Here is a 72,089-nt window from a genome sequence, read left to right as displayed (position 1 = left end):
GAGCTTCGGAGGGGGAAATACCACCCAAACCTCTAGGGTGGATCTCTTTGTGCAAGTTTCAAGGCAGAGCTCAGGTTCGGGATTCGAGTCCAGGCGTTGTTGCACAAGTCTCCTAGTTTAGAACCTACTGTTGGGGATTGTAGTATTCATTTACGAGTTTAACGCTACGTAACAACATTTATTCTTCGCTGATGATGCACTGTTTTTCTTAAGGGGATACCAAGAGTGTGCTAGAAACTCAATGAAATCTTAACTAACTTCTGTAAAAAATCAGGTTAGATCATCAACTCAGGTAAATCTTCAGTCATGTTTAGTCCCAGCACACCAAGAAGATTATGCTCTCTGATGCAAAATTCCCTAGAAAAATACAACCACTTTCGGATCCAACTTAGGTTTCCCTATGGAGGTAGATGCAAGGAAAACAACTGCTTTCAATTACAATCTTGGAAAAAATCACGAACAAAATCTGTTCCCGTAAATTCATCCACATATCCCCTACTGCTAAACTCATCTTAATAAACACAATCCTTTCCTCCATGGCCTCTCATATACTTTCCAGTTATATCATTCAAAAAAATCTCGAAAAGGATTACATCCACCATCCTCAAATTTTGGTGGGGTTCATATATGGATAAAAAACCGATCTATTGGAGGAAAAGAGCGATTTTAGAAAATCACAAAAATATGGAGGTTTGGGACTCAATAACATGGAAATCAGTAACAGAGTTCTTTTAGTTAAGCTAGAGAATCTACAACAATAAGAACTCTCTACATAGCAGATGATGAGAGGTTTTTAACTTGTCGTAGGGCACCAAAAATTGCTTTTCAAGACATATATTTATAAAACCTAACAAGCAATTACTAAGAACGTAGTAAAGGCAAGTCCAGGGTCGATCAACAATGTTGAACCCTAGTTTTGATGATGACAAAGGAACAAAGATGCAAACTAAGTAGTGGACTAACGAGTTATTTAAGTACATGAATTTCAAGGTATCATTGAAAGGAACGAAGAGAATACTAAGTCAAGGAAGAAATCAAGTTTGGATTCCGAAGACTAAGTGAAGATGTTTCCCTATTTGATATGGGAGGAAGAAGAATAAAGTGAGGCATTTTATTTCTAGTTGCATTGTAAAGGAACGAGTAAAGATGGTAAGGAACTGTGGCGGTTTTTATTTGAGAATGATAGTTTATTCCTTGATAAGGAACAGACGAATTGGCACTAAACTAATGAGTTAAAGGAACTAACGAATAAAAGGAACTAGACTTAGGTTGAAGCTTTACAACGATACATTGATGGCAGTTGAGAAAATAATGCCTAGAATATAGGTAACCGTTTTATTTAAGGAAAAAATCTGATTTTATGGAAAATCTTTTTAAGGAAAAGATTTTATTTTTCAAAAGATAATAAAAGTATTATTCGGTTTTTACGGAAGTTATTTAAAGATAATATTTTTATAAAAATGATTTAATAATTAATATGTTTTTAAATTAAATCAGATTTTCGAGTAATGCTCAAAATGGTTACTATAATTGAGGAGCAGTAACTAAAAATACTCCCACGTCTAATCGTGGTCATGGGATCATGGGATGTTTTCAGGAACGTTTTCCTTGGGGTAAGGAACATCATAGGATAATGGTTTTTCACAAATACATGTTTTAATTCCCACGTTCTAAGTACTACCACTATAAATATTAAGTCTAATTAAGTTCCAAAGTGTGTCTGACTAAGTGTTTAGTGAGTTTAACTAATTAAGTGTCAGTGCCTTCATTCTCTCATAATAGCCATTTGTTCTTTGCTTTCTTACTCTAATTCCACTAAGCTTATTTTGATCAATTGTATTTTGGCTTTTGGGGTAAGGGAACTTTGAGTGAAGTTCTGAAAGAGAGAAGCTTTGAGTAAACCAATAAAGAGTAAGAAAACTTCGACTAAAGTTGAGAGGAATTGTTGTTAAGGGAACAGTGGCTCAGGAACTTGAGTTTAGGAACTCAAGGTGTGGCTCGTAAGTAGAATTAGGTTGTAACAAGTTTTTTGGCCTAATTAGTGAAAGAGTTGAGTTTAAAATCCCTAGTGGTCGAGGTTGTTTCTTCTTGTTGGGCCCAAGAAGTTTTTCCTCGTAAAAATCCCTTGTGTTCCTTTAGCTTGTTTATTTGTTTAAGTTTCAATTTCCGCACAAAGTTACATTCAGAAATCACGAAAGATAGGAAACGCTATTGAGAAAAAGATCCAAGGAACAATGAATACCACCGAGAAACTTGAGGAAGGTTACTCTACGCAAAGCCCTCCCATGTTCAATGGGATTTTGTACTCGTACTCGAAGAACCGAATGAAGATATTCATCAAGGCTGAAAACTACCAGTTATGGAGAGTCATTGAAGTTGGTGATTTCGAGGTCACAACTACTAATGAAAAAAATGAGGTAATTCTGAAACCCTTCTCTAAATATGACAAAGCCATCGCTGTTAAATTGTTGCATTGTGAACTTGGACCCCATGAACATAATAGGACCATGGGATGCAAATCCGCAAAGCAAATATGGGACTAACTAGAAGTAACCCACGAAAGAATTAATGAAGTCAAAAGATCTAAAATTCACTAGGGGAAAAAAACAGAAGGGCTGCGCAGCCCTATGGTTGAAGGGCTGCGCCTTTTTGGAAAAGCGCAGCCCTACAAATAAGAAGGGCTGCGCTTTTTCAAAACAGCGCAGCCCTTCAATTGGAAGGGCTGCGCCTTTTAAAAAAGCGCAGCCCTTCACCTTGAGAAGGGCTGCGCTTTTTTAGAAAGCGCAGCCCTTCCCATGGTGAAGGGCTGCGCTTTTTAAAAGGCGCAGCCCTTCTCAAGGTAGGGCTGCGCTTTTTTAAAACTAGCGCAGCCCTTCCTGAAAAATTTTGAAACTTCGATACGGGCTTTGAAATATTGAGCGGGGATTCAGATATATTATCCCTCATTCTCTCACGTCCCTCATTATTCCTTTTCCTCCTTCTCTCACATCCCTCCTCCCTCTCCTCCTTCTCTCTCTCTAATCCTCTCAAAAACTCCCAGAAATGTTGCGACAAAAACGCTGAAATGATTTGCACGAATCATGCCGACGAAGTCCGAGTGCCTATTGTGATACCTTTTCGGAAGTGGAACGAGCCAATGTTCTTCTATACTTCTAAGCCATCCGAGTTCGTTTAAACCTCCAAATAGCCATTTTAAGTTTTTTTGAATTTTTTTTTCCCTTAAATTATGTATTAGGGTTTTGTTTTATGTATTTAAACATTATTAGGTTAATGTTTGGAGGTATTTCTTGTATTTTCAGATCTATAATGTTCTTGTATACTTCTCTTTGTTTATATATTTTGATTAATGTTCTTGTATACTTCTCTTTTTTTTGATTAATGTTCTTGTATACTTCTCTTTGTTTTGATTAATGTTCTTCTATACTTCTCTTTGTATATAATTTCTTGTATGTTCATCTTTGTTTTGATTAATGTTCTTGTATACTTCTTGTATACTTCTCTTTGTATATTAGTTTTTGTTCCTTTTTTTCATTTTCGTTTCACTTTTTTTTTTTGTTTTGGGTTTAGTATTTTCGTTTCGTTTCTCTTCTCTTCTGTTTAATTTCAGAAAATGTGAGATTATGAGTAAAAAATGTCAAAAAAAATTTTTTTTTTTTTGGTAGGAAGGGCTGCGCTAGTTAGGAAAAAGCGCAGCCCTTCTGGCTCAGAAGGGCTGCGCTTTTTCCTAACTAGCGCAGCCCTTCTAGCTTAAGGGCTGCGCTTTTCTAGCGCAGCCCTACTTAAAAAGTGAAGGGCTGCTACTCAAAGGGTTGCTGTCAAAAAGCGCAGCCCTACAGGCCTTTTTCAGCGCAGCCCTTCTTCATTTTTCCACTAGTGATTGATTTACTAATGAATCAATATGAACTGTTCTCCATGAAGACTAAGGAAAGTATTCAAGACATGTTTACTCGTTTCATTAACATTATTAATGAGTTAGATTCTCTTGGAAAGTTTATTTCATCAGAGGAACAGGTTCAAAAGGTTCTTAGGAGTCTTCCTAAGGACAGATGGATGGCTAGGTCACTACTTTACAAGAAACAAAAGATTTCACTAAGTTCAATTTGAAACAGTTGGCTGGGTCACTTATGACTCATGAGCTTCACCTTGACACTGAGTATGGTGAAAGCTCCAAATTGAAGTCCATTGCTCTTAAAGTAGATGATGAAGATGACTCTGACTCATAAGAAGAGGAAGCAACTCTCATGGTTCAAAAATTCGAAAGATGTACAGGAACATGAAAACGAGAACTTAAAGGTAAACTAAAAATTTTCTAACAAAGCTGCTTGTCATAAATGTGGAAGTACAGTACTTCATCAAGGAATGTCCTCTTTGGGAAAATGCAAAACCAAAGAAAGGAAAAAGGAACGCTTTGCTGAAAGGAATAAAGAATCAAAGGCACCTTTCTCTAAGGCAAACGTCGAAAGCAATGATAGCTGCTTGGGGAGATTCAGAGACGAAGAGAAGAAGAACAACAAACTGAAGAAAAGCAAATTTGCCTCATGGCAAACATGATGAAAAAGAAGATGAAGAAAATGTTAGGTAAGTCAACATGGACTTGAGTCAGACTTAGATTGAAAATAGGCTGAAATATATGATCTTCTTTATGATGCAATTCTTGAATGTAGAGTGAACGTGAAAAACGTGAACAAACTGAACAAGCCTTAAAGTCTCAAGAACACATAGAATGGCTTAAGAAAATGAGAACAATGTTGAAACTAGATTTTTGATTTGTTTGAAAAAACTTAAAAATCAAAGAATATTATGAAAGTTTGAAAAATGAAAATTATCTAATAATTTAGAGATTTCACACTTGAAGGAATTGTCCCTGTTCTAAGTTCCTTTGATATAGATCAACCCCTTTGAAAGGATACAAATCTGAGATTGAAAATTTGAATAAAGAAAAAATTATTTTAAAGGAACAGATCTGCAATCTTAAAAAGGAACTGGTTGTCGCAAGGAACAGAGGCAAAACGATGGTTGTTCCTAAGTGGATTGAGAAACCACAGACTAAAAGAAAAAAAGGTCTTGGTTTTGAAAACTACAAGAAAAGGAACAAGACGAAGAAATATGTAGACTACCTAGGATAAATTTGTATGTATTGTGCAAAGGTAGGTCATTACATAAACAATGTCAACTAAAATTGAGTAATTGGCAAGAATGTGAAATAAGTAACAAAAAATGGGTTGTCAAATCAATCCTAGTCAAGAACAGGAACCCACGAAAGAAGGGGTTCCTACAACTAACAATAGTTGATTTTTGCAGGTTGGAGTGAGGGGGAACAACACATGGTATCTTGATAGTGGTTGTTCCAAGCACATGACAGGAGACAAAACTAAGTTTCTCTCACTCACAACCTATGAAGGTGGAAGTTTTAACATTTGGTGACAATAAGAAAGGTAACATAGTTGCCATGGGTAAGGTTGGTAAGTCACCATACACTCCATTGAAAATGTATTTTTGTTGAAGGTCTAAAACATAATCTATTGAGTATTTCCAATTGTGACAAGGAAATTTGTAAATTTAATAAGAAAAATGCTTGATCATAACATTAAAACTAAGAAGGTTATCTTGGAAGGAACAAGGAAAGGGAACACATATATTGTGGATCTTGATCTTGTTCCTAAATCAATTAACTGTCTTAGTGTTATTGAAGATGATTCACTTCTTTGGCAAAGCGTCTAGGACATGCTAGCTTTTCATTACTTGAAAACTTAGATCAAAAATCTTGTTTTGGATTACCATCTATAAAATTTCATATTGATCAAGTTTGTGATGCATGTGCAGAGGAAAGCAAGTAGATCCTCTTTCAAATCTAAAACGATGTAAGCACTACACTAAACCATTAGAGTAATTCATATGGACTTATGTGGACCATGAGAATTCAAAGTAAGTGGAAAGAGGTATGTATTAGTTATTGTGATGACTACTCTAGGTATACTTGGGTTATTTTTCTCGTCAAAGATGAGACTTATGATGAGTTCCTTGTCTTTGCTAAAAGAGTTCAAACATTGAGTGGTCATAAAATAATGCATTTAGATCGATCATGGAAAGAATTTGAAAATTATAAATTTGATGACTTAAGCAGAGATAATGGCCTGGATCATAATTTTTCTTCCCCTAGGACACTACAACAAAATGGTGTTGTAGAAAGGAAAAACAGAACTTTGGAAGAAATGTCTAGAACCATGTTAATTGCTAGTGAACTTCCAAGGAACTTTTGGGCTGAAGCTGTTAATACTGCTTGTCACATAATTAATCGTGCCATGATGAGACCTATCATTAAACAAAACTCCTTATGAACTTTACTTTGGAAAGAAACCAATATCACTATTTTAGAACATTTGGTGCAAATGTTTTGCATAATAATGGAAAAGATAATCTTGGAAAATTTGATGCAAGGAGTGATGAAGCAATATTTTAGGATACTCATCACATAGTAAAGCTTATAGAGTATATACAAAGAACTATGTGTGTGAAGAAAGTATTCACAATCTTTGATGAATCTGACAAATACAAGGTTGATGACTATGAGATTGGTTGTACAACCAAGTGAGAAAAATGAGATTCAAATGAAAAGAAGAAGGTAAAAGAGGAAAGGAACGAGAAATTGAAAATAATCACAACAATGATGTTCCTGTTCCTCAAGGAAGGAAATGTTCCTGTTCCTCAAGATGAAGGAACTGAGTCTACAGGCTAACAGAGGAACAACTATCATAGCCTCATCTACTCAAGGAACTCATGAGGAACAACTGTTCCTATAAGAGAGTTTCAACCAAAACCTTGGAGACCAAAAGTCACATCCAATGGAACTCATAATCAGGACATATCCAAAGGTACGCAAACTAGATCTCAGTTAAGGAATTTTGTGCATTTCATGCGTTCCTATCAATGATGGAACCAAGAAATCATGAAGAAGCCTAACTGACTCTGATTGGATCATGCATGCAAGCTGAATTAAATGAGTTGAAAGAAACAAGGTATGGCATCTAGTTCTCTTCTAAACAACAAAAAGTAATTGGCTTAAAATGGGTGTTTAGAAAAAACTAGATGAATATGGAACCATTGTAGGAACAAAGCTAGACTTGTAGTAAAAGGTTATAATCAACAAGAAGGAATAGATATGAAGAAACCTTTGCTCCTGTAGCTAGATTAGAAGCCATTAGAATTCTTAATTGCATTTGCTGCTTACTGGGATTTAAAATATCAAATGGATGTTAAGTGTGCATTTCTAAATGGCTATTAAATGAAGATGTATATGTTGAACAACCCCTGGTTTGAAAAATAATAATCTCCCAAATCATGTCTACAAGCTTGATAAAGCTCTTTATGGGTTAAAACAAGCCCTAGATCATGGTATGAGAGATTATCTAAGTTCCTTTTAGAAAACAACTTTAAAAGAGGAAAGGTTGATAAAACCTTGTTCCTAAAATCGAAAGGAACTGATATTTTACTTGTTCAAATATATGTTGATGACATTATATTCGGAGCAACAAATGAAACGTTATGCAAAGAATTCTCAAATCTCATGAGTAATGAATTTGAAATGAGTATGATGGGTGAGTTAAATTTCTTTCTTGGTTACAAATAACAAACTGAAAAGGGAAAATTGTTCACCAACAAAAATACATAAAGAGAAATTAAAGAAATATGGCCTCGAAAACTCAAAGATAAATCACACTCCTATGGGAACTTCAACTAGATTAGATGAAGACTCCATAGGAACAAGTGTTGATCAAACAAAATATAGAGGAATGATTGGTTCACTTTTGTATCTAACTGCTAGTCGTCCAGACATAGCTTTCAGTGTTGGTTTGTGTGCTAGATTTCAAGCAAATCCAAAGGATCTCATTACTCGCTGAAGAGAATTCTTAGATATCTTAAAGGAACAGATGATCTTGGACTCTACTATCCAAGAAGTGATACATTCGAGTAAAAGGATATGCAGATGCGATTATGCGAGATCTTGTAAAAGAGAAAAGCACCTCAGGTATGGTCAATTCTTTAGTCATAGTTTAGTTTCTTGGAGTACCAAGAAACAAAACACAGTTGCTTTATCCACTGCTGAAGCAGAATATGTAGCTGCTGCATGTTGCTCTCAAATGCTTTGGATAAACAACAACTAGTGACTATGGAATAAACTTTAATTGTGTTCCTATTTATTGTGATAATACTAGTGCATTAGTATTTCAAAGATCCAGTGCATCATTCAGAGTTAAGCATATACATATCAGACATCACTTTTTAAAAAGAAATGTGAAAAAGGTTTGATTAAACTTGAGTTTTGTCAAACTGAAATCAGATTGCTGATATATAACTAAGCCTTTACAAAGAGATAGATATGAAAAATTAAGGCTTGAGTTAGGTTAATAAAATTAAGTATTGTTCCTATTCAATTCCCCTGTTTGAATTAATTTTGACTTACTTGTTATAAATATTGTGTTAATTGCCTAAGACCATTGCAAATTAAGATGTTAAAAACATAAACATGAATTCAAAGGAATAAACAACTCACAAATGTCACATAATACTCCCCTTACTGTTCCTAAGGTAAAGAAACATGCATAATATGAAGAATTGATATGTAGCATTAGTTGTTCCTATAGCACAAGTTCCTTAGCATTTTATTTTCTTTCCAAAATTAAAATCATAAAAATCCAAAAAATCCGAAAAATCCCAAAAATATAGGAATCAGATTTAATTAAATCATGATTCTCATTTATCTGTTTTTTGCTTGTTTTTTATTTTTATCTATTTTTCCGCGTGTAACTCTTCACCTACTATTACATGCATTCTTCTCTTCTTTATTCATTCAAAACCTGTTCCTTAGTCGCTTCATCTTCACCATTAATATCCTCTACACCTCTTCACTCACCATAAAAACTCCAAACTTCACTTCAACAATGGCAAAAACCTCACGCAATTCACCTTTTCCAAACACAAAATTCCCAAAACTCTACAAAATGGAAAACCTCTTCTCCAACCAAAACCCTAGAAACGAACAAATTCAAGAAACACCCATGGTGAAGAAGAACAAAAATTAGAATCCCTAAGAAGAAGTGTGAGAAGGGAAAATTGATTGGGAAGGATGATGAAGAAGAATCCCCGGAACAATCTAGGGGGAAGAAGAAGTACCCTGTTCCTTCCAAAGGAACTGCTACTTCTTCCTCCAAGAAACGAGTAACAAAGATAATCAAGGTATGTTTTAGGTTTTTGTGTCGATTTAGAATGGGCAAAAGAGGTGAAATTCAATGACTTAATCGATATTTTAAAGGAACAGGGTATACCTGTTTGAATATGCATTTAACAATGCCTTAATTAGTTCCTTTAGCCATGGATGAATTTTGTGCAAATTTGCCAACACTGATGGAATTTGTACTATTGAAGTAAGGGGGAAGAAAATAAAAGTTTTTAAAGAAACTTAGGCAAAGATTTGGCAAGTTCCTTGCAAAGGATCTGATGTGTACTTTAAACGGAAAGGAACTGTTTCCTTTCCCAATTTTCCCCAAGACAAGATTGTTGGATCTTTTGGGGGAACTGCTGGCCAAAACAAAATTAACCATAACCTACTCTCTCCTGTCCACAAAATTTTGTTTAACTTGGTTTGGAGAGTAGTCATTCCTCGAATTGGAAAGAGGAATGAAGTGGGTCTCTTGGACATGTGTTATATGTTCTGCCTTGACCACCACATCCAAATAAACTTTCCTTCTCTCTTCATCCAACATCTCACTCATTGCATTGAAAATAATTGTGTAGTTGGCTATGAAGCTTTAATTACTTCTTTACTTCATCACTTTAAAGTAAAAATAACCGGATGGCCTACATTGGCAATTAAGCAAGGAAATATTCTAAATGAGAAAACACTGCATGGGTTGGATCTCTCTGTGCAAGAGGGAGTGTTAACTCAAGGGAGAACTGCTCCCAGTTCCTCTAGCAAGAGGAAACTACCTAGGGTAGTAGAAGAGGAGCTGGCTGACGTCATTTTGGAGGAATAAGTTTCTGCTCCCACAGAACCAAAGGAACAGAAACCTAAGAGGCACAAAACAATAGCTAGAAAGCCTACCCCTCCTGTTCCTAAAAGAGTTAGGCAGAGCTCTAAACTGAAAATTGCTCAAACTTTCCCTGTTCCTTCTAACAAGGACTCTTCCTTAGTATTATCTGATGAGGATGAACAGGAAAATAACTCTCCTAAGGAATAAACTCCTCGATCCTCACCAAAAATCTTTATTCCCCACATTAAACTCTCTTCCATTTCTCCCTCATCCTTCTCTGGTCCTTCTAGCTTTGAACATTTAAAGGATGATATGACTGGTCCCAATCCCTTCTCCACCACCTCTACTGATCTTCCACCACCTCCTCCTTTTCTTCATCCCATTTATACCACCACTTCTCCATCTGTTTCTACTCCAGGAACAGTTGGTCCTTCACAAGATACCACCCCAGTTCCTCCACCAAAACCACCTACTGCCTCTGGTTCTAAGGGAGAGGAATAAGTTCCTTCAAATGATTGTGGTTGGATAAATGAAGTCTGTCTTTCTGCACATCACATGATTAAATTTTATAATCACCTTCATTAGAATTTAGACGCCAAAACTGATAAGATGCTGGGTTTAATGAAAGTTCTTAGTGATACGGTGATTGATCAACAGAAGAAGATGGAGATAATGGCCCAAGACATTGAGAGTTTGAAGCAGCGACGATGATCAAGAAATTGGAGGATGTGGTTGAAGAAGTTGTTGAGGAACACCATTCCCCTTCCCTTCCTAGTTCTTGGTTCTTATTTCTCTTCGAGGAACAAGACTGCTTAGCTTTGTTTCTTTTTCTTTCTTTTTCTCTTTTTGTACTTAAAGGAACAATATATATTTATATATATAACTTTTGCTATTTTTCTCTTCGTTTGTGATTTTTGTGCATAATTTCTTACTTGGAATGGCTAGTATCCTGTGATTGATGTTTGATCTAGTCTACCCTTTGCATATTCTAACTTAACCATTTTTATGGTGCTTGTACATGGTCTCAAGGTCTTGATCACTATTCATGAAATCACACAGAGGTTGCTCTTTTTGACGATGACAAAGGGGGAAAAGATTAAGGAACAAACTAAAATAAATAAATAAATAAAAACATTTTTTTAACATTTTTTTCAGGTAAATGAAAAATCATAATTAAGATACTTAATCCTGTTTTTTTTTTTTCATTTTCTGTTTTATTATTTTTTCTTTTTCATTAGTTTGTACCTTTGTTGTCATCATCTGCTAGTCTTGGACGAACACTTAAGCAACTACAAGAGGGGGGGGGTGAATTGTAGTTGGAGAGATTTTCAAAATTTTTGCGGAAATAAAAGAATGATTGAATAAGAAAGAAATAATTGCATGAAATAAGAAAGAACTAGGAACACAAGATTTTTACAAGGAAAACTTCCTAGGCCCAATAGGAAGAAAAACCTTGACCACGAGGGATTTTGACTCAATTCTCTTTAATAACTTTTAGGCCAAAAGACTCTCTTTTGTACAACCTAAACTTGGACCAACTCTGTTCCTCTAGGAACTGGTTTCCTGTCAGCATGTTCCCCCTGAACAGTTGACTTCTCCCTTGACTTCACTCAAAGTATTTTCTCTTTCTTTCTTCTCTTTCTCTTTCTCTTTTTCTCTCAAAAATGATTATAGACTTAGATTCTCTCAACCCAATCTATAATACATCAATTTCTAAGAAGAAGAAAATCGAATGTACTTTCACTAAGAATATTACATAAAATTCTGAAAGTATATTTTTGAGATCATTACAAAACTCTATTTGTAGGGGCCTTTCTTCTCGATTTCTTCTCCACGATCTGCTCCAAGATCTTCTCCATTAACCCACGTAGCTTCAGCCACTTCTCCACAATGTATCCGTTGTGATAATTCTGTTGGTAGTTGGCTTCCTTAAACGTACCCACTTCTCCAGGATCACACGCCTTAAAAATAGATTGGTTGTTGTGGTTCCTAAAATGTAGGAACTACCTCAACGATCTATTTTTAAGCGCATACTTAGGTTAGTGATTGGCGGCTCCTAAATTGTAGGCAAACCAAAGATGCTACACACACACTAACTAAACACAATATTATGGAACCTTAATATATTAAATTTTTACATCGATAATATTAACTGGATATCACAAATAAGTTATAAACAACTTAACCTTGATTAAACACCTAATCAATTCTTCATAAGTTATTTAACATGTTATTTGTGAAATCTAAAGTTAACTAAACTAATTAAAACTAAAAGAATATATATAACAAAATAAAATAAACAAAACAAGAAAAATAAATCCAAGACATATGAAATTACTTCTAACATATTAAACTAAAAACCGTACTTAATAAACTAAAATCATGTAAACTTTAATTATATGTCATTATCAAAATAGTGAAATAACAATATTCCCCCTTTTTTATTATGACAAATAATTAAGAATTTTTTTTTAAGTTTTTAAGTTTTTGAAACAAATTTAAAAAGACTAAGAAAATAAACTACACAAACTATCCACAATCTAACCTAGTTAAAACTCTACTTAGACTGGGAACAGGATCAGACGTGACTGGGAACAGGGATGAGAAAAATATACATAGGAACTAAGATAAAAAAAAATTGACACACATTCATATCTCTTCCCCCTTTGTCATTATCAAAACCAAGGAATTTACCTGCAGCACTAGAGAGTCAACAGTCTAGGCAACAAGCAAGTTGCTCAAACAGACATCTCATAATATTAGCCATCCAAACACACAAACAAAATAGGCATGCAGAAAGCAACATTATAGACAGCAATAATCGGTCAATATGCAGAGTAAGGCAAAAGAAAGTGAAGAAAGTAAAGAGAAATTAAAAGTACTTCATGTGTCTCAGAAGGACACAAGAAGAGAAATCCAAAAGATTGTTTAATAGCAAAAAAAAAAAAAAAAAAAAAAACTTGTCCAAAGTTAAGAGAAGTTAGGGTTTGGTTCTTTTGAAGAGAGAGGAGACCACAAAATCTATCTTGGAGAGCACACCATCCACCTTGTTCCTGATCCTAGTATCAGCATTCTTGATTGCAAGCATTTGATCTTGCTGCTGTGAGTCCAGAACAGTGACAATAGCTTCAATGGCATTGATCCTGGTGTGCAGAAGAGTCAAGGAGTCGTGAATTTCCCTAAGTAGCTTGTTTAGCCCAGTTGTAGAAAGTAATGGAAAATCCACAGCAGTAGAAGGGACAGGATCAGAATCTAGGTGAATAAATACTGTGTCACCTTGATCCTGCTCCTTTTGGAACTTGGACCCAGCCAACCTTTGGATCTTCCTGCTTCTTCATCCAACTTTCTCTTACTATCCACTTCAACTTTTACTGGAGTTTCTTCTCTCTCAAAATCTATCTTCCCATTTACCAACCTCAAGCTCAGCCTAGTCAAGTTTCTTTTGTAAGATAATTTTCTGGCTCAAGAGAAAAGGAGGGACTAGGAGGAGTTTAACTTTGCATTGTTTGAAAACAGAGGAAAGAAGATTTCCATAACCCACTTTGTGTTATGGGTAATGCAGTGAGAGAGATGTGAAATTATCAAGGAGAGGAAGGTTGATTTTTATGTTTTCAGCAAGGCAGTACATAATGGAAAGATCCATTAGACTTGCCTGGGTTCTTTTGGAGGAACGGGGTAAAATGAAACGCCAAACCAATTGAAATAGCAGCTTATGAAATGGAGACAATTCTTTTTGATCTAAAGATAAAGCATTAGAATTGCCGTTAAAGAAAGCAAGAATTTGAGCATTGATGTTCAACTTAGCCCTACCCTTAATGTAGTCCTTGTAACCCTCATGCGGAACATCAAACCATTTCCCCAGTTTCTTCTCAGTAATGGTAACTACAGACCCATTGACAATTGACACACACACACACCCTCAGTTATGGTAAACCCAAAACAAAAAGCTTTCATCTCTTTTTCATAAAGACCCTCATCTATGATAACAATTTTTAACCACTTCTGAAATTTCAAAATTTTCAATAACTCATTCCACTTAGACTTTTTGAACCATGCAATGTCTACACAAAAGCCCACAAGAAATTGTGAAGATTTTGTTTTCTTACCTCGTTTGTAGGTACAATAACTTCTTGTTCTTGATCGCTTTCAATTCGTTTTCACCTTCTTCCTTTTTCGGAGAGAGAGAAACAGGTGCAGAGGATGCCGATTTTGACCCGTAGAATCTGCCATCTTCTTGGATGATTCTTGAGCACTTAATTCATCATGGGATGGTGTTTTCTCTTTCGGAAATTTTCATGATCACCATAATTTTGAGTTTTGGAAGACATGGTGACAGAGTTTTGGTGTGAGGTTGAAGATGAGAATGAGGAGAGAGAGAGAGAGACTTGTGAGTTGATGTGAGAGGAAATTATGAGGGGTCAGTGATTTGATGTGTTGGGTTTATAAAGTAATCATGATTCCTGTGAAAAGAAATGGAGAGTTAGGTTTAATGAAACGGTTTATAGGTTTTTGGAAGGCAATTAATGAAGTTTCTTCATTTAACCTTATATTAATTGAGAGCGTAATTTTTTGCCATAATTCAGATTAATGTTTTAATTTTTTGGACGGAAAGGTGTGAAAAGAAAAAGAAACAAGGAAATTTGGAGGTAAATTAGAAAATGAAAAATAAAAATTTACTCTTGCATATGATAAAAATGTGTCCATAATATACAAACTACATACGTACCAAATATGTGCAAGGACACTAAGGGTAATATTCAGAGACATATGTGAGTCCTTATACTTGACCCTAGGTGTATGAAATTTAATTCATGAAGTTGCAGGACATACTTACAAAGAAATAATTTGGGGGAATCAACATCATGTGTACATTTAAACAAATTTTATCATTCCTAGTTCCAAGCGTATCTTTTCAAACCTGTCCCTAGATAGAGGTTTAGTCAATGTGTCAGCTATTTGATTTTCAGTGGACAAAAATCAACTTTGACTAATCCCTTCTCTACATTGTCTTTTAGGAAATGATGTCTAATGTGAATATGCTTGACTCTAGAGTGATGAACTGGATCCTTGGAAATGCAAATGCACTAGTGTTATCACGAATATAGGAACACACTTGAATTTTATGCCAAAGTCACGTACCTGTTGCTTGATCCATAATACCTGAGACAGCATGCAGCAGCTGCCACGTATTCAGCTTCTGCTGTGGAAAGAGAACGTGTTTTTTTTCTTTGAGCTCCAAGAAACCAAGCTTGATCCTAGGAACTGGTAATACCCGATGTACTTTTGCGATTCACCAAGTCTCCAGCATAGTCAGCATCGGAATAGCTTACTAGATCAAAATGTCACTTCGAGGATAGAACAAACAAAGATCATCACTTCCTTTCAAATATCTAAGAATCCTTTTGACAGCTGTCAAATGGGATTCCTTAGGATTTGATTGGAATCTTGCACATAAACCAACACTAAAGGATATATCAGGCCTACTAGCAGTTAGATAAAGTAAGGAACCAATCATACCTCTATAGAGTTTCTGATCTACGGACTTACCACTTTGATCCTCATCTAACCTTGTACCTGTTCCTATAGGAGTATGGTTTGTTTTGCTATCTATCCATTATTTTTTCAATAACTCTTTACGTATTTTGTTGATGGATCATTGTTCTTTTTCAGTTTGCTTGATTTGCAAACCGAGAAAGAAGTTTAACTCTCCCATCATACTCATTTCAAATTCACTACGCATTAACTCAGCAAATTCTTTACAAAGAGATTCGTTAGTTGCACCAAAAATTATATCATCCACATAAATCTGAACCACTAGGATGTCTGTTCCTTTGGATCGAAGGAACAGGGTCCTATCAACTTTGCCTCGTATAAATCATTAGAAAGTAAGAATTTTGAAAGTCTTTCATACCATGATCTAGGAGCTTGCTTAAGCCCATAAAGAGCTTTATCTAGCTTATAGACATGATTGGAAGATCCGGGTTTTCAAAACCAGGAGGTTGTTCCACATAGACGTCTTCAATCAAATATCCATTTAAAAAGGCACATTTGACGTCCATTTGGTACAACCTAAAACCCCGCATGAGCAAAGGCAATCAAAATTCTTATTGCTTCTATTCTAGCTACAGGAGCAAAGGTTTCATCAAAGTCAATACCTTCTTGTTGATTGTACCCTTTGGCTACGAGTCTGGCTTTGTTTCTTATGACTGTTCCATGTTCGTCTAGCTTGTTCCTGAAGACCCATTTTAGTCCAATCACCTTTTGGTTTTTGGGCTTGGTCTCAAAATGCCAGACTTTGTTCCTCTGGAACTCATTCAGTTCCTCTTACATGGCGTTTATCCAGTCAAACTCCAGTAGGGCATCATTGTGATCTCGTGGTTCCGTCATAGACAAAAATGCATGGAAAGCACAAAATTTTTCAGTTGGGATCTCGTTTGAGTTCCCTTTTCAATATCACTTACTATTAAATCCAATGGATGGGATTTAAGTGTTTCCAGGTCTTGGTTCAAATCTTCTTGTCTCTGCTCCTCCAGTTTGAGGAGCTTCATTCGTCTCGTCTACTGGATGAATTTCTGGTGCCTGTTCCTCCTGTATAACAGGATCAGGAACAACTATCTCTTCTTCAGAAATATGCTTTTTGTCGGTTCCTGCAGGTGTTAGTTCCTCATCAATGTTTACTGACTCCTCAATACGAGTCAGTCCTATTTCAAAGTCATTTTCATGACTTGGTTCCTGCAGAGAGTTAGTTTCATCAAAAATAACATGGACACTTTCCTCAACCACATTGTTCGTTTGTTGTAAACTCTATATGCCTTACTACTTAAAGCATATCCAATAAAAACAGCCTCATCGCTTCTAGCATCAAACTTTCCTAAATTGTCTTTACCATTGTTATGTACAAAGCATTTACAGCCAAAGATTCTAAAGTATGAGATATTGGGTTTTCTTCCTTTGAGTAGCTCATAAGGGGTCTTCAAGACAATAGGTCTTAGCATGACTCTATTGATTATGTAGCATGCCGTATTCACTGCTTCAGCCCAGAAATTCTTCGGAAGATTGCTTGCTATGATCATTGTTCTTGCCATGTCCTCCAAAGTGCGATTCTTCCGTTCTACCACGCCATTTTTTTGTGGATTCTAGGAGCTGAGAAGTTGTGATCAAGACCTTCATTTCTGCAAAACTCATCAAATTTGGAGTTTTCAAACTCCTTACCATGATCAGAACGCAAGTGCTTAATTTTAAAACCACTTATTCTTTGAGTTCTTTAGCAAAGTTAACAAATTCATCAAATGTTCTCATCTTTGCTATGGAGAAAAATAACCCAAGTGTATCTTGAAAAATCATCAACTATTACAAGCACATATCTCTTACCAGATCGACTTTGGATTCGAACAGGGCCACACAAGTCCATATGAATCAATTCAAGGGACTTTGTGTGCTTACCATTTTCTTTGATTTGAACGAGGATCTAACTTGTTTACCTTTTGCACAGGGTCCACAAACTTCATGGTTTGAGACTTTGATAGTTGGTAATCCAACCACCAAGTCCTTACCACTTAGCTTCTGGAGTAATGCATACTTGTGTGACCACATCTTTTATGCCAAAGAAGTGGTTCATTATCGACGGCACTTAAACAGTTAGATTGTTCCTAGGAACAAGGTTGAGATCAACAACATAGGTGTTCCCTTTCCTTGTTCCTTCTAGATTTTGGTACCTGTTCCTGCATTCTTACTACACAATTTCATCAGTAAAATTTACACTGTTCCCTTTGTCGCAAAATTGAGAAATACTAAGCAGATTATGTTTTAAACCCTCGACCAAAAATACATTGTCTATGGAATGTGACTTAGACTTTCCTACCTTCCCTATTGCAACTATGTTACCGGTAAGATTGTCTCCGAAGGTCACAGTTCCTCCATCATAGGCTGAAAGCGAGAGAAATTTCTCTTTATCTCCTGTCATGTGTTTAGAACAACCGCTATCGAGGTACCACAGGTTGTTCCCCCTCACTTTAGCCTGTATCAAAGCAATCAGTCAGTGGTAGGAACCCAGTTTGACTTGGGTTCCTCTGTCGGGTTTGTATTTCTCTTAACTTTCCAAACTTGTTTAACTAAGTGGGTGTTCATTTCAATATGTTCTTCTCTGGAGGAACAGTCAGACACTAAGTGTCCACTGTTCCCAAGTAAGAGCATATTCGGCTGCTTGGAAGATCAACATATTTTTTCATTTTGTTTTTCTTCTTGTGATTGAAACCTAGCCCACTTCTTCCTTCATTTTTATATTTTTGTATCCAGCTTACTGGATCAGGAAGAGTCGTTCTTGAAGATTCCATTTTCTCTTTAAGTACCAGATATTTACTCAAAACTTTTCATGTTTGAATTTTAACTTTTCGAACTCGGATCTGGTATTTATAGAGGAACTGGTTCCTTCAGGAACGAATAGTTTCAATTCAGCCATTTCCATATTCAAGAAATAATTTTCATTTTTAGCATTTTCAAAAGCTTCTCGAATACGTCGGTTTTCATCAAGACTTCAAAGAATCTTTCCTCAATGTTTCATTACTGTTTTAAACCAATTTGAAGTGACCTTTGGTGACTTCTAAGGCTTTTTCTAAATTTTCTTCTCTAACACAAATGGCCTTGTAGTCATCAAGTTTCCAAAAGTATTTTATTAATTGATTCTTTGAAAGTTCTTTTAACTCTTCTTCAATAACATTTATGCGTACCTTGTTGTTTGGCAAGTCTTCTTCTTCGTCTGTTTTTGCCATGAGACATAAATGAGCTGTCTCCTCTTCTGGTTGTTCCTGCTCCTCGTCTGAATCGGATTCTCCCCAGGCAGCTACCATGGCCCTTCTCATATCAACTTTTGAGAAAGGTTTTTGTTGTTCCTTTCCCTTCTCCTTGTACTTTCCTTTGCTCTTTTCATTTTCCCAGAGAGGGCATTCCTTTATGAAGTGATCCGAACTTCCACACTTGTGACAGCTTAACTTTCCTGGTTTTTCAGTTCTTCCCTTTGTAGTTCTTGTTGAAGAACTTTTTGAATCTTTTCACGATCAGTGCTGCCTCTTCATCAGTTTCTGAATCCTCAATCATCGGACTTGAGAGCCAAGCCTTAGGCCTATTAGAGTCAACTTCATGAGTTCCTAGATGGATTTCGTGAGTCAACAAGGAACTGGAAAGTTGCTCGATATTGAATGTGGTGAAATCTTTTGTTTCAAGCAGGGCAGTACCTTTGCCATCCATTTTTCATCCTGAGGAAGACTTCGTAGAACTTTTCTACTTGTTCCTCGGAGTGATGATCTTTCCTAGAGATTCAAGTTCATTTATGATGTTGGAGAATCTTGTGAGCATCTCTTGAAAGACTCCTTAGGCTTCATTTGAAATAGCTCATATTTGTGCATGAGCATGTCAATCTTTGACTCTTGACTTCGTTTGTTCCTTCGTGAGTAACTTGAAGAAGTTCCACATTTGCTTGGCTGATTTGCATCCCATGATTCGATTGTGTTCATGGGGACCAAGACCACAGTGGAGAATCTTTTTGGCCAAGTTATTCATCTCCATCTTGTCGAAGTCATCTTTATCATATTTGGAGAGGGCTTGGGGATTTCTTCACCTTTTTCATTTTTCTCTGTGACTTCGAAGTCACCATCTCTATTACTCTCCAAACTTGATAATTTTGGCCTTGATAAATATTTCCATACGATTCTTCCAGTATGGATAATACTTGCCATTAAAATTGGACGCTGAGTTGAGTAACCTTCTTCCAATCTTTCTCCTGATGTGTTCATCGTTTCCAGGAACTAGCTCCTCAGTGTTAACTGATTTTGGAGGAACTAGGCTCTGATACCAATTGTTAGTCTTGGACGAACACTTAAGCAACTACAAGAGGGGGGTGAATTGTAGTTGGAGATATTTTCAAACTTTTTGCGGAAATAAAAGAATGATTGAATAAGAAAGAAATAATTGCATGAAATAAGAAAGAACTAGGAACACAGATTTTTACAAGGAAAACTTCCTAGGCCTAATAGGAAGAAAAACCTTGACCACGAGGGATTTTGACTCAATTCTCTTTAATAACTTTTAGGCCAAAAGACTCTCTTTTGTACAACCTAAACTTGGACAACTCTGTTCCTCTAGGAACTGGTTCCCTGTCAGCCTGTTCCCCTGAACAGTTGACTTTCCCTTGACTTCACTCAAAGTCCTTTCTCTCTTTCTTTCTCTTTCTCTTTTTCTCTCAAAATGATTACAGACTTAGATCTCTCAACCCAATCTATAATACATCAATCTCTAAGAAGAAGAAAACCGCATGTACTTTCACTAAGAATATTACATAAAATTCTGAAAGTATTTTTTTGAGATCATTACAAAACCCTATTTGTAGGGACCTTTCTTCTCGATTTCTTCTCCATGATCTTCTCCAAGATCTTCTCCATTAACCCACGTAGCTTCAGCCACTTCTCCACAATGTATCCGTTGTGATCGATAATTCCGTTGGTAGTTGGCTTCCTTAAACGTAGCCACTTCTCCACAATCACACTCCTTAAAAATAGATTGGTTGTTGTGGTTCCTAACATGTAGGAACTACCTCAACGATCTATTTTTAAGCGCATACTTAGGTTAGTGATTGGCGGCTCCTAAATTGTAGGCAAACCGAAGATGCTGCACACACCCTAACTAAACACAATATTATGGAACCTTAATATATTAAATTTTTACATCCATAATATTAACCGGATATCACAAATAAGTTATAAACAACTTAACCTTGATTAAACACCTAATCAATTCTTCATAAGTTATTTAACATGTTATTTGTGAAATCTAAAGTTAACTAAACTAACTAAAACTAAAAGAATAAAGCTAACAAAATAAAATAAACAAAACAAGAAAAATAAATCTAAGACATATGAAATTTCTTCTAACATATTAAACTAAAAATCGTACTTAATAAACTAAAATCATGTAAACATTAATTATATGTCATTATCAAAATAGTGAAATACATCATCAAAAAGGGGGAAATTGTTGAACCTTCGTTTTGATGATGACAAAGGAACAAAGATGCAAACTAAGTAGTGGACTAACAAGTTATTTAAGTGCATGAGTTTCAAGGTATCATTGAAAGGAACAAAGAGAATACTAAGTCAAGGAAGAAATCAAGTTTGGATTTTGAAGACTAATTGAAAATGTTTACCTATTTGATATTGGAGCAAGAAGAATAAAGCGAGGCGTTTTATTTCTAGTTCCATTGTAAAGGAAAGAGTAAAGATGGTAAGGAACTGTGGCAGTTTTTATTTGAGAATGATAGTTTGTTCCTTGATAAGGAATAGACGAATTGTCACTAAATTAATGAGTTAAAGGAACTAATAAATACAAGGAACTAGACTTTGGTTGAAGCATTACAACGGTACATTGATGGCAGTTGAGAAAATAATGCCTAGAATATAGGTAACCGTTTCATTTAAGGAAAAAAAATCTGATTTAATGGAAAATCTTTTTAAGGAAAAGATTATATTTTTCAAAAGATAATAAAAATATTATTCGATTTTTACGGAACTTATTTAAAGATAATATTTTTATTAGAATGATTTAATTTCAGATTTAATAATTAATATGTTTTTAAATTAAATCAGATTTTCGAGTAATGCTCAAAGTGGTTACTATAATCGAGGAGCAGTAATTAAAAACACTCCCACGTCTAACAGTGGTCATGGGATCATGGGATGTTTTAAGGAACGTGTTCCTTGGGGTCAGGAACATCGTGGGATAATGGTTTTTCACAAATACATGTTTTAATTCCCACGTTCTAAGTTACTACCACTATAAATATTAATGTCTAATTAAGTTTCAAAGTGTGTCTGACTAAGTGTTTTAGTGAGTTTAACTAATTAAAGTGTCATTGCGTTCATTCTCTCATAATAGTCATTTGTTCTTTGCTTTGTTATTCTAATTCCACTAAGCTTATTTCGATCAATTGTATTTTGGTTTTTGGGGTAAGGGGACTTTGAGTGAAGTTCTGTAAGAGAGAAGCTTTGAGTAAAGCAAGAAAGAGTGAGAAAAACTTCGAGTGAAGTTGAGAGGATTTGTTGTTAAGGGAAGAGTGGCTCAGGACCTTGAGTTTAGGAACTCAAGGTGTGGCTCGTAAGAAGAATTAGGTTGTAGCAGAGTTGTTTGGCCTAATTAGTGAAAGAGTTGAGTTTAAAATCCCTAGTGGTCGAGGTTGTTTCTTCTTGTTGGGCCCAAGAAGTTTTTCCTCGTAAAAATCTCTTGTGTTCCTTTAGTTTGTTTATTTGTTTAAGTTTGAATTTCTGCAAAAAGTTACGGTTATTTCTACACATACAATTCACCCCCCCCCCCTCTTGTAGTGTTCCTAGTAAAATAACACACAAAAAAATGGGATTAAGCAAAATCAATCAAGTCTAGATTACCTAATTAAGGGATTCTTTTTTGGGGGTTTTAAATGATTTGGTAACAACTAAAACTAACTATTATCAAAGAACTAACAAATTTACACGAGATGAAATATCAAATAGGAAGACACTAGAGTTAAGGTTACTAGTATGGATTAGAGTGGACAACGATTATTAATGCAATTGTGATTCAAAGGTGACAATTATGCAAGGTTTTAGTTTTCCTCAAAAACACTTGAGTCCTCTCTCGAATGGTCATCAAGAATAATTACTTAATCAATTAACGAAATCCTCTCTCGAATGGTGTTTAGTCAATTTATTAAGAGATTCTTTAAGTACGAAAACCCCCTAATAAAGGATCCCCTTAATTTCTACCCAATATCTTCGCCTAGAAATTAAGTTGATTCATGGGGATGATAAAAGAATTCAAAATTTGATTAAGAGTAATTGAAACCAAAATACCATAGCATAAATTAATCAATTAACGAAACCCTCTCTCGAATGGTGTTTAGTCAATTGATTCAGAGAATCTATAAGTACGAAAAACCCCTAATAAAGGATCCCTTTAATTTCTACCTAATATCTTCGCCTGAAAATTCAGTTGATTCATGGGGATGATAAAAGAGTTCAAAATTTGATTAAGAATAATTGAAACCAAAATACCATAGCATAAATGTGATCATATCTATCCGAAGGCCTCAAAACACCAAGATCAATGCATAATCATCATTAGATCATCATAATCAAATTAACAATACATATAAACCCTAATCCATACTTTCACCCTAACCCTGTATAGGAGACTACTCACTAATCATGGATTCTAAACATAAAAACATGAAATCTATAACTAATCTAGGGCTAAACATGATTAAGGAATAATAATTAAAGATAAGCAATTAAAAAACTACAATAAATGAGATCTAATGGTAGGAAGAACAAAGAATAAAAATCAAAAGAGAGAATAAAAACTTAAAATTTTTTAACTAATTGAATAAAAAGTACCCTCAATGTGTAGAAATCACAAACTTTGATCTAGAATCTCCAAATCTTAAACAAAACTAAGGTGTTTTTCTCTATGATGTAAACCCTAATAATCCTCACAAAAACATAGAATAAAGACTAAGTTTCATAACTAATGCCCTCTTCTAATTAAAACACGCACTGCTTTCTTCTTATTTTTCACATATTTAAATGGTGTGGGAGTACCAAAAGCAGGTGTGGGCACACCATTTCTTCTTTTTTCCAACATGCCTCCATCGTTGTTAGGTGCGGGTGCACCGCTGTGATAGGTGCGGGCACACCTAAGTGGTGCGGACGCACTATTTGACTGGTGTGGGCGCACCAAAGCTCCTGTCATTATTGGGGCTTCCAAAATTTCGTATGGTGCGGGCCGCCACTTTGACGGACGGATGCACCAACTTGTGCGAGCACCTATGGAATGGTGCGAGCGCACATCTATCATGCTAAGCCTCTCCAACTAATTCCTTATGTCGTATCTCCCAACCCTCATCCTCGAAAAAGGTCATACCTGCAATCAAAGCACGTGAAAACACAATGAAAGCAAGTATACTAGAAATGCAGTCAAAATTCACTGAAAATCTAGTGAAATGTCACTATGATCAACAATGATCAAGTAAAAGAAATAGAGTAGAAAATAAAGAAGAAAGAGGGAACAAAAGGGACGAAAGAGGGTTAAAACCAAGCTAAAAAGAGCTTGTGAAGTGCATTAGAAACGCACTTATCAACAGACTATATGTGACAAAATATAAAATAGACCCTCTCAAAGCGAGTATTAAGGGTCACAACCCTCTGAATTGCTCTTATGCTTACAAGAGCATGAGTCGAGCTACATTCGAGATTAGTTACAGCTTCAAACAAATAATTGGAGATGGAAAAAAAACTTCCATCACCAAGGAATGGTGGAATGGAGAGAAAATTTTGGTGCTCTCAAAGAAAACTATTATTCCAGCACTTCAAGATTGTAAAGTCTCTGATCTCACCTTTAATAGCTAATGGAATGAAAACTTGATTTGGACCAACTTCAAAAGAGAGGATGCTAGGAATATTCTTGCAACTCCTCTCCCTCCCTAACCAAAAGAAGATTATCTAGAATGGAGCCTAGATAGAAAAGGAATCTACTCAACAATATCGGGTTATTGGTCCTTACTTCAAAATCATATCATCCATAAGTTAACCCAAGCAAAGAGAATTTCTATAAACTACTTTGGAGTCTTCACATTTTTCCGAAATTTAAAATGTTCATTTGAAAAATCATCAACAAAGGTATCCCTGTGGCAAACAACTTGACAAAGATAAATCTTTATATTGACATCAAGTGTAAGCTCTGTAATTCTGGCCTGGAAACCATGCAGCATCTCTTTCAAGATTATAATCTCTCCATATGTATATGGTTATCAACCTTGGGCATTAAACCTATAAGATGAAATAATCTTCCGATTGGAGATTGGATTAAGAATTTCCTCAATCAGCTAAGGAAAAGAAAAGAAACTCAAGAAGCATAAAATGACATGTCAAGTGAAGATCTATTTATCAGCACACTCTAGGCTATTTTGCTTCAAATAAATGAGGTTATCTTTAGAAACACAAAGCCAAACCCAATGAGAATCTTGAGAATTTTTGAAGAAATGAACAACCGACTACACACATTTAGATAGAAAACCAAAACTGAAGAAAGAATCACCAAAAGGCAAGACTGTAGCTGGAGTAAAGGTCACATGGGACGCAGATGTAGCTTGGGTGGAGGAAGACAACAATAATGCACAACCAATAAAATCTTAGCCTTTAGCCCTCTTCAAACAGAAGCCTTAGCTATTCTTTATTTCTAGAGAAGCTGGGAAGGGAAATGAAAATGCTACCCATTAAAACTGATTGCAAAGAAGTCATTATAGCATTACAAGACATAAACAGAGCAGACAAAGACATGAAGAAAATTATGAAAGATATTCATCATCTAGCTCATTCTATGGATTACTTAAGTTGTTGTAATACCCCCAAAATCCATACACGTCTAAACTACGTCGCATCGACTTTGGGAGTGTCATATTCGCGGTGAAACGCAAGGCTTATTGAAAAGAAATATTTAACTTAAATGATTATTATGAAAACTAAACTGCAGCGGAAATAAAGATGTAACTATAACTCGGGAATCATCAACGACCCCTTTTCATTTAAACCACAACTAAATAAATCATAATAGTTTTATTATGTTTAACCAAAACATTTTAAGGTTTAAAGACTAGAAAATATCCCCCGTATGCTCAATCTCATGCAGAAACACCAACACACCTAGTCTGCTCCCATTGTAGCATCAACGGTTCATCACAGATCAACAAACAACACAATGACAAACAATCAGCTATGCTGAGTACATAGTAAAACATTGAGATAATATACTATGCATAAACAAAACCATAAAAATGTTCCTAGACATGATATTACAAGAGTATTACATTCATTACTTTTATAATTTAGTTGGCAGCGAACGGATACTGTCATCTTACTAGAATCATAAGGGCTACTTCATCCTTAATAGACAACTTGGTCTATTAGATGAAATGCAAACACGGCTTTGCTCCGTCCCAAATCCATCCCCTTAGTATGCATACCCTCAAGATCGTACGGAACCTTCCGCCTACTTGAGTTATCAAAATTCATGAGGACACAATGGCCCTGCATAGGAGTGTAGAACAAGTCCCACAATCCCCCTATTTTTCATCACTTGTAGGAAATCCAACTACAAGTTTATTGCCAAAATCCTTTCTTAGTATTGTCCATTCATACCACATTAAACATATAATCATTTAATGTTTTTTCTTAGATACAATACTCAATTCTTTTATTCTTGTAACATCCTTGTCACACAATAGATCAAAGGATACAAATCCAATACTTTCATCCTTATGATACAATAGAATTACGCATTTAAATAACAACGCAATCCAATTCACAAGACATATAATCATGAAATACATATCGATTTCCAATCCATTTCATGCTACCAAATAATCTCAGCAATCACAATCATACAATCGTCCCCTATCATGATTCTAGATTCCAATGAAAGAATTCATAACCTAAAATGATACCAGTATTTGCAACTGAACTGGTACCATACGTACCTTGTAACGAAGAATCTTTGCTGACTATTTAAACTCCTCGCTTATGAAATTGAGACATAAACGAATAAGGAAATATTTTAGTGCTCCATCCTTGATATTATTAACATAGAACAACGCGACTAATTATATAGGACTTAGTATTTCAGAATATAAAAATTATTAATCTTGTTTATTAATTGTCTTTTCTTTCTTAACTCTATTAAAACTAACATCTTTTAACGACCGATAATAATGTGCAAAGCTGATTTTAGTTAGCTTAATAACATATTACCTTTACAAACTCCACTCAAATCATTATATCCAAGTACTACCAGAATCAAATTTGGATAACAAGGTTCTTATAACATTACAACTATAACTAATAATCTGATTTCTTTTACTAACTATATACCTTACATATACTTATAAAACTCAATCAGATTTACAACTTAAATCAACTACAAACTTAATCAATTTATAACACACTCTAATTAAAACCTAATTTAATTACAACTTAATATTATAAATATCAGATTATATAATATTAAGTACTACAAAGAAAATTATATTATAAATATCAGATTACATATTATTATTTTTTTTTCTACCACTCAATCTCGCCGGCGTCAAACACTGGTAATGGAATTACGGCATCAACGCAACCGCTCGAGCCTCAAACCACGATGCCCTCGCTCGCCACTCACGCACACACGGTCGCAACGCTTTGCACGCCACACATCAACAACCGGTCCCCTCGCTTCGCACCAATTTTGGCAGCGCGAACCACCACCAAGCCTGACGTTGGTCAGCACCAAAGATGCTTGATCTCCATGCAGTAGGACCACGAACCATACGCTTGAACCACCAGGCGCTCGAACAAACGGACGCTCGCGACTGCATCCTTGCGCGCGCGACCTCCGGCGACGTTGGCAACCACCAGCGAGAAGTTCGCCGATGCAAAGGAGAAGAAGGAAAAGGAAAGTTGAGGAGAGAGAACGTAGGTAAGAACGCGCGACCTTCGGTGAGTTCTCAGTTGCAGAGGTGAAGAAAGAAAGGTAGAGGAGAGAGAAAATCATGGGGAGAAAAAAACGGCTGACAGTTATGACGTCCTTATTTCTCGTACTACGTACCTTCTGATCTTTGATCTTGATAGGTTTCTCCTCATAGGACAAGGTTTCATCTAACTCCACGCTTTCAAGTTCTAGGACATGTGACTCATCAGGTACAGATTTTCGGAGTTGGGATACGTGAAACACGTTATGGACCCTCTCTAACTTGTTGGGAAATTCCATGCTATAAGCGACTTTGCCCTACTCTTGCCAAAATCTCATATGTTCCTATGAACATAGTGCTTAGCTTCCCCTTTGTCCCAAATCGCATCACTCCTTTCATTGGGGACACCATAAGCAATACCTTTTCCCCAACTTCATAATTCTCTTCCCTTCGCTTCTGATCCGCATATGATTTTTGTCAGTCCTGTACAGCCTTAATTGTTTTCTGAATGACTCGCACTTGATTCACTATCTTCTAAATCATCTCAAGACCTAAAACCACAGTCTCACTAATGTCGTTCCAACACAAGGGACTACGACCCTTTCTCCCATACAGTGCTCTGAATGGAGCCATTTTAATACTAGCATGATAGTTGTTGTAATATGAGAACTCTATGAGGTCCAAATGATCTTTCCATGATCCTTGATATTCTAAGGCACAAGCTCTTAACATGTCTTCCAATGTCTGAATAGTTCTTTCTATTTGACCGTCTGTAGCTGGGTGAGAGGTTGTGCTCATCAATAGCTCACTACCAAATGCTTCTTGGACATTTTTCCAGAAATTCAAATGAAATCGCGAATTTCTATCTCACACTATACTCGTGGGTACTCCATGCAATCGAATGAAATTTTTAACATATGCTTCGCCTAGGGCTTCCATACTCCACATGTCTTTCATAGGTATGAACCTAACGGTATTGGTTAGTCTATCCATTATTACCCATATGGTGGTATTGCCTCGCCGACTCATAGGTAAGGCTACAACGAAGTCCATTGATATCGAATCCCACTTTCATGTTGGAATATCTAGAAGTTGAATTTTTCCTTGAGGTCTCTTGTGTTCACTTTCGACTTTTTGACATGTTAGACATTTGGAAACAAACTTAACTACTGCCCTCTTCATCCCAGGCCACCAAAACATCTTTTTGATGTCGTTATATAACTTATCCCCCCCCCCCCCGAGTGGACCGAATAATTCGTGTTATGACCCTTGCTCATTATCTTTTGTTTCAACCCCTCACACTTTTGTGGTACATACCATCTTCCCTTATAGTGTATACTCACATTTTTCATGGATTTCAAACCCTTCTACTTTTCCCTCTTTAAGCTTTGCTTTCACTCGCTCAAGTTTCACATCCCCAGGCTGACTCGCTCTTATTTCATCTAGTAAGTTGGGATGGATGGTTAGGGCACTCAACAACTCTTCTACTTCCTCTTCATGAACCACCTCTATAATATCCCAAATTTTTATAACTATTTTATGAAATTTATTTTGCTATAATAAATATAAAATTCTGAAAAATAAAATATAATAGTAATAATCAGATTTTTATGAAAATTCATTTTTTTACAATACCATATATTTTTTCATCATTTAAAAATAAATAAATACAATATAAAAATTTCAAAAATTGTTAAAAGGAAATCAGATTTTAGTTTATCAACTTTTCCGTCCAAAAAGAAAAATAGAGAGAAGAAAATTCTAAAATTATAACTTGAGTTGGTTTTGGGAAGATTAAATTTTTTTTTAATACTTATATTTTAGTGAAAATCCTAGATTTACATACATATATATAACCCCCAAACACTCAAAAATTCTCACGTAATTAGCTTTCTTCATCGCTTTCGTAAGTTCTAAATTTCAGATCTCCACCCACCATTGTTACTTTTCGAAGGTTTCAAACAGAAAAAAAAATATAAAATAATAAATTTTCAAAATCCGATATCGTGACTCCGGCGACTTGACCAGAGTACGGTTCTGGTCTTCTTCTTCTTCTCTTTTCTTATTTCTTCTTTTGTTTCTTCTTTCCTCTTTCTTCTTTCTTCTTTCCTCTGGTTTTTTTGTGTGCTACTGCTACAACTTGAACTAAATGGTTCAAGTTTTGATTTTTAAAACAGAAAAAGAAAAGAAAAGAAAACTGTAATGTGTGTCCAGCAAGTCACGTGAAAATGTGTTTTGATTTCAAGAAGTTAGTTTCATGTTTCTCTTCAATTTCTTTCTTTTTCTTTTTTTTTTCTTTTCTTTTCAACTTTGGTTATTTAACTCTTCGTTAATTATTTATCTTGTAAACTTTGGTTAATTATTTTTCAGGATAGTATATCAAGTGACTAACTTTAGGTAATATTATTTGTTGTAGACGTAAACTTCGTAGTTAGCGAATTTTAGTTGATATTGCTATACCTGGGATGCATTCGAGGTAATTCACGATGTCCATCAACACTTAGAATCCTGTTACGAATTTTGTGTGTTATATGTAATGGATGTGACCATGTGATTATATCTTAATTAAGTTGATATATACAACATATGACATGAATAATGATAGTACTTGTATTACTAAATTTATAATTATTATTATTAGTATTACTATTTTCTCTACGTACGATATAAATATATGTATTTACTAGCATGATTATTTCTGCTGGACTTATTAATGTAACTATCGTACCATCATATTAAAACTATGCTAGTTTCGATAATGTAATTTAATAGGTACAACTAGGGAATTAATGAGGTTATTAACAATTATTATACATTGACATGGTGACTCTATATATGGGGTTGTAATGATGGACCTATTGGTTACTATGAATTATAGACGTTGATTATTATAATTCTATAAAGTGATTAAGTTGTGAAAATAATAATTGAACTAAAGACATTCATCTTAATGTTAATGTGATGTTTGATCGTGTCATAATTTTTAAAATCTATTAATCACGTAAAATAGAAATATTATTGAGAGAATTAACATGTGGACTTGGATCCTTCATAGGTGGTGAATAGTACTTGATTTTTATTCTGTTACAATTCTTTATTATCTTCCTCCTAATATTATTAGTGCGCATTGCGGATACCCATTAGATTAGTGAGGGGTGTGCACACTAGGGACATTCTCCAAAACGATATTGGCCATTACTCTTAATTTATTTGGGTGATGTCCCGTGTTGAAGTAGGTGGTTACTGGGATTAGTCCCGGCCTACTGACGTTTAATTACCCTCTAATAATCAAATTTGTTGTTGTATGACTCATATAAACTTGAAATAATTGAAATGGATAAGTATATATATTATATACTTGTTTGTATTATGGTATACTTGTCTGTATTATGCTATACTTATTTGTACTACATTATACTTGTCTATATTGTGGTATAAAAATTACTTTCAAAATAAACTATTATTATCTTACGGGAGGGAATTGTAATTACTTAGCTTTCACTAATTTTTGTGTATTTTTTTTTTCTTTTGTTCTTTCCTATTTATATTGTGCAGGTTGGTGAAGGGGTGTACGTTGCAGGAATCAGTGAATCTATAGTTTTCTAGTTCACCTAGTTTAATAAATATTATAGTACTGTTATTTGGGAATGTTTAGTTTTGGTTTCGTTTAAATTAGACAACTTAATTTGGTTTATTTTGATACTTTGGTTTGCGAGTTAAATTTTTATTTTTTAACAATTAGCATCGCGTTTATTTTTAACAATATATGCGGCAATAACACCCTAAAGGTTTGGTCAGATAGTTTAATGAAAAGTGAATGTTTTATAAAGTTTTGAAACCAAAGTTTTTGCGGTGTTACAAATCAGTATTCAGAGCTTAGGTTATAATAAATTAATATAAATTAGAAGTTAATAAAATGTGCTAAATAATTACAAGTCTAAGGTTAAACACTATAGATATTAATAAATTCAATAATAAACGTTGAAATAAATTGTGAGAGTAGGATAGAAAAGGGTTTATGTGCTTTAATGTGAGAACACTTATTTCAGGTGCTTATTAATTGTTTCTTTTCGTTCTAATATGTTTAGATGCTGAGAAAAATGTAACAACAAGAAAATATTGCGCTCGAAAGATCATTTCACCATATGATTTAGAAATATATATTTATAATTAGGTCTGTTGACTAAGTTCTAGTATTATAAATTCTCTAAGTTCCTATATATGTGTTTTTATTACGAATTTTATTACTTGACTAATTTATTTTGAGTTGAATAGAACTTAAATTCTTGTTGTAATTGTTGCTTACTTGCCAAATTGACGTTATGTGGAAGCATGATAAGATTGTCTTGCAATGTTATGATGAGATGTATTTTGTTAAGGCATGTAGTTTTCTTATGATTAAAGTTAGTATTGAATAAATAAAACTATGTGCAAGACCATGTATGGGTGAATAGTTGTAGTAATACCAATGCTAATATGCAGGAATTGTATGCAGACCTATCAAGTATACACTAGATCTGGTAGGAGGACTTTTGAACAAATGGCTGAAACCCCTGAACAACTGCTTGAGAGATTGAGATCTCTTAAACAACTTTTGCAACGTATGGGTTTAGTGTTGCAAAACTAATTAGGGAATAATGGTGGAGAGGACCCACAAGCTGCTATGACAAAGAAGTAAGCAACCCTTAAACCTCCATTTTTTGTAGGAAATGAAGATCACTTACTCTCAGAGAATTGGCTAAGAGACTTTGATAAGTTATTCACTCCTACTGGAACACATGAAACTCAAAAAGTAGACCAATCTACCATTATTTGAGGGAGGATGCAGACACTTGGTGGGAGAGTCAAGGACCTATTGTTAGAGCTCAGGAAAACTTTAATTGGGATGCTTTCAAGGTTGCTATTAAGGATAGATTTTTCCAATAACATATTAGTAGGCATAAATACAATGAGTTCACTAGATTTAACCAGGGAGGTATTATGTTTGTGCAAGAGTATGGCCAAAATTTCAATGAGTTCGCTAGATTTGTCCAACAGTTGTGCAAGATGAGAGAGCCGAGGCTCAAATGTAACATCCCGTTAATTCTCTCTTTTCAGAAATACCTTTTAATATAAAATCCAGAGAATTACCAAAGCATTATCGCCCGTGTGATAACGTATCGGCTTTTTCATAATTTTGCAGCGGAAAACATCTAAAACTTTTATTATAACAAACTAAATAAGTAAGTATTTAGAGATCAACAGTCTAAATGAGTCTTATTCAAACAACTTAATAATTAATGTTCCTACTAATATTGAAAAATAAAATATACTAGTTACACATTTTCACCATTCTAGATCCCCAATGATGCACATCTGCGAACCTATAATGTCAATGCTTCACTGAATCTGCTCACCAAGATGGGTCATCACAGGATCAATAAAGCAAAGCCATCATCACAAACACAAATAAAGCACATAATCAGCAAAGCTGAGTACTACATACTAAAACATTAGCAGTCCTAACATGATACTAGATAAATAACATGCAGGGATAAATAATAATATAATCATATAATATTCTGCAGATAACTTTAACGGAACTAAATTCTAAACATCCTTTTCATTACTTTAATGGAATAAATATTGAAACTGATTCGTCTTATCTACTAATGCCTTCACCTATGAAGACGAAATACGGGTACTACTAGGCACTATAATGCATTTCAGATTGACCTGCGATATCGAGGAACTTTTGCTAACTGAAAAAGGGATGGTGATTAATCCATCTCCTGTAAAAAGCCATGGCTCGCTCACCATGTACCCCAACTCCTAATGTCCAACTCAGACATGCACTAGTCTAAAGTGTATAACTATCCTTATTACACTTTATGTACTTTACAAGTTATTACTTGTTATGACATACATACAAGCAACACAGAATACAAGGCAAACATGCACAACTAAACTTCTTTTATCTTAGGGGTTTCATAAGTGATCACAACTTACAATCCAAGACTTACTTTCTTTTTAATCTCAACTTTCTTATTTGTTGAACCTAGCCAACAATCAAACTTACCATTGAAAAGGCATAACTTATCAACTTACCAAATAAGGCTCACAATCCTCATAAGATAGCGAAAATAATACTTATAAAGGAACACATGAATAACATGATTCAATCTCTATAAAATATATTAATTCCCCCATGTGAATTAATAAATAAAGTTTCCATCCACATGCTTGTATCAATAAATCATACAAACATGACAAATCTTTACTCATAATAAATCTCAAAATCACATGCTTGCACACAAGTATAAAACATGTAAAAATCAATCATACTAGAAATCACATATGAACTTAATAAGTTTCTATACATGATACTACACTTTTTTCTTCCTTAATTTATGATACTAATCACATAGCACATAGGTGTGTACGTACCTTTTATAGACAAATTGATAGGCCACTTTTCTACTCTAAAAAATGCCTAGGGAATAATCTCCGCCTAACAAAATACAAAAATTGGTATATCAATATACCACTAAATTTACAGCAATAAAACTTCACTTAAAAACGTGTAAAATTTTTTTCTAGAATTCTTTTGACACCAAAGGTTATATATTTCAAACCCTAAACTTCATATATCGCTAACAGGGATGCGTACTTTTAACGCATAATGCATAATGATCGCTAGGCTAGTGTAGCTATCACTTCCAGACTCATGATGACATCCAACATTCTCATCATCACTCAATACTATAGGGTTGTGATGGCTTCCTACTCTATTAGTTTGCTTGACAATTCTATTAAGTTGCCTAACATACATGGTTAGTGATCTACAACAAATAAACCTATTCAATGGAAATACTTAGTACTCTCCCTGTACGCACTCCCAACAATAATAATAAAAAGTTGTCATTAACATCATAGGCACAAGAATGTAACACTTAGTAGGGAAGAAAAATACAAACAGTTAGCAGGGAAGAAAAATAATCATGAATAGTTAGCAGGGAAGAAAATAACAAGCATGCTTAACTAACTATTCAATGCAGACATATAATATTTCTATCCTATATGCCCTTCCTATACTACCCATTCTCACAATGCAACAATTAAAAACTTTGAAGGCATGAAAAATAATGTAGGTGTCCTTATAAAATAATACTAATTAAATGTTGAACTAAAAAAAAATTCGACTAAATAAAAAATAAATCGACTTCTAAAATTCGAAAGAAGAAAACAATTCGGTTTTTTTTTCTTTTTTTAAAAAAAACTCGGAATCCTAAAATTTTCGAACTATTACCAAAAATTCGAAATAAAAAAAAATCGGGCAAATAAAAATTTCGGACAATAATAAGAAAAAATCGGACCCTTTAAAAAAAATCGGTCCTCTGAAATATACATATAATAATATATTCCTATAAGTTTTTCAAAACGAATAAGTAGGAGCAATTCTAAAAGTTTACTCAAATAACTAGTCAGTTAATTAGGCGCCTAAAAGTTTTGAAAATAACCTAAAACTCTGATACCACTTGTAACACCCCGATAATTCTCTCTTTTCAAAAATACCTTTTAATATAAAACCCATAAAATTACCAAAGCATTATCGCCCCTGTGATAACGTATCGGCTTATTCAGAATTTTGCAGCAGAAAACATCTAACTAAACTTTAAACTTTAATTATAAGTAACTAAATAAGTAAGTATTTAGAGATCAACAATCTAAATGAGTCTTATTCAAACAACTTAATAATTAATGTTCCTATTAATACAGAAAAATAAAATATACTAGTTACACATTGTCTCCATTCCAGATTCCCAATGATGCCATCTGCGAACCTGTAATGTCAATGCTTCACTGAATCTGCTCACCAAGATGGGTCATCACATGATCAATAAAGCAAAGCCATCATCACAAACACAAACAAAGCACGTAATCAGCAAAGCCGAGTACTACATACTAAAACATTAGCAGTCCTAACATGATACTAGATAAATAACATGCAGGGATAAATAATAATATAATCATATAATATTCTGCAGATAACTTTAACGGAACTAAATTCTAAACATCCTTTTTATTACTTTAATGGAATAAATATTGAAACTGATTCGTCTTATCTATTAATGCCTTCACCTATGAAGACGAAATACGGGTACTACTAGGCACTACAATGCATTTCAGATTGACCTGCGATATCGAGGAACTTTTGCTAACTGAAAAAGGGATGGTGATTAATCCATCTCCTGTAAAAAGCCATGGCTCGCTCACCATGTACCCCAACTCCTAATGTCCAACTCAGACATGCACTAGTCTAAAGTGTATAACTATCCTTATTACACTTTATGTACTTTACAAGTTATTACTTGTTATGACATACATACAAGCAACACATACAAGGCAAACATGCACAACTAAACTTCTTTTATCTTAGGGGTTTCATAAGTGATCACAACTTACAATCCAAGACTTACTTTCTTTTTAATCTCAACTTTCTTATTTGTTGAACCTAGCCAACAATCAAACTTACCATTGAAAAGGCATAACTTATCAACTTACCAAATAAGGCTCACAATCCTCATAAGATAGCGAAAATAATACTTATAAAGGAACACATGAATAACATGATTCAATCTCTATAAAAATATATTAATTCCCCCATGTGAATTAATAAATAAAGTTCCCATCCACATGCTTGCATCAATAAATCATATAAACATGACAAATCTTTACTCATAATAAATCTCAAAATCACATGCTTGCACACAAGTATAAAACATGTAAAAATCAATCATACTAGAAATCACATATGAACTTAATAAGTTTCTATACATGATACTACACCTTTTTCTTCCTTAATTTATGATACTAATCACATACCACATAGGTGTGTACGTACCTTTTGTAGACAAATTGATAGGCCACTTTTCTACTCTAAAAGTTGCCTAGGGAATAATCTCTGCCTAACAAAATACAAAAAATTGGTATATCAATATACGACTAAATTTACAGCAATAAAACTTCACTTAAAAACGTGTCAAAAAAATTTCTAGAATTCTTTTGACACCAAAGATTATATATTTCAAACCCTAAAATATGGTACTACTAAAATGGGCTTTTAAAGACTTTAATATTTAAATCTCATCTTGAACATAAAATATCAAATCTGAAATTCTTTTGCTTAATAATATGAAACATATATTCTGAAATAATTAAAGATACAATCTTTAAACAATAATTTATCAAAATAATACTTAGAAATATTAAATCAATATATAAGAAAACGAGGAAAAGAATCAAACGAAAAAGGGAGAAAAAGAGTGAAATACCGAAATCGCGAGTGAAATATGGCAGCAAAATTGTGAAACTTGCAAAGGCCATAACTGATAGAATAATAATAGGAATCGAATGATGCTTGAGACTAAGTTAAAGAAATTTTTGAGATCTACAATTTATAAGTAGAAAGTTTTGGCTAAAAATAAACAGAACTATGAGAAATCTGGACAACCAGATTCGGGTAAGAGAAAAAAACTAGTGAAGGGAGGGAAAGAAAACCGTGAGGAGAGAGAGAATAGAGAGGGCCAAAACTCTTCAGTGCGAGGAGAGAGAAAATAATCTTTGTGTGGGTTAAAATAATTGGGTATTAGGATATTTATAAGGAGGCTTCCTTTTGGGCTTAGGAAAAAAGAGATTGGGCTCATTTAAAGTTTGATGATGAATAAGATAAATAAAATAGAAATCCTAGCATCAATATAACTCCTTTTTCCTCATCTATTTAGGATTTTGGGTTCCTCAAGCCCACTTAGACTTCTTTTCCAAATCAACTTGATATTTCAAATGAAATATTTTTAACTTTCTTAAATCCTTAAATAATTTCATTTGACTTTTAAAATAGTCAACATTCTTCAAATAATCAAATCATTTAGAACTAACTTATGTTTAAATATAAATATATAAATACTAAAATATATTTATCAAATCCTTTAAAATTATAGGGGATTACATCAAAAGTCTAGGGATGGGTTAACATTTAAAATTCAGACCAGACTTGGGGGAGCAACTTCTGCAACTTTTCAAGAGGCTTATGCTAAGGCTTCTAATATTGGGAGGATTTTGAGGCGTGAAAAGGAAGTTATGGGGAGGAATAAGAGAAAAGACCCACCTAACAAGCAAAATGACCAGGGGAATGACAAGAAACCTCGATATGGGGGTAACAATAATAATGGGGGCAATAATCACACTAATGCTGGTGGTAATTATCAAGTGAATCGTAGCAACTACCAAGGTCAGGGGAGATCAAACCAGCAGGGATCCTGTACCTAGGACCCTACTTGTAGGAAGTGTAATAAAAGCCACTCAGGATTTACCTGTCAAGGAGACCCAATAACATGTTATACTTGTGGAGAGAAAGGATATAAGGCTAATCAGTATCCCAAGCGTCATAATAATGGACAAAATGGGAACAATGGGGGGAATAGGAATGGTCATGGGCCTAATCGGAACTAGAACAATAACAACCGCCCCTATAACAATAATAACTCTCAGGGTTAGGCTTTGAATGCTCAAGGAGGGAACAATACTCAGCATAATGGTCAGAATAACAATTGAGCAAACGAAGGAAACAAAAATCAGAACGGCAATGGAAATGACGCTCGAGGAACAATGGAGGAATCTATGTTATGCACTAGAATGAAGCAGACACCAACGCCAATGTTGTGACGGGTACTTTTCTCGTAAACTCTAACCCTGCTTACTTGCTTTTTGATTCTGGGGCGTCTCATTCTTTCATAGCTAGTTCATTTGTTCAAAAGTTAGGTCTAAAACCCTCAATCTTGTGTCAAAATTTCATAACAATATCTTCAGGAGAAGTAGTTCCTTGTAGTTCCATATACCAAGACTTACCCATTACCATATTAGGATCTGATTTGCTTGTTGATCTTATTTAGTTTGACCTACCTGACTTTGATGTAATATTGGGAATCGATTGGCTTGCTAATTATAGAGCTAGGATAGAGTGTCATACCCAAAAGGTGTTTTTTAGGGGGCAAAGGAAAATAAGATATGCTATCAAGGAATTGTTTCTAAACCTAGAGCTAGTATTGTGTGAGCCATGTCATTTAGAACCTATATTAGGAAGGGCTACCCCATCTAATTGTGCCATATGAAAGATGTGAGTGTGGAGGATGGAGAGATATCTCAAATACCTGTGGTGAGTGAGTTCCAAGATGTTTTTCCAGAAGAAATTCCAGGGATGCCGCCAGTGAGAGAAATGGATTTTAAAATTGACCTAGTGCCGGAACTGGAGCTATTTCTAAGGCACCATATAGGATGGCACCTGCAGAGATGCAAGAGTTGAAAGGCAATTGGAGGAATTATTGGAGAAAGGGTACATTAGCGAAGTGTTTCACTCTTGGGGAGCACCATGTTATTTGTTCGAAAGAAGATGGAACCTTGAGGTTGTGTATTGATTACAGAGAGTTGAATAATGTCACAATAAAGAATAAGTACCCATTGCTAGGATTGAGGATTTATTTGATCAACTTAAGGGTTTGGAATTTTCTCTAAGATTGATTTGAGGTTTGGGTATCACCAATTGATAATTGTAAAGAAAGATATACCAAAGACAGTGTTTCGTACGAGGTATGGGCATTGTGAGTTCACAATGATGCCATTTGGACTTACTAATGCACATGCAGCATTTATGGATCTTATGAATAGGACTTTCAACGCGTATTTAGATAGATTGTGGTGGTGTTCATAGATGATATATTGGTGTATTCGAAGGACAAAGAAGAGCATGAAGGTCATTTAAGGAAAGTTTTGGAGATACTTCGAGAGAAAAAGTTGTATGCTAAGTTATCAAAATGTGAGTTTTGGCTTGAGAAAGTGCATTTTTGGTCATGTGATTTGAAAGAAGTTGCTTTAGATCCATCAAAGATACAAGCAATAGCAGAATGTGCGAGACCTAGTAATGTGACTGAGATTAGAAGCTTCTTAGGACTTGATGGCTACTATAGGAGGTTTATGCGAGATTTATCAAAAGTAGCTCAACCTTTGACAATTTAATGAAGAAAACAACTCGATTTCAGTGGGATGAGAAGTGTGAAAAGCTTTCCGAGAATTGCAGCAAAGACTTACTTTAGCACCAGTTTTGACATTACCATATGGATTAGAAGGTTTTGAGGTGTATAGTGACGCTTCTAAGAATGGGTTAGGATATGTATTGATGCAACGTGGTAAGGTGGTAGCATATGCTTCGGGACAACTTAAGCCTTATGAACAGAATTACCTACTCATGATTTAGAGTTAGCTGTGTAGTATTCGCATTGAAGATTTGGAGCATTATTTGTATGGTGTGTCATGTAAGATTTTCACTGATCATAAAAGTCTGAAGTATATCTTTACTCAGAAGGAGTTCAACATTAGACAGAGGAGATGACATGAACTCATTAAGGATTCGGAGATATTGTATCATGAGGGTAAAGCGAATATAGTTGTTGATGCGTTGAGTAGGAAGACTAGTCATACAATGAACATAATGGTGTTATCTGAGAGATTGTGTGAAGAATTTAGGAGAATGAGTTTAGAAGTCATGGAGCAAGGGCAAGTGGAAGCTCAATTGAATGCATTATGTGTGCAACCCACCTTATTCGATGAGATTCGAGTGAAGCAAAGTAGTGATGAGTGGATGGTGAAGATTAACAAAATGAAAGAAGATGGAGTTGCCATCGAGTTTTGCATCGATAAGAATGGTGTTGTGAAGTACAAGGAAGATGGTGTGTGCCTAAGGATGAGGAGTTAAAAAGAAAGATTTTGGAAGAACTCATAATACGCCATATTATCTGCATCCTGGAGGAGATAAGCGCTATAAGGATTTGAAGTAGCACTTTTGGTGGAAAAACATGAAACGTGAAGTGGCCGAATTTGTTGCAAAGTGTTTGACGTGTCAGAAAGTGTATTCAGCATATGAGACCTGGTGGAATGATGCAACCTTTATAAGTGTCGAGTTGGAAATGGGAGTCTATTTCAATGGATTTTGTGATGGGATTACCACTTACTAAGTCAACTAAGAATACTATATGGGCTATAGTGGATCGATTGACAAGTCAGCCAGGTTTATAGCAATGAAGGATACGTGAAGTATGCAACAGTTGGCTAGTGCATATGTGCGAGAGGTTGTGATATTGCATGGAGTACCAAAGGATATTGTTTCAGATAGAGACTCGAGATTTTTGTCCAAGTTCTGGGAGAGGATACAACAAGCATTTGGGACATTGTTCAAGTTTAGTATAGCTTTTCATCCTACAACAGATGGACAAACAGAGAGAACAATTCAAACATTGGAGGATAAGTTGAGAGCATGTGTGATAGACTTTGGAGGATCTTGGGATGATTATTTGCCAACTATAGAGTTTTCGTATAACAACAGTTATCACTCAAGCATAAAGATGGCCCCGTAAAGCATTGTATGGGCGAAAATGTAGGAATCCTTTGCGTTGGAGTGACATAAGTGAGACAGTGAGTTTAGGGCCTAAGATGATTGAAGAACCAATGAAACAAGTTAGGCTTATTCAAGAGCACATGAGGGCAGCTCAAGATAGACAAAAGGCTTATGCTGATCAGAATAGAAGAGAGATGAAATTTGAGGTTGGGGAGAAGGCTTTACTAAAAGTGTCACCAACAAAGGGGCTCATGAGATTTGGTAGGAAAGGAAAGTTGAGTCCGCGTTACATTGGACCATATGACATCTTGGAGCGAACTGGGGAAGTAGCCTATAGATTAGCCTTACCTGTGGAGTTAGCTAATGTTCATAACGTCCTTCATGTGTCTCAACTTCGAAAATATGTCCATGATCCTACCTATATGATTCAACCTGAAACCATTGAACTAGATGAGACCTTATCCTTTGAACAACCCGGAACAAGACGGTAAAATTAGTGAAGGTGTTATGGTCAAGTCAACTTCTGAAGAGGCTACATGGGTAGCTGAAAATGATAAGAAAAACCGATATCCCGAACTTTTTCAGTGGGTACGCTTGAGTTTCGGGGACGAAACTCTTCAAGGGGGGTAGAATGTGATACTAACTTTTCGTTTGCATATTCGTAGCGAGCGATAGCGTTAAAGTTCGAGGATGAACTTTCTTTTAAGGGGAGTAGATGTAATATCCCAAATTTTTATAACTTATTTAGGAAATTTATTTTGTTATAATAAGATTAATATAAAATTCTGAAAAATAAAATATAATAGTAATAATCAGATTTTTATGGAAAATCGTTTTTTACAATACCAGATTTTTTTCATCATTTAAAAGTAAATAAATAAAACATGAAAATTTTGAAAATTAGTAAAAGGAAATCAGATTTTAGTTTATCACCTTTTCCATCCAAAAAGGAAAATAAAGAGAAAGGAAAATTCTGAAATTATAACCTGAGTTGGTTTTGGAAAATGATTAATTTTTTTAAAAAATACTTATCTTTTAGTGAAAAGCCTAGATTTTATATATATATATATATATATATATATATATATATATATATATATATACCCCCAAACACCCAAAAATTCTCACGTAATTCACTTTCTTCATGTCTTTGGTAAGTTCTAAATTTCAGATCTACACTCATCATTGTTACTTTTCGAAGGTTTTGAACAGAAAAAAAAATATAAAATAATAAATTTTAAAACCCGATATTGTGACTCTGATGACTTGACCGAAGTACGGCGATGGTCTTCTTCTTCTCTTTTCTTCTTTCTTCTTTCTTCTTCTTATTCTCTTTCTTCTTCCCTCTTTCTTCTTTCCTCTGGTTTTTTTTTTTCGTGCTAATGCTACAACTTGAACTAAATAGTTCAAGTTTTGATTTTTAAAACAAAAAAAAAAGAAAAGAAAAGTGTAATGTTTGTGCAGCAAGTCACGTGGAATTGTGGCAATTGTTGTCACACATGAAAAGCTTATACATATTTTTTTTCTCTTTTCAAGAAGTTAGTGTGAAGCTTCTCTTCAATTTCTTTCTTTTTCTTTTTTTTTGTTTTGTTTTCAACTTTGGTTATTTAACTCTTTGTTAATTATTTATCTTGTAAACTTTGGTTAATTATTTTCCGGGATATTATATCAAGTGACTATTTTTAGGTAATATCATTTGTTGTAGACGGAAACTTCGTAGGAGGCGGATTTTATTTGATATTGCTATACTTGGGACGCGTTCGAATTAATTCACGATGTCCATCAAGACTTAGAATCCCATTAGGAATTTTGTGTTTGTGTGTTATGTGTAATGGATGTGACCATGTGATTGTATGTTAATTAAGTGGATGTATACAACATATAAAATGAATAATGATAGTACTTGTATTACTAATGTTATGATTATTATTATGATTATCAGTACTATTTTCTTTACGTACGATATAAATATTTTTATTTACTAGCAAGATTATTTCCGTCGGACTTATTAATGCAACTATCGTAACATCATATTAAAACTATGCTAATTTTGGATAATGTAATTTAATGGGTACAGCTAGTGAATTAATAAGGTTATTAACGATTATTATACGTTGACATGGTGATTCTATATATGAGGTTGCAATGGTGGACCTATTGGTTACTGTGAATTATAGACGTTCATTATTATAATTCTATAAAGTGATTAAGTTCTGAAAAATATTAATTGAACGAAAGATGTTCATGTTATTGTTAATGTGATGTTTGATCGTGTCGTAATTTTTAAAATATATCAATCACGTAAAGTGGAAACATTATTGAGGGAATTAACATGTGGACTTGTTGCTGCTTGAAGCTTTTGGTTATTGTTGTTGCTGGCTTGCTGTTTATATATTCAGCAATTTGATTTTTGTAAATTTGTATGACATTGACATAGATAGTGTATTTTGAATTAATTTATAATATTATCTTATCTCGATTCAATTACCTAACTTTGTTCTTCAATCAAACAAGCTAAGATCTTAATTATATGTTGTGTAATAATTAAACTATGATCTTAATTATATGTTGTGTAATAATTAAACTATAGTTTTTATGGAAGTATTTGCATTATGCAAAGCAACAAGTAAATTAATAAGACGACATTAGTAAGTACTAAGAAACTAATAGCCGAAAAGCGATCAAATAATGTCATCCACAGTTACAACACTATGACATGTACTAAAATTATATCAAGATTTGGATAAGCAAAAAATGTTAATATACTTCGTATATACATTATACATACATCATACATGTTGTGACTTGTGAGTTAGCCTGTAACGCCCCGAGAATTCATAACCTTAATTACTCATGATTGGCAGCGGAAACGGAACTTAAGCTGTGGGTTATGGGTCCATAAATAAAATAATAGCCTTAAAATGGTCTCTAAAAATATACAAACTCTCAGCTAGAGCAATAATGATTACTCTTAATACATAGTATTCTAAATATCCCAAATATGTGTAGAGTCACTTCAACATAATCCATAATATCACCCTTGCATATGCTTTGCCATACCTAAAACAGAAAACAAAACGTCATGAGCCGAGGCCCAGTAACATACTACTCTAACAGCGTAAATTCATTTCAACTCATTTTATTTGGAAACAGGGAGAAGGAAAATATAGTTAAACCATTTCGTAATTCATATCAGGAATTTAAAAGAAAGATTCGTATTGTAATTCATCATCATATCATATTAATTATCAGAGTTCTTCCTTTGGTTATTTGGCGAGTACAACAGAAGGCTAAGCCACCGAGGACATATGTCCCCCATCAGAAGGTGGCATAAAGCCATACATCATAACATAAGGAAAAGCCACCGAGGACCTTTGTCCCCCATCAGAAGGTGGCATATAATGCCAAACATAAGGCAAAGCCACCGAGAACCTTTTTTCCCCCATTAGAAGGTGGCATATAATGCCAAACATAATGCGGGTACCACCGAGGACGTTGTCCCCCATCAAAATGTGGCGTTGCCGCCATATAACAGAATGAAACGTGCACGGCCCAGAGAACATAGTACTGCCATAAACCATCTTTCACTATCGTTTATCATGTTTCGTTATTTTTATATTTATGTCATAAAACATCTTTTAAGCATCATGAAAAACAGTTATATCATAACATCATCGTAAACATCAGTTAGCAAAACATTTCATATCCCGCAATCCATAAACACATATCATCAAAACATTATGTAAAAGCGTCATAAAACATAGTTGGAAGGGGAGTGCGGGTGTTAGCAGTAGACGTTACCTCGAGTCACGATTATTATACTTGATAGCCGGGGAAGGCTTGTAATATCCATTTTCCTTTCTAATCTATTCAAGGATTAATAAAAGACGATTTATTAATATTTTAATCTAGATTTAATCTCTACGATCCATTTTCATCATGTGTGCCTATGAATTACTAGAGTGTTTATGAAATTAATAGTTATGAGACCTTATTATCACCATTTATTACTAAAACTATATATAGTTCTTGAATTTAGTAACTTGAATACTACTTATGTAAAACTAAAACTATTTATTTAGTAACAACCACTACTTTAGATTCATGGAAATTCATGTTTAATGACTTGAAGGTATGATTATAGAACTTTCATACTTTAGTTAGACTTTTAATAGTAAAGTGATATCTAACTCATTGCTAAACTCTAACTTGTATTAGTGATATTTCACACTAATTGATACCCATGTATAAGTGACTTATTTGATCTACAACTTAAGAAGTGATAGTCATATCATTAAGCTAAAAGTAGGACTATAATTATACTTTACGCTTACTAACATTATACTTATAATCCAAGTGTACTTAATTAGTACTTATAATACATAAACTTAAGTAATAACTATGTGAGCATGAAACTATAATTTTATTAATCAAAAACACCATTCGAGTAGTTAAGGTGTAGTAATAATGGCTATGTCAATCTCTTTTAAACTATAATTAGGTTGTAGGAATATTTTATGAAGTAAAATGGACCTTAGAACAATATAAACTTACAGAGGGTCTAACTCTTTACTCCGAACTCCGAATCAGATGATCTTTGGGTCTAAATTCAATAACTTTTCACGATCTACAACTTTCATGAAAGAAGTATATGCAGATTCTAACTTTAAGAAGATGATATTGGGGAAAAACAGTACAACAACCTAAAATTAAAGGAGAAAGAGAGTGGGTATTTAGGGCCATTCATGGGTACTTAAAAAGAATAAGACACATCAATGGAAATTCAGATTTTTATTTGATGGTGTAAATGGAGGTTTTGGTTATAGTTTATAATTTTCAAGTGGATGAGAAATGTGGAATTAACCCGCTATTTATAGTGGTTTTAGGAAGAAAAACTCCATTAAACTAATGAAGACTTAATGGTGAAGAATACTTGGGGAGCAAGGAGTTCTAGAAGCCTTGGGGAGCAAGGTCATGGAGCTTGAGTAAGAAGATGAGTTGTGTGGTCATGGTGATTTTCCAAAGTCAAGAAGATATGAAAACTATACACTGCATTATAAGTAAATCATCACCATCATAACATAACTTTTAAAATAATTAAACTAAATTTAGTATATTTTAGAAATAACCTTAACATGATCATTTCGAAAAATAGTTAGGACAAAATTAAGCTAAGAAACATGATTGGCAAATAATAAAATTAGTTAAAAGTTCGGGGTATTACATAGCCACTATGATATATACATTAATAGATGTCAAATTAAAACAAGAGAGTAATGTACACAAATAATTCAAAAATAAATGAAAATAAAAATATAAACCAATACATGATATTGAAAGTGTAATACAATAGACAAATTGAATGTAACTTAATTTTTTATTTAATTTATTATTAAATGTAAGCAAATTTATAAATGAACATATTTAAATGATTTGTAGATATAAAAACAAATTGAATTTTAGTAATATCTTGTTGAGTAAAGTCAGGTTCGGGTTTGAAAGCAGGTTTGTCTGATCAAGTCAGAATATAATCTTGTTGGGTGCCGATCAGGTCTTCGTAATCTCAGGGCAGGTTGACCCAACGGTCAGATTTGCTTCTGACACCACTACATTAGTCCCAAAGGCATTACATTTGGTCACGTCAAAACAAATCATTCTATAACAAAAATGGTTATAAATTACAGTTTATTTATTGTCACAGGATTACAATATTATTATGCCCATGGGAGCAGCCTACACAACGAACTTTACCATGAAACTCCAAATAGGTAACGACCAATAACTCCTTATGTTTAAGATCTATATGTTTAAGAGTTGATTTCCGTTGTAATTTTCTTAGGAAAAATTGATTTTAATAATCCAACCTTTGAGCCGTTCACTCAAAATAATCCAACCTTTTGATTATTATTTAATAATCCGACCTTTTAGTTGTATCTGCTCATAATGATCCATGAAACCGGTAACCTATTGAAGTTGTAAAATTAATTTTTTTTTTCTCTAACCCCTCCCTCCCTATCTCTCTTCCTTCCCCTTACCACCCTTTACTCATCACGTCACCCACCCCCCTCCCCTCCCTCCCCTCCCCGACCCCCATTGTTAGCAACCCCTCCCCTCCACTGCCCTTCCCGACCCCCACTGTGAGCACCCCGCCCCCTCCCCTGCCCTCTACCCCTACTTTGAGCACTCCCACCCCACCCCACTAGCCCCCCTCCCTCGCAGCAGCGCCTCCCCATCCCGCTCCCCCGCATCCCCTTCGAATCCCCTCCCCCTCCCTCGCATCCCCTTCGAATCCCCCTCCCTCCCTCTCCCCCGCCCCGCATCCCCCTTCAAATCCCCCTCCCGATCCCCCACATCCCCCTTCGAATCCCGCAGCAGTGCCCCCCCCCCCTTTTTCGAATCTTTCTATCTCTTCTTCTTGTTGATGCCACGCCTCCCATCTTGGAATTTTATATTGGGGTGGTGGGGCAGATTGTGCAAAAGGTTTCGTGGTGGTTGGTACTGCGATTGTGTGGTGGTGGTGTGGGTGAAATGGGGGTTGTTGGCAGTGGTGATGGTGGGGTGAGTGTTGTTTGGTGGTGTGATGTGAGGTACTGCGATTGTGTGGTGGTGGTGGTGTTTGGGGTGGGGTGAAATAGGGGTTGTTGGCAATGGTGGTGGTGTGGATGAAATGTGGTTGGCAGTGGTGGTGGTGTGGGTGAAATGCGGTTGGCAGTGGTGGTTGGTATTGCGGTTGCGTGGTGGTGGTTGGGGGTTGTTGGCAGTGGTGGTGGTGGGGAGAAATGGGAGTTATTGGGAGTGGCAGTGGTGGTGGTGGGGGTGGGGTGTTGTTTGGTTTTCTGAATTAAGAATAACATTGATTAATAAGATCACAAGAAATCAGAGCAAGACACGTGTACAATTAACCTATTCTAATGGTCACCTACCTGTTTCAACAGGTCACGGTGTATTATTTGAAAATTGTCCTAAAAGGTTAGATTATTAAATAATAATCAAAAGGTTGGATTATTTTGGGCGAACTGCCGAAAGGTTGAATTATTAGAATCAATTTTTCCTTTTTCTTATAGCTTTTCATGATTAAAACTTTTCGTTCCCCGTCAAAAGAAAGGGGGGCGCAAATTAGATCCTACACCTTGTCCATTTGGTTTGCTTTTGGTAGTATTTTTGAAAGTGGGCCAGCTTTTTCTCTCTCATCACTCACTCATTCACTCTCTTTCTCTCTCATTTATTTGCTGGAACAATTTTTTGAATGTACAAATGCATATCGTTTGGTGTACAATAATATACAAGTGTACATTTAGGGATTTTCAGTGATCAAAGTAATTACCATCAGTGTACATTGTGATTTATTTAATTTCGGTATGGGACTATAATTGTACATATTGAATTTCATTAGTGAGCAAACATCAACACACTAGTGTACAAAGATTGCAAATTACTCACTTGACATCAACTTCAGGAATTAGGTTACTTTTAGCTGGGGGACTGTCATTGTACATTTTAATTTTGTTAATGAACAACCATGAAGCCAAGAATGCAGAAGGAGGTTGAGTGTGGCAAAGAGAGAAATGGTGAACAGTATATGGGGAAAAATGATGGTTGTTGACATCAAATTAGTTATTAAATGGTGAACAATAACTGTCAAATCAGTTACTTTTTCTTGCCTTGCATTTTGGAGCTGGTGTAGGATGCTCATCCTACACCTCGTTCCAGGATCTACTAATTGGGGGGGGAAGTTTCCCTAATTAGCAATCCAGCATTTCCTTGTCATTGACCACACTATCATCACCAAAGTTATCTTGTTCAGCTTCTGGCCTTAATGTTGTTAACTTATAAGCGACTTGGCTTGTCTCGCATCCCTCTTCTCCCTGAAAACGTAACTTGAACTTAACCTGAATAATTAGACACATGCACAGATGCACTACATTAATATCAACAGACAAGTCTGCTTGAGAGAGCAAAAACATCCAAAATCATCGTTGATTCTGATTTAGATTTTTCAGAAGCTATGGGAGCCTGGACCAGAAAATCGATATACATTCATGACAGCATATAATTAAATGTTAGAATATATCTTGTATATATTATGTATCTATCTTATTTAGTCAGCCAACTAATTTGCTATGTTGTTATCACTATGGAAACTAAATATATGTTAGTTTCCATAGCGATAACAGGATAGCAAATTAGTTGGCTGATTTATAGATACATAATATATCAATTCGACTTGCGTGGACCCGGTTCACACTAAAAATAGTGTGGACCAGGCCCAGGCACGTGACCCGTTAAACAGTACTAACTTTTAATTACCAAAAATGCGCGATTTTCTCTCTCTTCAATACTTCCAAAATCCGCCACTTTCTCTCTCTTCAATATTTCCAAAAACCATAGATTCTATCGCTATTAAATTTCTGCAAATTATTGTTTCTCTCCATTGAAATTATTTCTACAAACTAAATTGATTCTTCAACAATTTCCTATTGAATTGAACAATTACGAAAAATTCATGGAAAATTCAGGTTTAATTGATCAAATAGATCTCAATCAGAGTATTGAACCATATAATATAGACAACCTATATCACTCGACGACGACGAACAACATTGAAGCACTCGACGACGAACATCATCAAAATTCAATCCAAAATGAGCATCAAGATTCACTGATAATAGATCTCAATAATACACCAAGTGTTGAAGGTAACAACATCGAAGTCAATAATTTCATTTCTTTCATTAAGCAAAAGAGTAACACTATAACTTTATGTAGGTAATGTGGTTCTGTTTCATGATGAGATAGATAATCAATTTGGCGAGCAATATCCTACTTCATTTGTCTCAAGTGATGAATCTAATTCAGCTGTCATTCCAGGTAAATAGTTACACTATATCAAAAATAGATACACTATATGATACATAGGTACACAATATCATACAGAGATACACTATATTCTATAGGAACACAATAGGAAATATAGAAATTATTTACTTAGATGCATTACAGAAACATACACTATATCAAACATAAATACACTATATCATAACTACGTACACTATATCATAACTACGTACACTATACCAAGGAACATAATAGGAGATATAGAAAATATTTAGTTAAACGCATTACAAAAACATACACTATATAATTTTTAACGTACACTATATCATTTTATTATACACTATATCACTTTGACATACACTATATCATTGTAACATACACTATATCAATAAATACACTATATAATATATACATACACTATATCATTTTAACATACACTATATCATACATAGGTACACTATATCATATCAATATACACTATATCATTTTAACATATGCTATATCATTTTAACATACACTATATCATCACAAAATACACTATATAATTTAACATACACTATATCAACAAACACACTATATAATATATACATACACTATATCATATGAATATACACTTTATCATTTTAACATCACTATATCATTTTAACAAACACTATATGATTTTAACACACAGTATATCATCACAAAATACACTATATCATCACAAAATACACCATATCATACATACGTACACTATATCCTATAGGAACACAATTGCAGATCTATTAGAACAGAAGCACATACACTATCACATACACTATATCAAAGATACCAACACTATATCGTTCTAAAAAACAATATATCAAATAGAACAAAATAATTCATATATACATAACAGAAAAAAAGATTAACCAACTTCATATATATATATAGCATTCATCAATTAATTACAAAAGATTTGTCACTGATATGACATAACAATGTCATTATTCAGTGACAAATAATAATAGTTTAAAGATTCTTGATCATCTAAAAAAGAAGTTATTTAGATTAATAGGGCTCTTTACTTACAGTGCCAGCCAAAAAAACAAGAGTAAAACCCCTAGCCCTAAGCCCCTAACTAACTCTAATTAATGTTTTATTCTTAACCAAATAAAATTGGGAACCCATCACAGTAAGCCCACCACTCACCACTAATGTGAGCCCAAAAATCAACACCATCACCAAAAATTATGGACTTCAGATCCCGCGTCTTCATGGAGGTGTCCTCCCTGTTGGGCGTCCAATGAACTGAGTCCCTTACTATCCACATCCTCCTCCATTTTTTACAAACATTCTTCATATTTTTACAATCCTAACCTGAAACTTTAGAGAACACATGAAACGACATAATCTGTTCCATACCCAACAGTTCGTTGGCATCTTCTAAACCATACCTTGCAATGATCCTCCACTCTCTGCACACACTTTCCACACACTCTATGTCCCTTGGGTCAGAAAGTCGAGGGAAAATATGGAAACGTAGAATCTCATGCATTGAGAGGACTGGGTGAAGTTGATCAAGTGAAGCCATATGTAACCTTCGAAAAAATACCAAAAATCAGCATAAAACCAATTTCAAACCACCACTACACTACCCCCTGTTTTACCCTCTGTTTTACACCTTCTTTTAATTTAACTTGTTGAGTTTCACTTCATCAATTCACAGCAAATGTAAACTATACTTGTTTACTAACAACTAATAACAATTCGCTAAAAAAAATGAAATAATTATCAAAAAAACTAAACTCTATGATAACCCAAAAAACAATTCTCATAAAATCTAACATAAACAAAAAAAAAAAAGAGAATTATGAATGTACCTTGCTAAAGAAACAAAATGAGTTCGAAAATCGCTTAAAAATCGCTTTCAAATCGCTTCAAATCGCCTTGCTTAGTATGGTGGGTTTCTTTTTGGAAATAGCTGAGAAGAAATGAAAGGGTGCCTTTTTTTAAAAATGAAGTGACTGCAGCTCAGAAAATCATCAGAAGATTATGCCCGCTACCCAACACAAGTAATTATTACTTTATGTCAATAAACCATAGCTTAACTACAGTTGGCTTAGTTTTATTTAATTATGGCCATACTAATAAAAGGTTACGTCCGTAAAGTTCAAAAATACCAAATGTTAAGTAGATACACTATATTATACATAAAACGTTACGTCTTTTATATATGCTTAACTCATGTACATTATATCATACATAAATACACTATATAATCTATAAATACACTATATCAGATACACTATAACGTTCATACACTATATTAATACATAGGTACACTATATTATAAATACAGTTAATACACTATACAATATATACATACACTATATCACATCCATATACACTATATCATTTTAATATACCATGAAGCTCCTGTTACAAAACATAGCCAAAAACACTATATCAAAATGCACAATATTGTAATATACACTATATCACTTTAACATACACTATATCATTTTAATATACACTATATCATTTTAACATACACTATATGATTTTAACATTTACTATATAATTTTAACATACACTATATCATTTTAACATACACTATATCATTTTAACATACACTTTATCATCACAGAATACACTATATCATCACAGAATACACTATATCATGACAAAATACACTATATAATATATAGATACACTATATCATATGTAGATACAATATACATGAGTTAAGCATATACCATACACAAGTACACTGTTGAATATAACAAAAATAATGCATACTATGGAACTAAAAAATGGACTAAAATTCATAAATACACTATATCACAAACAGATACACTATATCATAAATTGATACACTATATCATATATACATACACTATAATAAAAGTGACAAAAATATCTTCATTCTTTTATAACAGGTTCAATTCGCCAATCACTAAATAAACATGAAATTGGAGGAGTTTTACTTGGTCAAGTAAGATCAACATTGGATGATATACATGAGCTATACTGTCAGCATGCTGCTATAGTAGGATTCAGTGTTAGAAAATCCAAAAACAGAAAAAAAGAAGGGACATCAGTTGTGCATCAAAAGTACTATGTCTGCTCTGCCCAAGGGAAAAGAAATACCAAAATCAAAGAAAAACAGGGAGAGAATAATATAGATATAATAATACAAGACAGCAAATCAAAGAAACAAAGGACACGAAGAGCTATGATCACAAGAAATAAATGTCCTGCGCTGATTAGAGCAAGGATGAACACTGAAGGACATTATGAAATTGTGCAGCATGTTATAAAACACAATCATCCACTTACTAGTGAACCATTAAATTACCTTCATAGATTTGAGCGTCAGATGAGTGATCCAAAGAAACAAACCATACAAGCTATGCAAGAGTGTGGACTGAGGCCGATAGATTCATTCAGATATATGAGTATAGAGGTAGGTGGTGAAGATGTATTGGGTCATTCCATGAAGGACCACTTCAACTGCTGTTATAAACTCAAAATAAAACCAATTGAGGGAAAGGATTCACAAAAAGTTGTTGATAACCTTTATGAGCAGATGCAAACAGATAGTAACTTCTTCTTTAGAGTAAGATTAAATGATGAAGGAAAGGTTTGTTGCTTGTTTTGGAGAGACTCTATGATGCTTGAGGACTATACAATCTTTGGAGATGTTATGGTTTTTTATACTACATATAGGACAAACAAGTATAATCTTATTTGTGCGCCATTTGTAGGAATTAATAACCATTGGAAAAACACAATGTTTGCATGTGCATTTCTTGGAGATGAGACAATGCCATCATTTGAATGGCTTTTTGAAACATTCAAGAAGTCAATGAAAGGTAAATGTCCAATAACTATATTCAGCGACCAAGATGCTGCAATTGCAGGAGCAATAAAAAAGGTAATACTCATGTTTATATGACATTTGCACAACTTCTGTTATGTACTATTGAAAGAGCAATATATATTCCTTGAAAAACTAACTAAATAAACTCATTGACAGGCTTTTCCAACCTCAAGACACAGGCTATGTTTATGGCATTTGAGTCAAAATGCAAATCAACAATTTGGATTGATGAAAGCTGATAAGGAATTCAAGAACATTTTTCACAAGTGTCTGAGTGGTTGCATTACAACAACAGAATTTGAACAAACTTGGAGCACAATGACAACAAAATACAAACTAGAAGATGATCGCTGGTTCAACAGATTGTATAGTTTGAAAGAAAAATGGTGTACAACATTTAGCAAAGACTTCTTCTCTGCTGGAATACTATCTTCACAGAGAAGTGAAAGCGCAAACCATGCTATTGGGTTTAAGGCAAGCAAAACCACTAGCTTAAGTGACTTCATTTCAATATTCCAACAGATAGTAATAAGGTGGAGAAGACAGGAAGAAAGGGATGATTTTGATTGTACAAAAGGAATACCAAAATCAGATCTCTGCCTGAGTCCACTATTAAAACATGTTGCTTTAGAGTACACACATATATACTCTTTTCAAAGATTTTGAGGACGAATTCAAACATGCAATGGCAAGTGCAATTGAAATAGTTGGTACACAAGGGAACACTCTGACATACAGAGTTTTCCTCAATAGCATTGATGGTTCTTCTCAACAAGTCTCATTTAATTACCCAGAGATGACAATTGAGTGTGGATGCATAAATTTTCAAGAATCAGGTTGGTTGTGCTTTCATGCCATAAGAGTTCTAAACTTACATTCTGTCCCAAAAATTCCAGAGAAATACATATCATCAAAGTGGACAAGATTTGCAAAAAAAGAAGTTTGGGAGAAATTTGATAATCAATTGAGAGAAAAAGGAGAAATAAACAGCTTCACACCATGGAGGCTGCACATGATAAGGAGGTATGTAAACACGCTATACACTATATCATTTTAACATACACTATATCATTTTAACATACCCTATATCATATCAATATACACTATATCATTTTAACATACACTATATGATATTAACATACACTATATCACATAGAAATACACTATATGTTTGTCTGTATACTAACACATTAATTCCATAAGGTACTATAACCTCATATTAAAGAACCACATAATAGAACCAAGTAGAGCATTGATAAAGGAAAGTTTCAAGAAAACAAATTCATTAGTTGAAGAATTAATAAAGATAGAAGAAGCAAAAGTATCAGCAGAAAAATCTAAAGCTCATGAGAAAGCATTACAAGAAGCAGCTGCAGCATTACAAGCTAATGAGAGTCAAGAAAACAACGCACAAGAATCACCACCAATACCAACAGTCTTGGATCCAGTTGAGCAGTCACAAAAGGAAGAGACAACAAGCGAATAAAGGGACACTATGATTTATACAAGAAGGCCTCAAAAAAAAAGGGAAAAAAAGACACAAGGAGTTTGGAAGTATAACTCCAAAAGAACATCTGTTCTAAAATACTTTACCAAGAGAACTATACAATGTTTTAAATCATTTGATATATTTATGAAGTACACTGTAACATACACTATATCATTTTAACATATACTATATCATTTTAACATACACTATATCATTTTAACATACACTATATCACTTTAACATACACTATATCACTTTAACATACACTATATCATTTTAAATCACACTATATCAAAACGGACATTACTCAATTTTTAAAACTATCATAGCCAAAAATACTAACACAACAATAACATAATATCATTTTAACATACACTATATCATTTTAACATACACTATATCATTTTAACATACACTAGCATTTCAACATACATTATATCCTTTTAACATACACTATATCATTCTAACATACACTATATCAATTTAACATACACTATATCATTTTCACGCACAGTATCATATAGAATGATATGTATAGAATAACACTGTATATAAAATATACACTATATCATGTAGAATCACTATATAATTGAAAACCACACTATATCACGGAAAACTACTGTTAGAATACTAACACTATTTCTAAAATCATTCAAGACTACATAATTACATTGTTTGTAAACCTATTATATCAACACCAACCTAGTACTAGATTAGTAACATTGTTTGTAAAATTAGTGAAATACATCAATATAGTTTTACTTTCCAAATTTGACAGTTAACTTTTTCTTTGCTGTCTTCTTCTTCTTTCCATCCTCAACTTGTTTCTTCTTCTTCTTCTCCTGCTGCATCATCTTTCTCAACTCCTCTTCCATCCTCACTCTCTTCAGCTTTCTTCCTTTTATTTTTTTTCAATAAAAGCAACAGTCTCGAATCTCTTTGATCTAAATGATATTACGTTTTGCACAAGCTCACTTCTCTTCTTATTCAGATCAGAAAAAATCATGCAACCACACAAAGAGACTCTTGCTGCTTTCCTAATCTTCTCCTGAAAATAAATTAAATAAGTAAGATACTATATATAAGAAAAAGATTAGATAACTCACTTAAAAATAATTATATTAAACTTACATCATTCAAATATGGGCATTCAAACTCTTCGGAGCCTTCAAAAAGTAGCATAAGGACAAGTATGTACACACCACAATCCAAATCATATGCACCTTTTTTCCAGCTTCCTTTGACTTCTGTCATTTTCCATAAACCCATATCACCACCTTGAGATTGTGGGATTTCATAAGATTGGAAAAGACTTGAAACTCAATCAACAATGATTAAAATGAGAGTCTCCATCATTTTCTTATATTCCTCATCATCATCCCAAATCTTATTATCAATATAGAAAACAGTCATTTTCTTTGTGTCCAACACAAACAGGACAAAATGATTACCTCCTTTCAGCAAAATAGGGAAAAAAAAACCTACAAAATGAAAACAAGTATAAACTACACTATATCATATACAAACATACACTATATCTTTTTAATATACACTATATCATATCAATATACACGATATTATTTTAACATACACTATATCATTTTAGCATACACTATATCATATCAATATACACTATACATATCATTTTAACATACACTATATCATATCAATATACACTATATCATTTTAACATACACTATATCATATCAATATACACTATATCATTTTAACATACACTATATCATATCAATATACAATATATCATTGTAACATACACTATATCATATCAATATACACTATATCATAATTTCAAAAACAGAATTTGTCTCACCAATTCAACACTAGCATCCAATTTTGAAATGTTATTCAAATCTTCAATTTGAAACTTCCAACATGCGATCAAATCATCAATGCGTTTAGCATCATTTTCATCTTCAAACACATTGAATAATGCAGCCTGCAACATAAGAACTCATATTATGATGAATAATGCATGCAAAGATAAAGAATTAAACAACATAAAAATATATTACAAAAAAGTTCTTACACTCTGAGAAGAAGTAAAGTAAAACTTTTTTCGAGGACAAGAGAGATTGAGTTCGTTTATATTCAACATTCTTGACCAATTATCTAAAACTGATTGAAACATCTCAGTCTCAGTACCAATCGTCCAAATCTCACTCCGAGGTATAGAGAAGAAGAGTTCATCCAGCTGAAAGATCTCTTCACTGCAACAAGCAACACAAATTGTAAAAATATTTTCAATAAACACAATACATTAAACAAATTTCAGTCAATAATTTACCTCCCATCTAAAGGATGTTGATTTTCAGAACAATAATCAACATCCTCCCTTAAAAATATTGGAAGATCTTGCATCACATCTTCAAAATCTTTCATCATCTTAGAAATATGAGTGAATGTACCCTCAACTGCATATACATCCAGCGTTAGAGTTGACTTGGCTGGACCCCTAGATAAAACATTCTGGAAAGCAGTCCATGTATTTTCCTCAACAATCATGTTTTCAGCTGCCTCATTAAAAACGCTATTGACAACATTGTTGATCATATCATTGGTTTTCTGACTCACTTGAGTCAATATAAAGCTAGGCAATGCAGTAGTAGAAGGATTAGACACTTCTTCCCAACCTCTTGGCAAATCCTTCACAGCTTCTGCAATTGATACCATTTCATCAAAGTACTTCTGATAAAATTGAACTTGACAAAATTTTGTCAAGATCATCTTGGGAAGGATTATCAGAAGGAGGATTGCCAACCACATGAGAGGCCTTCCAACTCTTCAACGAATCTATATGGCAATGAGAGACAGCATCCAAATCCCTCTTCCACAACAACCACATAGCATGAAGCTCCTGTTAAAATCATAGGCAAAAACACTATATCAAAACGCGCATTATTGTAACATACACTATATCATTTTAACATACACTATATCATTTTAACATACACTATATCATTTTAACATACACTATATCATTGTAACATACACTATATCATTGTAACATACACTATATCATTTTAACGTACACTATATCATTTTAACATACACTATATCATTTCAACATACACTATATCATTTCAACATACACTATATCATTTCAACATACACTATATCATTTTAACACACACTATATCATTTTAACATATACTATATCGTATAAATATACACTATATCATTTTAACATACACTATATCATATCAATATACACTATATCATTTTAACATACACTATATGATATTAACATACACTATATCATATCAATATACACTATATCACATATAACCAGGCTATATCAGTCAAAACTCTACTTTATCATAATTTTGAACTTACATCTCTAGCTTGAGCAGTTATTTCTTCATTAGTATGACTTCCTGGCGGAAGCTCAAACTGAATATAAAGCTTGCCCTTCACCTTCTTCTTGGGCGCAGCCTTCTTTGTTGCATCACCACCACTACCTCCACCACTTCCTGTATCATCACTCAATACAGGACGTGGTACATACTGAACTTCAAATTTTTTTTTGAACCGGCTTCATCCGGCTGAAATCAATTCGCCCATCATCAGTGAAGTAAACTTGGCTTTTATTGGATAAGTTTCATCAAGCAAACCACTCCCAAAATTATCACACAAAACTTCACGACGAATTCTCTTCGAAATTGACTCATTATCCCAATGAGCCAACATAGGCAGTTGAGTTGGAGGCACCCATAACCAATCTGTAGGTGATGGAAGTAAATCACCTGCAACAAAATTATACAACCACTATAATGCGCCCGACCACCTTTAGACCACATTGAATTCTTGAACAGAACATTTGCATACAACAACCTACCCAAAATATATTTACACCAATTGAAATGAGGAATTTTCCGAACCTCATTTACAGCTAGAACAAGTCTCAAATCAAGCGTGTTATTTGAACTGGAGCTAAAAAAGAAGAAAAGGCAAATAAAACATAAAGCTTTTTAAAAACCTCCCCACCATCAACTAACTTCTTTAACTCAGAATATATAGCACTCAAACCGATCTGACCTTTCTCCCGATCAACTTTAAAATACTCCCTCCAACTTGCTTTTAAATCAAAATGCGGATTCTCCGCATTAGGTCCCTAGAGACATCCGCCACATCTTCTCCTTCAACCATAGGGAACTGAAACACATCATAAACATCAAATTGGTTTACTCTGAACTCTTTCCCATAACCCACCTTAAACGTCCCAGAACCACCATCAAACCTCTCTACCAACCATGCACTCAAAGCATTGTTAGTCCTGGAAATCTTCAAATCCAACAAAGATCCAAAACCAATTTCAGTAACAGCTTTTTTCTACTCAAAACTAAAAGCTTCATTCAACTCACAAAGCCTTTTACCACAGCAATTAGTTTTGAACGGGTTTACCGTATTTTCTTGAGCAACAGCGGATATTTTCTTCTTCTTCAGAGATTGGAAGGTTTCATTCAGACTTGAATCTCTTACCCTCTTCTTGTCTTTTGGTACTTGTTTTATTACAACAATTTTACCAACATTAGTTTCTTCACTACCAGGAACTTTACCAGAATGAATTCTTTCACTAACACCAGCATCACTTCTTCCATCCTACTGTCCAATGTGCTCTGCAAGAAATAATTGTATAGAACATATCATTTTAACGCATACTATATCATTTTAACATACACTATATCATATCCAAAACACATAATCTGATAATATACACTGTAAAAAAACTATCACAACAACACTATCATTTCAAAACACACTATATCATTTTAACATACACTATATCATTTTAACACACACTATATCACTTTAACATACACTATATCACTTTAACATACACTATATTATTTTAACACACACTAAATCACTTAAACATACACTATATCACTTTAACATACACTATATCATTGTAACATACACTATATCATTTTAACACACACTATATCACTTTAACATACATTATATCACTTTAACATACACTATATATTTTAACATACACTATATCATTATAACATACACTATATCACTTTAACATACATTATATCACTTTAACATACACTATATCACTGTAACATACACTATATCATTTTAATATACACTATATCATTTTAACACTATATCGTATCAATATACACTATATCATTGTAACATACACTATATCATTTTAACACACACTAAATAAATTTAACATACACTATATCACTTTAACATACACTATATCATTGTAACATACACTATATCATTTTAACACACTATATCATTTTAATACACACTATAGCACTTTAACATACACTATATCACTTTAACATACACTATATCATTTTAACATACACTATATCACTTTAACGTACACTATATCACTTTAATATACACTATATCATTTTAACATACACTATATCATTTTAATATACACTATATCATTTTAACATACACTATATCATATCAATATACACTATATCATTTTAACATACACTATATCATTTTAAAATACACTATATCATTTTAACATACACTATATCACTTTAACATACACTATATCATATCAAAAACACATAATCTGATGTCAATATACACTGTCAAAGAACTATCACATCAACACTATCATTTCAAAATACACTATATGATCTGAAAATACACTATATCATATTTAACATACACTCATTACTACAAAAAAGGGCAAAGATAACACTCCTAAATTAACTCTTATTTTACCAACTGTTATGTAAAGTCTAAATTTAACATTTTAACAAAAGAACTGTTATCTTAGCTTGTATAGAAAATATTACACTTAACACTTATCTTAATATGTGTTATCTTTGCTATGAAAGTAGTTTATTGTGTTTTATTTTATTTTTTATGAGAATGTAGTGAATTTTTATTAATAATAAAAATTTACTTAAAATAATTATGTTAAAAAAAGAACCGTTTTATTTTCAATTACTTTTAGGAACAAGCTTTCTACTCCCCTAAAAGAACAAACTTTCTACTTCATAAATCCTTTTTCTTTTATTTTCAATTTGCTGTAACTGAACCAAGTTGTGGGTCTGTTCTCGGCTCGCTCAACGCTTCTCTCGACTCCGGTTTTCACCTCCGATCTCCACCTCCACCTCTCTCTCAGTGGCGGGGCCAGTAAAAAATAAACGAAAAAAACACACTGCCAGACGCGTGAAGGTGAGGAAGAGAGATGAACGATTTTGAAATAAACACGCTGAAAGGAAGAGAGAGACTGAGGAAGAGAGAAATTGAAAAACGAAACCCTAAGCTCGGCAGCGGAGGAACGACGACAGTCGACAGCACATTCGCATTCGCCGGAGACGAAGATGACGAGCAGTGAGGAAGAGGAACGAAGTCACGAACTTTGAACTTCGAACGGAGTCAGGAGCGGTGAGGAAGAGACGAAGAGGAACGAAGCCACGAAGCGACGGAGTCAGGAGGCGAAGCGACGCCGCCACCCCACCGCCCACATCCATTCGCCGTCGCGGACCTCCCGAGACGCCCAGCACTCACTCATTGTCACTCCAGTCAGTCCGTAAGTTTTCTAAACCCTAAGTTTTAGTTTTAGTTTTAATTTTTTTTAAAGGTAATATTCACATTGTTTGGTTGTGAATTATGATACTTGTGAAATGTGAATTTGTGATTGTGGATTTATGGTTGTTGATTTGGAATTGGTCATGAACTCATAATTTTGTAAATTGCTAGTTTGCAATTTCGAATTTCGAATTTGTAACATACATGAATTTTGTCCTTTGAGCTAAAGATTGAGAGCAAGAATTTTGTCCTCCGTGTTCTATCTGGCCCGGCAAATAAGGGAGAGATAGAGAGAGAGGAAGAGGGGCAACTATACACTATGCTGCTGAAGGTGGAGTTCAAGGAAGTTCCTATGCTTCTTTTTCAGTTTTGGTTTTGTTTATATGGGTGTTCAATCACTCTTCAATTTCATGTTTTTGTTGTTTTCTTGACGTAGTTTTCATCTTTTATTTTTAAAGATATCCTTATATGATAAGATGATGGTGACCAATCTTTCTTTGGGTCGCCAGGCTTGGCTGATGTATTTCTGGAGAAGAGCTAGAAATCATGGTGTGGAACCAGATATAGCAGATGAGCGCGTGCACTTTTGGATCTACCATAGTGCACGAGCAAGTAACTCACATGACGCAGTTGATGGTATCTTATTTTTCCCTGTCAGTCTATGGAAAGTTGTGTATGGACTGTTTGCAATAAACAATTTGATCATTTGATCTAATATTCTTTTGGCAACACCCAAAGAGAGCAGAAATTTCACGTAGGCTTTGAAGGACTAATACAATTTTTTGTTTATGAACAAATGGAGGAATTGCTTTGGTAAAACATATCATATTCACGATAGATGGATTATAATGCACACAGTAGTGCAGTTCTCTTAATGAACACATAGTAAACCAGAAGCAAAAATTGCTGATTGTAGAATCATCAACTTGATCACCATATTTTTAGTTTGAAACACCACCACGATTATCATATTATTATTTTCAAAATTTGGCGGAAAATGTTTGATATTGTGGAAACACGATATTGCTACCGCGGTTTGATATTTTTACGGATTCCCCTTATATGAATGTCAACATATATGCATATAGGAGTTTGAGATTACCCCCATAACACATACTCCTTTCATCTCGAAGTGTGTATCCGTTGTTTTACATTGTTCTGTCCCATATACTGTCCTTTGCTAATTGTTGATAAATGCACATTCTTTATTTCATTATACTTAAAAGATTATTTGTTGAATCTCATTGTTCACTTAAGTTGCATATAAAATTTTATGGTATGTTCATTACTATCTGATTGCTGCTTATCATATCTACCATTACTGACAAACAGCAAAGAGTTGTGTCAATTATGCTGAATAATAACTAGAGAATTTCTGTATTATGGAGCTTAGGAAGTTGGGGTTGGAAAACCAGTTGTGGAAAACCAGTTGTGGAAAGTTGTTGCAGCAGCTGTGGGATGGAATCTTGATACTACGGTACGGACACGACTACATTTTGTTGCAGGTGGACTAGTTATGATTGGAGCAAACTAACTCAAAGTTGAAAAAAAGACAGAATCTCTAGGAGAATGTTGAAATTTTCACTTAAGCTCTTGCTTTTAGATATTATTCTAGTGTTTAAACAAGTAAACCTTAAACTTATTTAGATATAGAGGAATATTTTGTAAAATGGGCCTGATTTCTTTTGAAGGATTAATAAGCCAAAACATTTGTTCTTCTAACAGTTAATTAAATACTCTCATCATTTATGTGTGTGTACAAGGGAAGTGGTATCAAATTTGTGAAGGCTGGCAATTTCTCTATCTCCCCTCATATGTGTGTGGTGTGTGTGGAGGATGGTGGTGTTGGTGGTTGTGTGTGCGTATGGGTGTGCAAATTTCATTTTTGTATCTATGATGTAATTCTATATCTCTTACCATTTCTTGGTTGAAGTAGATCATATTCCCTGAAGACCATCTTTTGCAAAGATTATTTACTCCTTCACTAGCTAAGAAGCACGAAGAGCATACAAAGTGGTGTCAAATTTGTGAAGGTTGGCAATATATCTATCTCCCATCATATCTAAATCATTTCTATTATGGTTGTTTTAGTTATAATCTAGGTTTAATTTTACATGCATTTCAACTGACTATAACACCTAGTGATTTGTAAATGTAATAGGGTAATATGATTAAAAACCTAGAAGTTGGTTCTGATGGAAGAGTGGCTGCAGTGAAACTTGAAAATGGCTCTACCATAGAACAGATGCTGTGAGTTTTTCTTTCTTATGATCTCTGGGTTTGTTCCCTTTGCATAATAATAAGCCAATGATTTGGTTCTAAAGTGTGATTCTTGCATGTTGTTGTCCTGGTAGTCTGCTTTTGTTCCCATGAATATCAAAGCAGTCTATCTGAATGTATCTCAGGAGTTCTGAATGAAATTTAACTGAGTTGCAGGAAGAAAAGAAAACCATAACTTTCTTAAATAGATTCCTCTTTAGGAACGAATTGAGAAGAATCAAGATATAAAGACTAATAGGAAAACGACAAAAGTTTAAGAAAGCGACAAAAGAGATCTGAAGTATATGGAGGCAAAGAAGGCCAAGTATATAATCTTTTCCCAATACCATGTGAGGGTTATATAATTTCATCGTCAGAATGCTAAAAACCGACCTTTTTTCTACATCACATTTGGTTAGAGGTTCAAAAACTGGACCCTCGATGGTAAATTTGAACAAATTGACTACTATAGACAAACTTGAATCTTCGATGGGCACAAGGAAGAGTTGAGAGGGTGTAGGTAGGAGGCTTGCTGGAAAGAATTAGAGAAGTTGACAATGTCAAGTCACTAGGTTTGGATTACCAATCAGGTTACTTTTTTCTTATCTTACGAAAAGAACATTAGTAGACAAACATGCAATGAGATTGTTTAAACCTTAATGCATCCCATACATGTTTATCTATAAAGTGATAAGGAAATGAGGCCCAACTCATAATTAATACTTTGTACTGAAGCATGTAGTTTAGAAACTAGAAAGCCCGTCTATTTCAAGGTGAATGTAGTGGCACCTGAATTAATATACAATCTTATTGTTTAAGTCTCAAAGATGTTGTTGTAGATATTTGACAATTTGTGGCACATACATACAAATGCATAATTGTTTATGAATACTTATTATGTAATTACCTTTATTGCAGTATTATTACGGCATTGGTCGAACCTATTCTCACGAGAAAATTGATGAACTCAAAGTGTTGTGGATTACATATGTCGGAGATCAACAAGAAACACAAATGCTGAATGAGTTCTAACTTCCCGCCTATTTTTTTTTACCTTAATCCATTTTTGGATGTACGTTATATTTTTGGATTTGGATATTAATATCATGTGGATGTGGCTAGTCTAGATTTGATTGTTTATAATTTAGATTAATATTGATTTGTATATATAGTAGTTTTTGGAAGTTTAGAATTATGAATGTTCGTTATTATATTGTAAAATAAAAATTTTGGGATTCAATTTGTTGGTTGTAAGATCCTATGGGTTGAGTATTATATAGCAGGTACTGTACGAAATTTTTGAGCTGCTGCAATTAACGCCTGCTTACAGGTGAGAATATGATAATTAAAAAAACAAATATCATAGATAACAGTTATAGGTAATATATGTTACATATATTATAGGAAAACATAACAGTTATTCAAGATAAGTGTTAAATTTTCCTTCTTCCAATTTGTCATATAAATAGCAAACATAACACTTATTTACAAAATGTGTTATCTAGCGGTATAACGATATTATAAATGACTGTTATGTTTTCTCTGGCAAACATAACACTTTTGTCAGGTGTTATGTTTACTTTACATTACATTGACTTGGATAACACCTCAAAACTGTTATGTAAAGCCTTATTTAACAGTTATCTTTGCCATTTTTTGTAGTAGTGACTATATCATCTAAAGATACACTATAATGTCAAAACACATATATCATATCAATATACACTATCCAAAAACACACTATATCATTTTAACATACACTAAAGTGTATCTTAAAATATACTATATCATCACAAGAATCACACAATTACAAAATATTAATTCAAAAATAAACCTAAAAAAAAGCAGAAGTCCAAAAATCGAAGAAAAATCAACATAAATTTCTCATGCAAACAATAAAAATCGCACAAAAAATGAACGATGAGTAATTCAAACTAAAAATAAAAGACGCATTAAACTACAAAACATCAAAAGTCCAAAAATTATAAGAAATTATAGTAAAAACTAAAATCAACAACATAATTACCATCAGTATGAGAAGTTCCAGTAACTTCCGGAACCTTTGTACGATCACCAAGACCAAGAGATGAACGCAAACCTCTACGTTTTGGAACATTTCGATTACCGATCGTCTTCTTTCCCATTGCTAAATTCAACCGAGAAGATTAACCATAACTCAAAATGAAGAAGTTAGGGCAGAGAAGATTACACAAAACTGAACTTGAAGAGAGAGAAAATGAAAAACTTAAGGCAAAGAAGTTTTAATTGAGAGAAAAAATGCAGAAGGTACCACAGAACGAAGTAGTAAGAAGAAGTTATGACGAGAGAGAAGATGAAACAAGACAGTATCTGAACAAAACTGAGGAGAGAGAAAATATGAGGAGAGATAAAAATCGAAGGCGCCAAAAACTGAAAAGCGTATAATAAACTCACGTGATATGTGTTGTAGCCTAAAACTCAACGGCTACCCTTATGGCACGTGGCGCTATCTCAGCCCTACATGTGGCATCTGTTTAAGCCAAGGAAGGTACAAAGGCCTGCAAGTTATGTGGGCTAAAGTACACTTGCCTGAGGAAAAGGTGTACTAAAAAGCTCCTTTATGGCCCTAAAATTGTATATAGGCCCATTGAAATAAAGCCTGATTCAGCTACAAGGTAAAATGTACTAACCAATCAGCGCCTGCCACGTGTCCTGATATTATTGCTTAGCCAATCACGTGCTCCCAAATTAGGGTGACATCAAGGTACAGCAGTCATCTCAAACAGTATAAATAGTCCTTGATTTCAGGGTGAAAGGTACGTTTTTTCAGAGCCTAGTACTGTTACTCTGTCATAAATTCTTCTCTCTCTCTCTCTACTTTCTCTCTCTAAAATTTCCTTTACATCCCTGATATCTGACTTAAGCATCGGAGGGGGAAATACCACCCAAACCTCCAGGGTGGGTCCCTTTTTTGCAGGTTGCTAGTTAGAAGTTTGCCCCGGGATTCGAGCCAATCATTGTTGCACAAGTCTCCAGTTTTAGAACCTATCTTTGGGAGTTGTGATATTTAATTACTAGTTTCGTACTAAGTAACATTTGGCGCCGTCTGTGGGGAGACGCAGCAATGACGGACTGTCATTCCTCGAATGTCGCAAGGAACAGAAGTTTTAGAGTTCAGGTGGAAGATACTGTAGATGATGAGAGGCCACCTCGTGGACGGGATCATGGTCATGCCGCCATCCATCTGGAGGGTAGGACTGTAACTCCATTCATTCAGGAAAATCTTGACCGTCCAGTGATAGCTGGTCGCTTGGAGAATGTACTGAATGATTTCCAGGCCAGAATGGCCGCTGTCATGGAAGAGTAGATTAAGAGTAATATGTTATTCTTTCAGCTAAGTCCAGGAGGAGAGGCAGCAGCGCCACTCAAAGGGAGGTCCCAGGAGGGTCGTCCAGGGACCAGTCGGCCACCTCGGCCAGAGGTGACTAAGCCGCTTTCCAAGGGAAAGTAGCCAGCTGTTACTGACTCTAGAAGGAAGATGGACTGGGGGTTGGTAGTCCGTCCAGGAGACAATATTCCTCCTACTGGCCACAAGATGGAGACTGATGCTAGGAAGTATCTGGAAGCCAAGAGGGCGGCAGCCCAGCAGCATTCAGCCTCTGGTTCCACTCCTTATATGAAGGATTCGTCCTTAAGACTCCCGTCCAGAACAGTGGCGCGAAGCCATGGACCATCAGCTTTTCAGCCCAAACAAGAGAAAACAGTTCTGCAGCCAATGGTGTATCGGCGTCAGGCCTTAGCTAACACCTCTTCTAATCCGGTACTAAAGGAGTATCGCCGGGAGCACATACCCATTGAGGGTCAAGTTGGGGCACTTCAGATCAATTGGCCAACTCCTTTCTCGGTCAGGATTATGGAGTCCCCTCCTTTCCCAAAGGTTAAGCTCCCGACCATTGAACCTTTCAATGAAACAACTGATCCAGACGATCATCTATCAGCCTATAAGCATCAAATGTATGTCCAAGGGGTGGACGATGCTACATGGTGTAAGAATTTCCCAGCTACGTTGAAGGGGGTAGCTCAGAAATGGTTTAATAACTTGCCGCCTAACTCAGTGAACAATTTCACTGAGCTCAGCATCCTATTTACTTGTCACTTTGTGGCTAATCGTCAAGAACAAAAAACAAGCATGCACCTGGGTAAAGTCATCCAAGGCCCTAAAGAGGCATTGAGAGGTTATGTGAAGAGATTCAATCTAGAAGCATTGCAGATCCAAGATCTGAATGCTGGAGTGGCGTTTGACGCCTTCATCAGAGGTTTGCGACCAGGAAGTTTTAAGTTTGATTTAGTCAAGAAGAAAATCACTACTTTGATAGAAGCTTTGAAAGAGGCTGAAGCATTCATTCATGCTACAGAAGTTTATGCTGAGGCAAAGCAGCCAGAGGTAAAGAAGGTAGAGGAAGTTGTTCAGCCAAAAAAGAATTCGCCCAAGAAAGCTGAGACTTGGGCGATGACTTCTCTGACCACCTCGTCTAAAAGAAGTAGGCGGTCTGAACCGGCGGCCTCAGTTGAACCTATAGAATTCAACAAAGATCAATATTCCATTCTTATGGAAATAAAGGATCAGCATGAGCTAAAGGCACCGGCTGAAATGAAGACGCCTTACCGTAATAGAGACAAGAACAAGTATTTTCACTTCTATAAGGATTGTGGGCATGAAACTAATGAATGCAAGCACTTAAAGAGAGCATTAGAAGATTTGGCCCGAAAAGGTAAGATGAAGAATTACCTACTTTCGTCAGGAAGGAAGTTCCAGAAAAGAGATAACCGTCAAGGAAGAAAGATGGACGGGGATAGCATGGATGATGATGTAGTAATGGTCATCTCAGGAGGTTTCGCGGCCGGAGGTCCAATAAATCGCGGCCACAAAAACTATTTAAGGGAACTCAGTCAGGTTATGCTCACTAACCAGGCCGAGTCTGATCCTTTCCCAAAAATAGTGGTCAGCGAGCTGGATCGAGGGAAGATAAGGACGCCGCATGATGACCCCTTAGTGGTGGAAATGAAGATTGCCAGCCTCAGGGTTAGGCGAATTCTGATTGATACCGGAAGCTCTACGGATATAATCAGTGCTGATTGTTTGTCTCGGCTGAAGTTTGATAAGAATGACTTGTTCCTGTAAATCATCCTATAATTGGTTTTGGGGGAGGAATCATCCATCCCATGGGGACCGTCACTCTACCCGTCAGGGTGGGAGAGAAAGATGCTGCCAGGTCGCTCTTTGTGAAATTTTTGGTAGTACGAGACTTGACGGCCTATAATGTTATTCTCGGACGACCTACCTTAAATCACATCATGTAACACCCCCAAATTACTCACTTTTATATAAATAATATTTGAGTAATTTAGGAGTATTACCGCCACGTGACTAACACGCTTTCGGCAACCAACTACTAACTAACAAAATAACTTGCAACGGAAGACTTTAACCAAAAATAATAATAATACTTTTTTTATTAATAAAAGTAAATATTGTCTCAAAACTCAATATAAACAAACACTAATCTAGGTGAAGATCCCTTCCTAGTATGCTCCCATGCACATCCAAAATTCACCTGCAAATCTGCTTACCAAAAAGGTAAACAGGGAAAGCCAAATAGGAAAAAGGAAATACGCGTCAGTATAAAACTGAGTACGAAATATACTAGATAAGTAACACATTTGTTAGTTCATAACAATTTTTCGTTTCGAAAACTCCATTACCAATAATTCAAGAATAACTCTTTAAGAATAAACTATTTTCAAACACTTAATAATAATTCAAGAATAACATTTTAAGAACAAACTCTTTCCAAACACTTGAATAATAATTCAAGAACAACCTTTTAAGAACAAACTCTTTCCAAACACTTGAATAATAATTCAAGAATAACCTTTTAAGAATAAACTCTTTCCAAACAACTTGGATTAAAAATAATCCTGAAAACAATTCCTCTTCTTATCTCCCCTTCTATTTTGCTAAGTGTGCACACCCCCAAGCTAGTCATCCCATCACGGAGCTATATCAAGGGGTAACTATAATTGCCAACAAGTGGACTTTGAATCTCTTGATATTAATCAAGCGGAAATAATAATAATATGACTTGTAAGTCATGAGTAAACCTCCTTCCTCATAAACAACTTTTTGAACATTCAAAGTTCATAAAAACCAATCAACCTTTCCTTGTAAAAATAATTTAATTTTCCAAAAAGGATAACAAAACTTCTATATAAAAATGATTGATAAAATCATTCATTCTTTTCACTTTCAAGAGTGAATAATAAAACATTGTAACCATTTTAAATCAAATTTCTAAACCAATCCAACCAATAAAATCAATAAACAACTTTATCATATAAACCACATTTTAAAAGATCTAGCTACATAACGTACCTTGATCTTGCACAAACTAATACTAGTATCTTCACTTATTCTTATACTTGAGCTTTCTCATAGCCAACCAACAAGCAATCTACCACATGAACTTAATCATGAATTTAAACATGAATGATTTATCATGAGCATAATATTTTTGAGTAAGAAATATGAAAATATTTTTCTTAAACAAAAGAAAATTGAAACTTGAATAAGAAATATAAAACTAGAATACATAGGAAGAGAAAGAAGAACTTTGAAGTAAGAAATTATAGATTCTTCAAAGTTTTTGTGTGGAAAAGATGGCTAAAGTAAGGTGTGGGGTATTTATAGGAGTAGAATAGATAGTACTTAATTTTCAAAATTAAAGGTTTGTAACCTTCACCATAAATTAGGGATTAAACCAAGATTTGTAACCTTCATCATAAATTGGAAAACAAAACTTCCCCATTTACTTCACAATCCCGTCAAAAATAATGGCCTAAAAAAAAATTTTTTTTTTTTTTTTTTTTTTTTGGTTTTTTGAATAATTTTGACTAGGATTTAAAACCAAAAGTTTAACAAATCCAATTTTGGCGCCATATTCCCGCCAAAATAATTTAAAACCAATAAATATACTAAAATATCCTTTGCTTAAAATATTTATTTTAGAAATAAATATAAAATAATATATTTATTATTTAAATAAATACTAAAAATCGGGGTATTACAGTCTACCCCCTTAAAAGAAGTTTCGACCTCGAAACTTAAGGCAAAAAGTCATAATCACTTTCCAAAAACGGATTAAAATTCAAAATCGTAGTTTCTGATTCAAAATCGTAGTTTCTGACTCAAATGCTCATGTGTAAAATGCATATAATGACTCAAAAATATGCTAAAATGCATAACTATAGTAAAAGCGCGAAACTCTATCGCATTCTACCCCACTTAAAAGGAGTTACGACCCCGTAACTCGACAAATAACCTCGGAAAACAACGTTGGATATTTCTTGCGTATATCCGCTTTAACTTCCCATGTTGCTTCCTCAATCTGATGGTTTGACCATAATACTTTGACTAATCTTACATCCTTAGTCTGAGTACTTCTAACTTTACTATCAAGGATTCTTACATGTCTTTCCTCGTAAGTCAAACTATCATTTAATTCAATGGCCTCAGGTTGCAGCACATAGACACATCCGAAATATACTTCCTTAACTAGATATATGAAAAAATCATCGACTCGACTTAAAACATTTGGCAAATGCAACTTATATGCCACTTTTTTCGAACTTCTTTAACACCTCATATGGCCCGATATACTTTGGACTTAACTTTCGCTTCTTCCCAAATCGCATCACCCCTTTCATTGAGATATTTTCAACAATACCTTCTCCCAACCTGAAACTCTTCATCCCTTCGCTTCAAATCAGCATAACTCTTAAAACCTTGATCTTTTCTTGAATCACTTTCACCTCTTTCGCCGTCTCTTTGAGGAATTCGGCTCCAAGCACCACAGTTTCACTAATATCATTCCAGCAGACTGACGTCTACACTTCCGACCATATAAAGCCTAAAACAGAGCCATACCAATATACTTGCATGATGACTGTTTGTTATAGGAAAATTCTATTAAATCCAAGAAATCCTCCCACGAACCCTGATACTCCATAACACAAGATCACAACATATCTTCTAAAGTCTGAATTGTTCGTTCCGTTTGTCCATCTGTAGCCAGATGAAAAGCTTTACTCAATAATAA

At 34.4% G+C, this 72,089-nt stretch overlaps 1 protein-coding gene and 1 long non-coding RNA gene across 2 annotated transcripts; one reads left to right on the top strand and one right to left on the bottom strand.

Moving 5' to 3' along the window:
* Positions 1–43,877: 43,877 nt before the first annotated feature.
* LOC130591914 (uncharacterized) lies at positions 43,878–46,197 on the bottom strand. The gene is made up of 2 exons (XR_008969860.1): positions 45,533–46,197; positions 43,878–44,038 (listed from the first exon to the last, which is right to left on the bottom strand). It is a non-coding gene; the product is annotated as an uncharacterized LOC130591914 (long non-coding RNA).
* A 3,284-nt stretch (positions 46,198–49,481) lies between these two features.
* Positions 49,482–55,143, top strand: LOC104896890 (protein FAR1-RELATED SEQUENCE 5-like). The gene is made up of 6 exons (XM_048646914.1): positions 49,482–49,674; positions 49,745–49,846; positions 52,714–53,711; positions 53,814–54,131; positions 54,289–54,493; positions 54,896–55,143. The coding sequence occupies exons 1-6, from the start codon at positions 49,482–49,484 to the stop codon at positions 55,141–55,143; spliced, it is 2,064 nt and encodes a 687-aa protein (XP_048502871.1).
* Positions 55,144–72,089: the final 16,946 nt, after the last annotated feature.

Source organism: Beta vulgaris, chromosome 6 (genome assembly GCF_026745355.1).
Source record: "Beta vulgaris subsp. vulgaris cultivar EL10 chromosome 6, EL10.2, whole genome shotgun sequence".
Lineage (NCBI taxonomy): Eukaryota > Viridiplantae > Streptophyta > Magnoliopsida > Caryophyllales > Amaranthaceae > Beta > Beta vulgaris.
This window is presented reverse-complemented; position numbering and strand designations above follow the sequence as displayed.

Coding starts and splice junctions, on each gene's coding strand:
- LOC104896890 (XM_048646914.1), top strand. CDS start 49,482: ATGGAAAATTCAGGTTTAATTGATCAAATAGATCTCAATCAGAGTATT. Junction 49,675..49,744: donor TAATACACCAAGTGTTGAAG/GTAACAACATCG, acceptor AACTTTATGTAG/GTAATGTGGTTCTGTTTCAT. Junction 54,132..54,288: donor ACCATGCTATTGGGTTTAAG/GCAAGCAAAACC, acceptor ATGTTGCTTTAG/AGTACACACATATATACTCT.